This window comes from Gymnoscopelus microlampas (genome assembly GCF_963454915.1).
Source record: "Gymnoscopelus microlampas genome assembly, chromosome: 6".
In the NCBI taxonomy this organism is placed as follows: Eukaryota; Metazoa; Chordata; class Actinopteri; order Myctophiformes; family Myctophidae; genus Gymnoscopelus; species Gymnoscopelus microlampas.
The window spans coordinates 23,744,511-23,816,599 of NC_139943.1; the positions used below are offsets into that span (position 1 = coordinate 23,744,511).

The 72,089-nt window shown below is 41.5% G+C and overlaps 3 protein-coding genes and 1 long non-coding RNA gene across 8 annotated transcripts in view; 3 read left to right on the forward strand and 1 right to left on the reverse strand.

Moving 5' to 3' along the window:
• LOC311047438 (GRAM domain-containing protein 2A-like) overlaps nt 1–11,305 on the forward strand; it is a 40,348-nt gene extending 29,043 nt beyond the window's left edge. The window contains exons 6-14 of one of the 4 annotated variants that reach the window (XR_014600993.1): nt 1,179–1,277; nt 1,491–1,562; nt 2,529–2,591; nt 2,861–3,026; nt 3,993–4,055; nt 6,074–6,167; nt 6,639–6,746; nt 8,043–10,213; nt 10,253–11,305. Coding sequence is in view for 3 of the 4 variants with exons in the window: in XM_084060160.1 (XP_083916286.1) it covers nt 1,179–1,277; nt 1,491–1,562; nt 2,529–2,591; nt 2,861–3,026; nt 3,993–4,055; nt 6,074–6,167; nt 6,639–6,746; nt 8,043–8,091 (714 nt within the window). In the remaining variant the exon portion in view is untranslated. Of the gene's footprint in view, nt 1–1,178; nt 1,278–1,490; nt 1,563–2,528; nt 2,592–2,860; nt 3,027–3,992; nt 4,056–6,073; nt 6,168–6,638; nt 6,747–8,042 lie in introns of all 4 variants that reach the window. The other 3 variants (XM_084060160.1, XM_084060161.1, XM_084060162.1) reach the window with 3 other exon arrangements.
• A 2,042-nt stretch (nt 11,306–13,347) lies between these two features.
• LOC311046699 lies at nt 13,348–15,531 on the forward strand. Its single transcript, XR_014600914.1, has 2 exons — nt 13,348–14,439; nt 14,479–15,531. It is a non-coding gene; the product is annotated as an uncharacterized lncRNA (long non-coding RNA).
• A 15,554-nt stretch (nt 15,532–31,085) lies between these two features.
• Nucleotides 31,086–57,886, reverse strand: LOC311046922 (proline-rich protein 5-like; the record flags this gene model as incomplete). Its single annotated transcript, XM_084059501.1, has 9 exons — nt 57,561–57,886; nt 48,885–49,053; nt 42,381–42,461; nt 41,877–41,925; nt 37,937–37,994; nt 34,846–34,937; nt 34,036–34,173; nt 33,172–33,286; nt 31,086–31,462 (listed from the first exon to the last, which is right to left on the reverse strand). Exons 2-9 carry the CDS (start codon nt 49,004–49,006, stop codon nt 31,086–31,088), a joined length of 1,032 nt encoding a protein of 343 aa, XP_083915627.1. The 5' UTR covers nt 49,007–49,053; nt 57,561–57,886.
• A 3,775-nt stretch (nt 57,887–61,661) lies between these two features.
• Nucleotides 61,662–70,392, forward strand: commd9 (COMM domain containing 9). 2 transcript variants are annotated; one of them, XM_084060215.1, is made up of 7 exons: nt 61,662–61,727; nt 62,750–62,875; nt 63,427–63,566; nt 64,289–64,323; nt 64,419–64,522; nt 65,254–65,386; nt 65,423–70,392. In XM_084060215.1, the coding sequence occupies exons 1-6, from the start codon at nt 61,677–61,679 to the stop codon at nt 65,383–65,385; spliced, it is 588 nt and encodes a 195-aa protein (XP_083916341.1). In that variant the 5' UTR covers nt 61,662–61,676; the 3' UTR covers nt 65,386; nt 65,423–70,392. The 2 variants fall into 2 exon arrangements, with proteins under 2 accessions (XP_083916341.1, XP_083916340.1); XM_084060214.1 differs by having other exon boundaries at nt 65,254–70,392.
• The last annotated feature ends 1,697 nt before the right edge of the window (nt 70,393–72,089 follow it).

Genomic DNA, 72,089 nt, shown 5'->3' on the forward strand with positions numbered 1-72,089 from the left:
GTGTGTGTGTGTGTGTGTGTGTGTGTGTGTGTGTGTGTGTGTGTGTGTGTGTGCGTGCGTGCGTGCGTGCGTGCGTGCGTGCGTGCGTGCGTGCGTGCGTGCGTGCGTGCGTGCGTGCGTGCGTGCGTGCGTGCGCGCACTTGTGCTTGTGTGCACACATTAGATGTACAGTCTTTATTTATGCTGTTGTTTACTTTGCACTGTGTCTTTGTTGGAGTGTGAGCCTGTGTGTGTGTGTGTGTGAGCCTGTGTGTGTGTGTGTGTGTGTGTGTGTGTGTGTGTGTGTGTGTGTGTGTGTGTGTGTGTGTGTGTGTGTGTGTGTGTGTGTGTGTGTGTGTGTGTGTGTGTGTGTGTGTGTGTGTGTGTGTGTTGTTCACCCTGACCCACTGTGCTCCCAGTGCTTTGTCCAGAGTCCGTCTGGCTGGCTGGTTGGCTGGCTGGCTGGCTGGCTGTCAAAGGTCAAGGTTTGTCTGGTTAGGACACTGTTTCATGTTTGACAATACTCTCACTCTGTCGCACAGTGTGCAGCTTAGAAACAGGATACGTGTGCATTGTGCAAAATATATGCAGGGTGGATCCACACTACAGTATGTAAACATAGAGTACAATTTACATGTGCTGAATGTCACAAATAGGACAATATACAATTTCATATACAGCATCTATGTTAATTATGTAATTGGAAATATATGCGTGTATACATTATCTACAGACATACACTGCTGAGTATTCTGTAGTCCCAATAGTATAGAAAATAGCTGTCAACAGACCAATTACAATTATAATTTACAATTTAGGCATTTAGTGCAGGATCAGAGTAAATGGCACGAACCCTAGTTAACTTACAACAGGGTAAATAGAGTGCAAAGAAAAACAATGAAGTGCTACAAAAGTAACTACCAGGATACTAGGTGAACATCAAACCTATTATCTCATCTGTAATCTTCAGCATCTTCTTAGCATGTATTGTCAAACAAACAAACAATACATATCTAAATCAGTGTTTCTCAAATGGAGGCATTTGTACCCCTAGGAGTACAAGGCGGTACTACGGGGGTACACGTGGAAGTGGAAGACTATTTTACGGTTATGTTTTTTTAATGATAACACATGAAACAAAACTTTGTGTCAACCCCCTGATGTGTAAAGTTAAAGCAATTTTATGTGTGTGTCACCAGGCGGTCATCCCTGTTGTGTCTGTGCGTCTGGTGAAGAAACACAGGACAGCTGGTCTGGTTCCTAACGGACTGGCTATCACTACTGACTCTGGACAGAAGGTACTATTACAGTAATTACTACATACAGAGTACTACATACTGCCTAATGGGCTGACTATACAAGTTATATATATATACTGTATAGAACGACCATGTGCAGCCCATCTCCTCATGCTGTGTGTGTGTGTGTGTGTGTGTGTGTGTGTGTGTGTGTGTGTGTGTGTGTGTGTGTGTGTGTGTGTGTGTGTGTGTGTGTGTGTATGTATGTTACAGTATGTATTTGTGTCCCTGCTGTCCAGAGACAACGTGTATGACGTCCTCAGAAGAATCTGTACCCACCTACAGGTAAGAATCATAGACGCGCCCACGGGAGACAGACGAGCACCCGCGGGGAATGCGCCGGTTGGATGGTTAATGTGTAGGATGCATGATGTACCCGGTCTTATATACCGCACGTCATTCTGAACGGATTTCAAACTTTCTGTCTGTAATCGGCAAAGTCTGATTATTAATTCCTTGAGCCAGTTCAGTGAGAAAACAAACATTAATAGCTTCAGAACATTTAAATACAAGTGGGAAAGACCCTTAGGGAAAGCAAAGCTCATGCAACGTTCAGTGGCACTGACAGCAAGAGGATGTAGAGGAGGTGAGCTTACATAAGCCGTCAATTTGGTCAGCTGCTTGACACGTCACATACATCGCCTACATAGTGCTGCGCATGTGTGTAAAGCTCTTGAGTGTATCTGTTTGAACTAGCTCGCAGGCTACGCATCATTTATGGTTTTATCATCAGCCATTAATCATTTGCACTTCGCTTGATTTTTTTCTCTCTCTGTCTCTCTCTCGCTCTCTCTCTCTCCATCTCTCAAAGCTGTACAAAGAGAGAGAGAGAGAGAGAAAGAGAGAGAAGTTATTGCCCGTCAGTAAGGTCTCGCCTCAGTAAACACTCTAAAGGCCAACCATCCTCATTAAGGGGTTAATGCGTGTTGTTGCACTGCTCTTGGTAGTGCTGGGTGCACAGATATGTGAACAACAGGGTATCTTTGTACCAGTGTGAGGGTACATCTTTGTACCAGAGGAACGAGTTGTGAGTTGTTTTATATACTGTATATAGCTCTATGGTTGTGCAACAACTGGTTTCTGAAAGGGGCACATGCACCATCAAATGACACTGTGTGTTTTTATGCATTGTGTCTAACTCTGGATAGAAAACCTCACTGTCACTGGGTAACATAAACAACCATATTTACGGATTGCTAATGACAGCCTTCTGTTTACCACCTGTGAATGATACTCTCCTCTCCTCTCCAGGTGAATGGGAAGAAGAGTTTAAGTCTGAAGCAGTTCTTGGAGGAGCCCAGCTCACTGTCCATGGTAACTCATTATATTTGGTGAATGTACTGGTGGGATAGAAATGAATACTTGTAGAGCAGGAAGGATTGAAAACCAATAGTACCACAGATCCCTGAGGACCAGGGTGGAAGAAAGTACTTGGGTACTGTACTGAGTACAGTACCCAAGTAAATGTACTTAGTTACTCTTCCACCACGGCTGCAGCTCACATGTGTTAAGCCCCTGTCACTCTCTCGCCTCACTTTCTCCCCCCCCCCACACACACACACACTTTCTCCCTCTCTCTCCAGGATGAGTTTGCAGTGTCAGGTGACTTTGCTCCGGTGTTGAAGTGGCGCAGGAAGCCTTCTATTCCAGTGGTGTCCTCCTCCCTGCCAGACCTGCTGGGGGATTCAACTGCCAGCCTCAGCGCTGTGGTGGACACACCCTTCATTGGCCAGACACCGCTCATCACCGGTAGGCCACAGCACCTGTCAGTCATCTGTCCACCCATCTGTCCATCCATCTGACCGCTGCTGTGATGGGTGGGCCCGCATGCATTTTCAGATTGTTTTAGTGATCAATCAATAGATTGTGTTCGGGCTTGGATCAATGGAACCAACAGCAGTATCACAATGAAAACCATTTTGCATATATATTTTCTTACATATTAATGTCATATTATCATTGAAGTCGCTTTAAAGGGTCTACACCATGAATTAAAAAAATAATAATAATATTTAATATCATATTGTTTATGTCCCTCAAACGTTTTTCAAAAGGTTTGAGCCTAAATCAAGCCTCAGATATACTCATTCCAACTAACTTCTCTCTAGCTTATAAAGCATTTTCACCTGCAATACCACATTGTCCTGTTGGCACGGGGCGCTATTGAGCCAGTTTGTATGCATGTTATCTCCTGGTTCTGTGTGGAAAAAGTAAAAAAAAAAATATATGAAAAAAATAAGAAAAAAATATATTTTTTAAAAAGTTTTTTTTTTTTTTTTTTTTTTTGGTTGGAACTGAAAAACGGGAGGAATTGTTCCCTGACGTGACGTAGGCAGGGGGAACAAATCTGACGGACTGTTTTCAGACCAGTTTACATAAAAACCACAGATAGCCTATGAAAGCCTGCATGCTCGAAGTCGGGTATTTTTTGGAACAGAAGAGAGGTGGGGGAGACCAAAAACACACAAAAATGAAGAAAAAGTTCAAATTCATGGTGTAGACCCTTTAAGGGTTGCGGTGGTAAAGTGCCTGCCTACGACCTCTGAGGTTATGGGTTCGAATCCACTGTGGCGCATACGGCTTTGTCGAGCCTCTACTCAAATACAATTGGCCCGTGTTTGGGGGAGGGAAGCTGGGCGGGGAGGGTGATAATTCTATAGAAACAGTCTGCATTCACAAGGTGAATTATCTTTGATTTTGTTTTATTTACCGCAGCAGCAGTCTCTGACAATCGGACGCGTTTCGGCTACTCAGGCCTTCAGGCGGATGTGACCTACGGTATATATAGCCTTTTTACAGTAATTCATTATGTCACTTTACAATACACAATATAATAACAGGCAAACATGCCTCAACAACGATACAAAATCTAAACATTAAGTGAGTCAATACACACAAAAAGTATTCAATATTACTATGCAAAATGACAAACCCACAATTATAGGCTATTATAGAAAGCAATTCAACATTAACTCTTTGTTAAGTCCTTTTGAACTTCTTCAACGTGTGGATCCTATAAGCGTCTCTCTGTAAGAGTAAACAGTTTCTATCACCTCCTATTTTTAAAGGATTCATCAATTCAATACCCTGAAATCTCAACCTACAGACCTCATGATCTGTGGCATTAAAATGCCTAGCCACTGGGGATTTTCATCATAATTTCTGATTTACTTTTATGCTCACAGATTCTGGTCTTGAGTTCTCTTTTTGTTATATATATATAACAAAAAACACAGGGACACCAAGATATACTACATATTTATTTTTGCCCCCTAATTCTCCCCCTCGCTTTCCCCCCTTCCGATTTTTGGCCCTTTTATTTGCAAAAATAGGTGGAGTAGAGAAAGTCTTTCCCACAACCGGATCACTGGATAAAATGTGCCAATGACGTTTAACTATCTGCTTAATATTTTTGAGAGATTGGGGAAAAGGTGGTAGACAATACAATAGATTTCCCCCCTGGAGGTAGAGGAGGATTTGGGGGTAAAGAGGCTCGTCCTATCCAACACTTGGACTTTAGACATGATGTTGCGCAATGTCCTCTCACCATAACCTCTCGCTCTAAAGTGGTCACACAGGTCTTTAGCCTGTCTTTCATACTCTGACTCTGTATTACAGATATGTTTTAATCTTAGTAGTTGACTGTGCGGTAGCCCTTGTTTCAGACTAGAGGAATGATAACTGGAGTATTGCAAGTAATTGTTTCTGTCTGTTGGCTTGCGGTATACAGTAGTCTGTATTCCGTCCGTTATTTTCATTAGAACATCAAGAAAAGACACATATTCTTTGCTGGTCTCCAAAGAAAACTTGATGGATGGTAACCTTGAGTTGATATACAATACAAACCCATTAATATAATTGTCAGGGCACGTAATACTACGGGCTGGGGCGGCACCTTTCAGCAGGGAGTGTTTGGCGGGAAGAATAGTACGAAGGTTCTACGTCTTTGAAATGGAGGACATTTGTCAACAGCCTATGCACCCTGGTCCCTGGAGGAGCAAAGGGCTTAAGTCTACGTCCTTACGGTGGTGGCTCCTCACCGGCAGGTGATTCTGTAGGATACAACAAAAATGTGTGTTTTGACAATTGCATAACGACTAAATTGGGGAGAAAAGGGGGGTACAAAGCGGGGGTAGTCTTAGTGTTTTGCCAATTATTTGGGGGCCCACTTGCAATATCCTCACAGATCTCACGGATAAAGGTCTGTAAAATCCAACCAAAACAACAGGTGATATTCTAATATAGATTTCACTTTTGTTTTCCAAATTGATGCTGCTCCAAGTCAGCCACTTTCACCTACTTAATCAAACCACTTGGCTCCACTCAAATTAAATAGTCTCATTAAAAAGTCTCTTTAAATGTGACATCAAACTATAAGGTCGGATCCAGTGTGATCTCTAGAGGTCATGTCACCTGTGTGACTGATTAAAGAAGAGCAGAACTGGATCTCAACACCGCTAGACATGTAGTGATAGGCTTGTTTTTCTTGACCACAATGTTACAAATTTAATTTAGATGTTATTTAGACAGATGCTAGGTTCATGGTTTACCTGGCATCCACACACACACACACACACACACACACACACACACACACACACACACACACACACACACACACACACACACACACACACACACACACACACACACACACACACACACACATGCATGCACCTACAGTACAAGACAGAGCTGGCACTGGAGTGACAGAATTAATGTTCTTTGTGTTGTGCGTGCGTGCGTGCGTGCGTGTGTGCGTGTGCGTGTGCGTGTGTGTGTGTGTGTGTGTATAGACAGGGTTTTGGAGACAGAGACGATCCTGTTAACTGAACCGGTACCAGAACTGGGCCACACAGAATACCAGCTGCTCAAGTTCTTCATCCTGCTGTGAGACAAAACACCACTTTACATCTTCATATATATTTACATATTTACAAATACACAAATTAAACAGCCATTTAAGAGAACCAAGCTCCTACACTGCTGTTAATGAAGGCGTCTTGTCTGTATAGATTCTATAGTATAGAGAATATAAAATCTGAGGTCCACAACTACCTGACTGCTGTAGGCTGGTATATACTGCCATCTAGTGGTTGATGTTATATAGACAGTCTTTAAAATCAAGTTCCCAGGCCTCACAACAGTACCACTAATGTTATTTATCACAGTGGACTGTTTTAGACAGGGTTTCAATCTAACCAAACACTACTAAAATCCTTAGCGTTCATTTCACTCCAAATATTGTACAAAATGGCACCAAAATGACAGTCTCAAGACTCTCTCTCTCTCGCATCACTGCTGCAAATTCTATACTGTTGATGTGAATTCCGACTGTCTGAACTTCTGTCTGTCTTTTAGGATCATCCTGTTGATCCTGTCCTCCTGTTACCTGGCCTTCAGAGTGTGCAGCCTTGAACAACAACTGTCCTTCCTCAACACACAGCCTACAATACCACTAAGAGACAGGTATGCAGTCTGAGCTGAATGACTCACCAATTATTTGTAAGAAAAACATTGAGACTGTGCGTGTATTATGAAAGTATTTCTATTAATGATGATCAACAGTGGTCAATGGTGTTGCACAGTGGTGGAAAGTAACTAAGTACATTCACTCAAGTACTGTACTAAAGTACAATTTTGAGGTATTGCTCGGTTGTGATTGGATTTCGTTGCTCCCGTTGTTGTGGGGCACCAAACAGGAACCAGTATGCAAATATGGGCCGGGTTATCACCAGAGGCATTTTTTTAAATCCGCCCCTTGGAAATGCACTAATATCTACGCAGTGATATTAGTCTGGCCATGCCAGGCTAGTCAGAGAGAGGGTAACGGGGAAGTACAGAGACAAGGTAAACGTGCAAAAGATAAACTCTCTAAGGAAATGAAGACAAGGGTGGCATGTTTCAACCCTCACTTTACCTCCATGTGGTTTTAACCACACGCTTCTGTGCAAGGCGCACAACAACAACTTTCATCGAAATCCAAACCACAATAATACAGGGTGAAACCTTGGTTAGACAACGTTATGCATCTTTGGTTAATTCACTCGTCTGCAAGAATATATATTTTTTTTTGAGAATCACATCATAGACAATGAAATGAATATGATTTATCATGTCAAACCTTTTTCCAAGGGAATGACTGTCAACTGAGTGCAGAAATTATATTTGGATTTTGGCAGACTTTCAATTATATTTGATTATTATGCATTATGCATATTAATGCATGCATGTAAAGTCAGAACCGTGAGAGGTTTGTCAATTGTCAAGAGAACGCTAACAAAAGGTCACGTGAACTAGTATTTATTTCATGCCTGACAGCATTCAAGTAGTACTATCAGAAGGTGTAACCCAGGATAAGATTTACAGTAGGCTATATCGTTGTCCACCTGTTCAGTTAAAGTCAGTTAAATTCTGCAAAAAAAAAAGTTGTCCACAAAACCCCTCATGCCGTTTTGTTTGTCCAGCGTCAAGTCTTTTTTTATGTGCATTCACACCAGACAGATAAAAATAAACACTGAACGTAGGCTATACAGTGGTGTAAAGGCAGTCAGCATGCCTCGCTTTGGTGAATTGACATGATAAAACATTGAGCCACACCTACTAATTGGATATACTGTATACATTTTTATAATCAATTGCACGTTTCTTTCCCCAAAAGTCGACAATTGTTCTATGATTTATTTGACAGCCCTTTTGTGTTGTGGTCTGATAAAGGGTCTATAAAGAGTGATTTATTGACTGCAATGGAAATGTATCCTACAGGTGTGGGGATGTACCCTGCTGGCTGGCCAATGAGAAGACAGGCACCTGAAAGTCGGCAAATCGGAGAGAGGAAAACTGCACTTACAGAGACTGACCTATAGAGGGCAGCAGTGAGCCGAGGCTCCTCTCTCCATATTTAAACCTGGCTCCTCCCAAGAGGAGAGAGGACGACACCCCTGGACTGAGGGGCCATGCCAATCTCTATCACCCGCTGAAATCAATGGGATGGATCTCAATAGACCCCCCCCCCACACACACACACAAACACAAACCCTGGTTTATAGAGACATCCCAGTCACACTGTAGAATGCACTTTACCTGGAGCTGAGTTGTTATTGGCTCACAGTAGAGGTTGTAGATGAACAGAAGAGACAACCACAGCCAAGGAGGTGTTTGGGTCTCCAACGCAGCACCATGGATCAGCGTGCTGGCCTGTGGGAGGCACCTGTTACAGACCAGTCTGTGGACTCATGTCGCCCTCCAGAGGCCAAAAGTAAAGCATGCTAGACATTTGTGTGGTCAGTAGTGCTCCAGGTGTGTAGATAGAGTTGTAGGTAAGAAAATCTAGCTGTAAAAAATTATGTATATCATAATGGTACTGAGTGTTAAGTGATGGGGAGATGTGTGTGTGTGTGTGTGTGTGTGTGTGTGTGTGTGTGTGTGTGTGTGCGTGCGTGCGTGCGTGCGTGCGTGCGTGCGTGCGTGCGTGTGTGTGTGTGTGTGTGTGAGAGAGAGAAACAGAGAGATACAGTGTGTGTGTGTGTGTGTGTGTGTGTGTGTGTGTGTGTGTGTGTGTGTGTGTGTGTGCGCGTGCGTGCGTGCGTGCGTGTGTGTGTGTGTGTATGCGTGCGCGTGTGTGTTGCCCCAGCAAATATTACACATGATGTTAGCTTGTGTAAAATCATGAATTTAAGATGGAAGTTAATGGGAGAATGCCATTGTGTCATCCTAAAGAACACCTTTAGTTCCAAAACATAATGAACTGTAAACTGCTGAAGAAAGAAGAGACTCTATAGAGATGAGAACGAGAAGACAGGAGAGAAAGAGAATCAATAGAGGGGAGAACGAGAAGACAGGAGAGAAATTAGGAGCAGCAGGTTAGATGTGAATGTCATCTACTGTAAATGTTTTATAGTTTTAACGGGAGAAAATACTGGTTGCTCAGGGGCAGTTCACTTCAAATTCAATCAAACCTCAAAGCCCTTTAAACCCACATTCTGCTGTGTTCGGTTTGTCCCACCCCAGCTCATTGCCAAGTTATTGATGATTCTGAATCAGAATCAGCTTTATTGTCACATCACAGGTTTACAGGTGTAAAGAAGTGGGTGTTTGTTTTTTAAATAATAATAAGACAATGAAAAAAGACTATAATTTAGCTGAGCTGGTTTCATGTCTTGGCCAAGGACACATGCTGGACTCCAACCTGCATTCCTGTTATGAGACTGTGACTCTAGCCTGTTTGATTTTAACTTGAAGTGAACTGACCCTTACCCAGTGATACCTCTGCTGGTATCTACTGTACACTGATGACTGATCCAAGCTGTCACTTTAACAAAGCAGTGCATTTAAAGGCTCTGACCAATGACACAGGTGGTTTCATTCACTCTTAGGGTACAGTCACATGCACGACTGAAGGGGAGTAGCCAACGCATGCCAAGGCGTCAAACCGCCATGTCGTCATGTGGAGTGAGGGCACGTGATGTGCCAACGCGCCCTTAAAAACACGTCCCCTTCGCTTGCATAGAATGGAAGTGAATGGGACGCAAACCTTTTGAGTTTAGTCAGGTTAGACCTGGGTGGACCTATTCACTGACAATTTTATGACGTCACAAAAACCTATGGCCTAGCCTCTGGGAATGATGAGGTCAATTGTCCTGCCCTTAGAGGTGCAACGAAACGAACAGGATTGTGAGGGAGCTGTCAATCAAACCCAGTTTGTGCACGCCCACATAGCCCTAACGGAAAACACCTGTATGAGTGTTCAGAGCCTTTAACGTGATCTGTGTCTGGCTTAAATGTTATCCGGAGGAGGGGAAAACACACGTTAATGCAAACTGTACAGGCATTTCACGACACATGATGGGAATGTAAACAGATCTATGCTCTTTTAAACAGATCTTGTGCTCTTGGTGTTAGTACTGGGCAAAGGTCTCTGGTACTAATACTGTACTGTACCAGCACAGTAATGTAATTATACAGTCCAGTATCAGGATTTGTTTAAAACACTGCCCCACAAAGACGAGAAGCAGTAACTATTTAAAGTGTTTTTAAAAGTCAAGTTCCAAGATTCTAATTGCGAAACAAGATTAATGCTATACCATCCACTGCTGTATCCAACAATAATTCTGGTTTAGATTCCATTTAGAAAAAATATTACTGCTATAGACCTACCAACAATTATTCTGGTGGGACAAGACATAAACTTTCCCAGTTGTAGTTGTCTGGTGAGTATCTTTACTTGAAGGGGTAATTCAGGCCGCAGTGATTCTTCTCGTCGCGAATCATTGGACAGAACCATCAACCATCCATCCATCAACAGAGTTGATGGATGTCAAGTGTCTCTGAATGAAGCTACAGTCGACTGCTGTACTGCTGTGCTCCCTCAATATGTAATGTACCTGAATACTGTAAAGCAGTAGTGTCTCTTCTACTGTGAAGGGCCAAAATTATGTACATTTTCAATTAGTACTCTTGCAACCCAAAAGCAGGGAAATAGTTGTTGCTCTCATCCCTCTGTGGCATGTGATGACACACTGTGGCTGAGATGTACAGTAGAGCTACAGTTAATAGTCTTGATGTATTTATTTATGTGAAATTTTGGATTGACATAAAGAACGAAGTATGAAAAGGAGGGGGAATAAGAATCTGTCTTGCCACAGTGCTGACTGTAAGACAAGAGTCTAATAAACAAATTATTGTTTATGCTTCCTTTACTTTTTCACCACTACAGGCTCTGTAAGAGGACCAATATACTATGTTGATCAACTGGCATCAATAAACAGCTTATGGTGTCCGAAAATGATACACTAAAATACTATATTATGCTGTCAGAAAAATCGTGGTCGTGGAACAGAAACAAAATGTTCATATTTACATTGCACTGTCAAAACGTCATAGCATACCATAATGTCATGGAAAAATCTGAAAAATACCCATACTACAATGTCATAAGAATGTGAGTCAGTGACGTGAGACTCATTTCTTTTTTGTTTCCATATGGTTTAGTTACATTTAAAAGGGACACAATTAAAAAATAAACATACGAGTTATTTGCATACTTTATTCTTTTTTATGACCTAGTCTAAGATTTCTGGTTTTATTCAATAATTATAGAATATTTGGAGGAATATGGCACAAATGTCGTTTTAGTATGTCCAGTGTTGTATTGATTTAATAGCTGGGCATACGCTATGCATGAATACATGCATACAAGTGAACCATGATACTGATGTATCATGGTCAATATCGTGTCAGTATCATGGTCAGTATCATGTCAGTATCCTGGTCAGAATTATGACAGTGTCCTAGTAGTCAGTATATAAACAATACAATTAAAAAGTACACAAGAGCGCAAAGGACATTTGTGGTGCTGGTAGTCTAAATAGGTGGATATGGGCTGCGGAGGGGCCGCCTATATGAATGGAAAGAAGTTAGAACAAAGGCAAAGGTAAGACACATTAAAATACGCTCTATAGAAAAGTCAACATTCAGACCCATAGATAGGGGACAGCGTTTTAAAGACGGGGTGTTCAAAAAAGTGTACAGAAAGTGTTAAAATTATGTTTTTATGTGGACACGCCTCCAGTTCATTATTACCTGGTTCTCACCTTAGCACCTCCTCCACCACCTTAGCACCACCCACCTGTCCTAGTCCCTCCTCCTCATGCCCACACCTGTTATGATAATGAGGGGGAGGGTATCTTTTTACTGTGTCATTAAAGTGCTGTTTTTCTATTGGAATGTTTGAGCCTCAAGGTTTCAGCCTCCATGAAGAAAATCAAAATAGTCAGAGAAGACATAAAACACCATAAAAACACCACCAGGGGGCTTAATGAAGTTCTATCAACCTCATAGACACATGAAAAACAGAAAAAGTGCAAAACCATGGCACCACCTCTTTAAGATAACTAGAGGTTTGGGCCACTATGTGGCCCTCACTCCCTACGTGGCACCGCCGATCCGACTGATATGCCCATATGTGGAGATCTCTGTATCTGTCTGTCCTTGTCCCTTTTATGCCCATATATGGAGATCTCTGTATCTGGCCAGTCCTTGTCCATTTTAGGCCCATGCATAGAAATCCCTGATGTCATCAGTATATGCCCATGTATGGGCATGGTGATATGTCCACATACGTAGATCTCTGTATCTGTCAGTCATTATATGGCCATATACTGTACAGTATGGGCATTCCCCCTTTTGTGCCCATATATGGAGCTGAGTGATTTGTTTTCTCCTGATCCTATGATGACACATTAAGGTTAAACAACACATTCCATATTTTGGCGTAGCTGCATTGGGAACTCATTAGGATCCGTCTATGGCAGGGGTCTTCAACAGGGGGTCCGGGACCCCTAGGGGGTCCTCAGAGCTACTATAGGGGGTCCGCCAAATCTTTGTGTGATAGGATTTTGTTTTTTTTACATTAACCACTTGAACCCTAGAATTCCTTTTCTGAGGGGAACATTAGCCGAAAATAGCAGATCTACAAGCTCTCAACGCCTCGCACTGCGAGATCGGCTATTTTTGGCAAAGAGGCTAGGTGTAGAGGGAAAAAAGAAAAAACGTTACTTTTGCCACTTTTTGATGTCACATGTTTTACTAATCACTGTTAAACATGAAATAATAATGCATAGTCTTCACTTTACAACAAGGCCCATGATAACGTTAGCAAATGGTCAACACACTCTTTACGAATGTCTTACGAATCATATATTAAACATGAAAGATAATTCTAGTAATTGTTTGGCATCTGCATTCATGAAAGACAGGTAGTTTGCAACAGGTAAGGAGAAAGTCACAACAGACAGTTGTAAATGATGAACTGTCTTCACTTTACTATAGGGCACATAATAACATGTACTAAGGATTTATAGATATTTTACTCTACTCAGAGTCATAAGTTTACAAAATGTACTAAAGTACAGTGAACGTCTGTGCGGTTTGTCTTCATCACTGAAAATAACGTACATGTAAACTGATATAAAACTGCTGTCATGTGCAGTTGGGGTGAAGAAACACAACCATTTCACTCCTAATAATACCTATTTGATTTGACATCCTGACTTGCTGCTGAAGACAGGAGAGAAATTAGGAGCAGCAGGTTAGATGTGAATGTCATCTACTGTAAATGTTTTATAGTTTTAACGGGAGAAAATACTGGTTGCTCAGGGGCAGTTCACTTCAAATTCAATCAAACCTCAAAGCCCTTTAAACCCACATTCTGCTGTGTTCGGTTTGTCCCACCCCAGCTCATTGCCAAGTTATTGATGATTCTGAATCAGAATCAGCTTTATTGTCACATCACAGGTTTACAGGTGTAAAGAAGTGGGTGTTTGTTTTTTAAATAATAATAAGACAATGAAAAAAGACTATAATTTAGCTGAGCTGGTTTCATGTCTTGGCCAAGGACACATGCTGGACTCCAACCTGCATTCCTGTTATGAGACTGTGACTCTAGCCTGTTTGATTTTAACTTGAAGTGAACTGACCCTTACCCAGTGATACCTCTGCTGGTATCTACTGTACACTGATGACTGATCCAAGCTGTCACTTTAACAAAGCAGTGCATTTAAAGGCTCTGACCAATGACACAGGTGGTTTCATTCACTCTTAGGGTACAGTCACATGCACGACTGAAGGGGAGTAGCCAACGCATGCCAAGGCGTCAAACCGCCATGTCGTCATGTGGAGTGAGGGCACGTGATGTGCCAACGCGCCCTTAAAAACACGTCCCCTTCGCTTGCATAGAATGGAAGTGAATGGGACGCAAACCTTTTGAGTTTAGTCAGGTTAGACCTGGGTGGACCTATTCACTGACAATTTTATGACGTCACAAAAACCTATGGCCTAGCCTCTGGGAATGATGAGGTCAATTGTCCTGCCCTTAGAGGTGCAACGAAACGAACAGGATTGTGAGGGAGCTGTCAATCAAACCCAGTTTGTGCACGCCCACATAGCCCTAACGGAAAACACCTGTATGAGTGTTCAGAGCCTTTAACGTGATCTGTGTCTGGCTTAAATGTTATCCGGAGGAGGGGAAAACACACGTTAATGCAAACTGTACAGGCATTTCACGACACATGATGGGAATGTAAACAGATCTATGCTCTTTTAAACAGATCTTGTGCTCTTGGTGTTAGTACTGGGCAAAGGTCTCTGGTACTAATACTGTACTGTACCAGCACAGTAATGTAATTATACAGTCCAGTATCAGGATTTGTTTAAAACACTGCCCCACAAAGACGAGAAGCAGTAACTATTTAAAGTGTTTTTAAAAGTCAAGTTCCAAGATTCTAATTGCGAAACAAGATTAATGCTATACCATCCACTGCTGTATCCAACAATAATTCTGGTTTAGATTCCATTTAGAAAAAATATTACTGCTATAGACCTACCAACAATTATTCTGGTGGGACAAGACATAAACTTTCCCAGTTGTAGTTGTCTGGTGAGTATCTTTACTTGAAGGGGTAATTCAGGCCGCAGTGATTCTTCTCGTCGCGAATCATTGGACAGAACCATCAACCATCCATCCATCAACAGAGTTGATGGATGTCAAGTGTCTCTGAATGAAGCTACAGTCGACTGCTGTACTGCTGTGCTCCCTCAATATGTAATGTACCTGAATACTGTAAAGCAGTAGTGTCTCTTCTACTGTGAAGGGCCAAAATTATGTACATTTTCAATTAGTACTCTTGCAACCCAAAAGCAGGGAAATAGTTGTTGCTCTCATCCCTCTGTGGCATGTGATGACACACTGTGGCTGAGATGTACAGTAGAGCTACAGTTAATAGTCTTGATGTATTTATTTATGTGAAATTTTGGATTGACATAAAGAACGAAGTATGAAAAGGAGGGGGAATAAGAATCTGTCTTGCCACAGTGCTGACTGTAAGACAAGAGTCTAATAAACAAATTATTGTTTATGCTTCCTTTACTTTTTCACCACTACAGGCTCTGTAAGAGGACCAATATACTATGTTGATCAACTGGCATCAATAAACAGCTTATGGTGTCCGAAAATGATACACTAAAATACTATATTATGCTGTCAGAAAAATCGTGGTCGTGGAACAGAAACAAAATGTTCATATTTACATTGCACTGTCAAAACGTCATAGCATACCATAATGTCATGGAAAAATCTGAAAAATACCCATACTACAATGTCATAAGAATGTGAGTCAGTGACGTGAGACTCATTTCTTTTTTGTTTCCATATGGTTTAGTTACATTTAAAAGGGACACAATTAAAAAATAAACATACGAGTTATTTGCATACTTTATTCTTTTTTATGACCTAGTCTAAGATTTCTGGTTTTATTCAATAATTATAGAATATTTGGAGGAATATGGCACAAATGTCGTTTTAGTATGTCCAGTGTTGTATTGATTTAATAGCTGGGCATACGCTATGCATGAATACATGCATACAAGTGAACCATGATACTGATGTATCATGGTCAATATCGTGTCAGTATCATGGTCAGTATCATGTCAGTATCCTGGTCAGAATTATGACAGTGTCCTAGTAGTCAGTATATAAACAATACAATTAAAAAGTACACAAGAGCGCAAAGGACATTTGTGGTGCTGGTAGTCTAAATAGGTGGATATGGGCTGCGGAGGGGCCGCCTATATGAATGGAAAGAAGTTAGAACAAAGGCAAAGGTAAGACACATTAAAATACGCTCTATAGAAAAGTCAACATTCAGACCCATAGATAGGGGACAGCGTTTTAAAGACGGGGTGTTCAAAAAAGTGTACAGAAAGTGTTAAAATTATGTTTTTATGTGGACACGCCTCCAGTTCATTATTACCTGGTTCTCACCTTAGCACCTCCTCCACCACCTTAGCACCACCCACCTGTCCTAGTCCCTCCTCCTCATGCCCACACCTGTTATGATAATGAGGGGGAGGGTATCTTTTTACTGTGTCATTAAAGTGCTGTTTTTCTATTGGAATGTTTGAGCCTCAAGGTTTCAGCCTCCATGAAGAAAATCAAAATAGTCAGAGAAGACATAAAACACCATAAAAACACCACCAGGGGGCTTAATGAAGTTCTATCAACCTCATAGACACATGAAAAACAGAAAAAGTGCAAAACCATGGCACCACCTCTTTAAGATAACTAGAGGTTTGGGCCACTATGTGGCCCTCACTCCCTACGTGGCACCGCCGATCCGACTGATATGCCCATATGTGGAGATCTCTGTATCTGTCTGTCCTTGTCCCTTTTATGCCCATATATGGAGATCTCTGTATCTGGCCAGTCCTTGTCCATTTTAGGCCCATGCATAGAAATCCCTGATGTCATCAGTATATGCCCATGTATGGGCATGGTGATATGTCCACATACGTAGATCTCTGTATCTGTCAGTCATTATATGGCCATATACTGTACAGTATGGGCATTCCCCCTTTTGTGCCCATATATGGAGCTGAGTGATTTGTTTTCTCCTGATCCTATGATGACACATTAAGGTTAAACAACACATTCCATATTTTGGCGTAGCTGCATTGGGAACTCATTAGGATCCGTCTATGGCAGGGGTCTTCAACAGGGGGTCCGGGACCCCTAGGGGGTCCTCAGAGCTACTATAGGGGGTCCGCCAAATCTTTGTGTGATAGGATTTTGTTTTTTTTACATTAACCACTTGAACCCTAGAATTCCTTTTCTGAGGGGAACATTAGCCGAAAATAGCAGATCTACAAGCTCTCAACGCCTCGCACTGCGAGATCGGCTATTTTTGGCAAAGAGGCTAGGTGTAGAGGGAAAAAAGAAAAAACGTTACTTTTGCCACTTTTTGATGTCACATGTTTTACTAATCACTGTTAAACATGAAATAATAATGCATAGTCTTCACTTTACAACAAGGCCCATGATAACGTTAGCAAATGGTCAACACACTCTTTACGAATGTCTTACGAATCATATATTAAACATGAAAGATAATTCTAGTAATTGTTTGGCATCTGCATTCATGAAAGACAGGTAGTTTGCAACAGGTAAGGAGAAAGTCACAACAGACAGTTGTAAATGATGAACTGTCTTCACTTTACTATAGGGCACATAATAACATGTACTAAGGATTTATAGATATTTTACTCTACTCAGAGTCATAAGTTTACAAAATGTACTAAAGTACAGTGAACGTCTGTGCGGTTTGTCTTCATCACTGAAAATAACGTACATGTAAACTGATATAAAACTGCTGTCATGTGCAGTTGGGGTGAAGAAACACAACCATTTCACTCCTAATAATACCTATTTGATTTGACATCCTGACTTGCTGCTGTAGCTGAGGCTTGAACCTGTTACCTGCGGCTCACTAGTCAGTGACTATCCATTCACCTACAGCTGTTTCCTTGGAATCTGTGGTTCTGAAACGTTTTGTTGTCAACCCCCCAAATTGACATGTATTTGGGCAGTGGACCCCAATGTGAAAAGATGTAGTGTCAGGGCCCCCCATGAAAAAGATTTATATTTATGCTGTAACACATTTTTTTAAAGTTATTTGTCTTGTTTGTTGTTCAAGTCAAAGCACCAGGAAGGCTGTACTTGTCAGCCATCTGTTAGCTCAATGGGTTGAGACGCAGTATTCATGATCCAGAGGCCATGAGTTCAAATCCCATTGATGTCTTTCCTATGATTCTTTCCTTTGCAGACTGGCTTCCAGAAGATCAACTGAGAACTACCAGGAAGGCTATATTTGTCATCCAACTGTTAGCTCAATGGGTTGAGACGCAGTATAGATGATCCAGAGGCCATGAGTTCAAATCCCATTGATGTCTTTCCTATGATTCTATCCTTTGCAGACTGGCTTCCAGAAGATCAACTGAAAACTACCAGGAAGGCTGTACTTGTCAGCCATCTGTTAGCTCAATGGGTTGAGACGCAGTATTCATGATCCAGAGGCCATGAGTTCAAATCCCATTGATGTCTTTCCTTGAGTGGGTTCGATTCCCACTCCGAGTCATGTGTCCCCGGTAACTTGGGGCAACGGATAAATTGACTGATATCCTTCGTGATGCTTCCCTTTGCAGAATAACTTCTAGAAAAACAAGTTAAAACCACCAGGAAACCTGTAACTCTCAGCCAACAGCATAGCTCAGCTGGTAGAGCGTCTGTCCAATAACATGACTTGACTTGACTTGAGTGGGTTCGATTCCCACTAACGTCAAGTCCCCGGTAAATTGGAGCAGCGGATAAATTGACTGATATCCGTAGAATAACTTGTAGGAGTGTCCTGGTTCAAATCCAGTCACCACCTTAGTAACTGAAACCGAATCTGGCCAATTCGGTCTCAGTTACTGAGATAGATAGAGGGTGTGTAGAGTAGGCGGAGTAGAGTAGTGAGTAGAGTAAAGAGGGAATATAGTCGGGGAGTAGGGGGAGGAGTAGGAGTAGGTCCCAGAAGGGCCCAGAGTAGGGGGAGGAGTAGGAATAGGGGGGGGAGTTCTGGGACCTACTCCTACTCCCCGACTATATTCCCTCTTTACTCTACCCCTACTCTACTCACTACTCTACTCACCCTCTATCTATCTCAGTAACTGAGACCAAATTGGCCAGATTCGGTTTCAGTTACTAAGGTGGTGACTGGATTTGAACCAGGACACTCCTACAAGTTATTCTACGGATATCAGTCAATTTATCCGCTGCCCCAATTTACCGGGGACTTGACGTTAGTGGGAATCGAACCCACTCAAGTCAAGTCAAGTCATGTTATTGGACAGACGCTCTACCAGTCGAGCTATGCTGTTGGCTGAGAGTTACAGGTTTCCTGGTGGTTTTAACTTGTTTTCTAGAAGTTAGTCTGCAAAGGGAAGCATCACTAAGGATATCAGTCAATTTATCCGTTGCCCCAAGATACCGGGGACACTTGACTCGAGTGGGAATCTAACCCACTCAAGTCAAGTCAAGTCATGTTATTGGACAGCCGCTCTACCAGTTGAGCTATGCTGTAGGCTGAGAGTTACAGGTTTCCTGGTGGTTTTAACTTGTTTTTCTAGAAGTTAGTCTGCAAAGGGAAGCATCACTAAGGATATCAGTCAATTTATCCGTTGCCCCAAATTACCGGGGACACTTGACTCGAGTGGGAATCGAACCCACTCAAGTCAAGTCAAGTCAAGTCATGTTATTGGACAGACGCTCTACCAGTTGAGCTATGCTGTTGGCTGAGAGTTACAGGTTTCCTGGTGGTTTTAACTTGTTTTTCTAGAAGTTATTCTGCAAAGGGAAGCATCACGAAGGATATCAGTCAATTTATCCGTTGCCCCAAGTTACCGGGGACACATGACTCGGAGTGGGAATCGAACCCACTCAAGGAAAGACATCAATGGGATTTGAACTCATAGCCTCTGGATCATGAATACTGCGTCTCAACCCATTGAGCTAACAGATGGCTGACAAGTACAGCCTTCCTGGTAGTTTTCAGTTGATCTTCTGGAAGCCAGTCTGCAAAGGAAAGAATCATAGGAAAGACATCAATGGGATTTGAACTCATGGCCTCTGGATCATGTATACTGCGTCTCAACCCATTGAGCTAACAGTTGGATGACAAATATAGCCTTCCTGGTAGTTTTCAGTTGATCTTCTGGAAGCCAGTCTGCAATGGAGGTTCTGACTTGTTCTGTTAACTTAGCCTTCAAAACTTTGTACCCTTTTCCCTTTAAATATCCATTGCCATTGACAATGCATTGGGCGCTTAAAGTTAAATATCTCCATAACTACAAATGATTTAAAAAAAAAAAAGTTTCTCAAGCATGCATGTCCACAGTAAGGTGGAATTTTTGAACTGTGAATGGAGTTTCTAGGTGAAAGTGTTTTTTAAGGTCCCAAAACCTTCCATCCGCCTCCATTCTAAATCTCTAAACTTTTAAAGGAGTACAATTCTAAAACTATGCAACATTTCAAAGATTCCTTTTCAGGCAAACATGTCCACAGTAAGATGAACATTTTAAAGTATGAATGAGGTTACTAGGCGTAAGTATGTAGTTGTAAGCCTGCCTTTAAATGTCCATTGTCGCATCGACAATACATGGGGCGCTTAAAGTTAAATATCTCCAAAACTACAAATTATTAAAAAAAAAAAAAACTCAAGCATGCATGTCCACAGTAAGGTGGAATTTTTAAACTGTGAATGGAGTTTCTAGGTGAACGTGTTTTTTTGAGGTCCCAAAATCTACCATCGACCTTCATTATAAATCTCTGAACTTTTAAAGGAGTACTATTCTAAAACAATGAAACATTTCAAAGATCCCTTTTCAGGCAAAAATGTCCATATTAGGATGAACATTTTAAAGTTTGAATGGGGTTTCTATTCTATATATGACATTATGAATCTTTACAGTCAGTTCACCTTCTTTTGGGTCTTGAGTCGAACAAATTACTCCCGCGGAGACATCAAATTTCTCTTTTTGGCCATGAGTCTTGGGACTCAAGGCCCAAAAGAGAAATTTGATGTCTCCGCGGGAGTAATTGGTTCGACTCCAGACTCTTTTGGGTCTTGAGTCTTGGGAAAGAAAAAAAAGGTGCGCCAGTTGGATTTGAACCGGGAACCTTCTGGTTGCGAGTCCTGTTTCTAAACCACTGCACCACAGAGGTCGTTACCTGTTCTGTTGACTTGCGTGAAATTTTCTGAAAGATTATATAAAGGTAAAAGCCCCAGGTAAAAGTTAGAAAGATGTCCTTGCGGGTTTGAACTCAGGACCTTCAGTATGCAAGGCCTGAATCTTAACCACTGCTCCACCATGGTACATACTTTCTATGGTCTCTTACACGCTCTTCATTGAAAGATCAGATAAAGGTGCAAGAGTCAGGTATTGGTTGGAAACCGGTCCTGGTTGGATTTGAACCGGTAACCTTCTGGTTACAAGTCCTGTATCTAAACCACTGCACCACAGAGGTTCTGACTAGTTCTGTTAACTTAGCCAATTTACCAAAGTTTGTACCCTTTTCCCTTTAAATATCCATTGCCATTGACAATGTATTGGGCGCTTAAAGTTAAATATTTCAAAAACTACAAATCATTTCAAAGTAAAACATCTCAAGGATGCATGTCCACAGTAAGGGGGAATTGTTGTACTGTGAATGGTGTTTCTAGGTGAAAGTGTTTTTTTGAGGTCCCAAAACCTTCCATCCGCCTCCATTATAAATCTCTGAACTTTTAAAGGATTTCTAATTCTAAAACTATGCAACATTTCAAAGATTCCTTTTCAGGCAAACATATCCACAGTAAGATGAACATTTTAAAGTATGAATGACGTTACTAGGCGTAAGTATGTAGTTGTAAGCCTGCCTTTAAATGTCCAGTTTTTGGGGGGACGATTTTGGCCTCCACACTTAGTGATTTTTTCGGATTTAACTTTCGTTTCGGTAGTGACCAACTTTCGTTTCGGTAGCGACCCAATGGTGAAAAAATAAATGTACTAAATCCAGAGCTCGATGAATGTTAGGGACCAAAGAAAGTCACTACAAATGGTACTATTGTACCAATCAACTCTAAATTGCCTGAAACGTACTCCTAACAGGTTTTTGGGGGGACGATTTTGGCCTCCACACTTAGTGATTTTTTCGGATTTAACTTTCGTTTCGGTAGTGACAACTTTCGTTTCGGTAGTGACCCAATGGTGAAAAAATAAATGTACTAAGTCCAGAGCTCGATGAATGTTAGGGACCAAAAAAAGTGTCCCTACAAAGTACTACCAATCAACTCTAAATTACTCTAAACTCTAAATTGACACCATTGTGTCACTACCGAAACGGGAAAAAAATTACTAAGTCCAGAGATCGATGAATGTTAGGGACCAAAAAAAAAGTCACTACCAATCAACTTTAAATTGCCTGAAACGTACTCCTAACAAGGTTTTTGGGGGAACAATTTTTTTTCCGTTTCGGTAGTGACACCATTGTGTCACTACCGAAACGGAAAAAAAAATTACTAAGTCCAGAGCTCGATGAATGTTAGGGACCAAAAAAAAAGTCACTACCAATCAACTTTAAATTGCCTGAAACGTACTCCTAACAGGTTTTTGGGGGAACATTTTTTTTTCCCGTTTCGGTAGTGACACCATTGTGTCACTACCGAAACGGAAAAGAAATTACTAAGTCCAGAGCTCGATGAATGTTAGGGACTAGTGATGCGCGGGTCGGGTTTTTTCATGACCCGCCCCGCCCCGCGACGGAACCCAACCCGCCTCAACCCGCCCCGCGAACCCATATATAAATCTATGGATTAACCCGCCCCGCGACCCGCGATTTTTTTTTTATTCTGTAAAATCATGGTTAGAAAATAATCCCCAAGTGTATTCAAACTGTTTTATTGTTATTATTCTTATTCTTATTAGGAATAAAGACAAAACAAGAGCATGTGATTTTATTTATTTTTTTGCGTGTGAGAGCGCGTGACCCGCTCACCCGCAGCCCGCATAAAATTCTCCGAAATTCTGACTTGACCCACCCACGCCGCGGGTTGACCCGCGGGTCCCGCGGGTTACGGGTCAACCCGCGCATCACTATTAGGGACCAAAAAAAAAGTCACTACCAATCAACTTTAAATTGCCTGAAACGTACTCCTAACAGGTTTTTGGGGGAACAATTTTTTTTCCGTTTCGGTAGTGACACCATTGTGTCACTACCGAAACGGAAAAAAAAATACTAAGTCCAGAGCTCGATGAATGTTAGGGACCAAAAAAAAAGTCACTACCAATCAACTTTAAATTGCCTGAAACGTACTCCTAACAGGTTTTTGGGGGAACAATTTTTTTTTTCGTTTCGGTAGTGACACCATTGTGTCACTACCGAAACGGAAAAAAATTTACTAAGTCCAGAGCTCGATGAATGTTAGGGACCAAAAAAAAAGTCACTACCAATCAACTTTAAATTGCCTGAAACGTACTCCTAACAGGTTTTTGGGGGAAGATTTTTTTTTTCGTTTCGGTAGTGACACCATTGTGTCACTACCGAAACGGAAAAAAAATTACTAAGTCCAGAGCTCGATGAATGTTAGGGACCAAAAAAAAAGTCACTACCAATACACTTTAAATTGCCTGAAACGTACTCCTAACAGGTTTTTGGGGGAACATTTTTTTTTTTGTTTCGGTAGTGACACCATTGTGTCACTACCGAAACGGAAAAAAAATTACTAAGTCCAGAGCTCGATGAATGTTAGGGACCAAAAAAAAAGTCACTACCAATCAACTTTAAATTGCCTGAAACGTACTCCTAACAGGTTTTTGGGGGAACAATTTTTTTTTCGTTTCGGTAGTGTCACTACCGAAACGGAAAAATAATTACTAAGTCCAGAGCTCGATGAATGTTAGGGACCAAAAAAAATAGTCACTACCAATCAACTTTAAATTGCCTGAAACGTACTCCTAACAGCCAGGGACTCTTGTCTGTCTGTCAGCAAGTGTTCAGACGTCGGAGATATCAAATAAATGTAGTATGGCTTGGGTGTCAGCTGACGAAATAACATAACCTTCAACAACATTCCCAAACACATATAAGCTCAAACGAGCATGACAGCACACAATCAAACATATAAACATCTGTTGGAGGCGAGGCGAGGCGAGCATCAGCGTTGCCATGTCGGCTTATTATAAGCGACTTTGGGCTTCTTTTTCTGTAAAGTTGCTTGTAAAATTAGTAGTTTTGTGTGGCTTATTTATAAAGTGTACTTGCTTATTTAGGCTTATTTAGGTACTTGCTTATTTAGGCTTTAAAAAAAAATATTAATAATAATTAAAGCAGTGGTTCTCAAATCTTTTCATGAAAATGTTTTGTGCCAGGGAGCATTTGTGTTGTTAGAATGTTTTAAAAAATATTCCAAATATTCTTTATTTTATTGCAAGAGTTTTTTTTTATAACCTATGTACAAGCTCACGTGAGCTTGTAGATCGGCTATTTTCAAGTAGTCGATGTCACTAAGCCACTTCTTTTGGGCTTGTTTTCATAGACCTGGTTGCTTATTTCTCTCGCAAAATATGGCAACACTGATTGCAACAGGTCCGTTGTGCACTTTCTCAATGATCAACAATGAACAATATAAAATTAATAATAATACTTCGCTATAATAATATTATAAATATATATATATATAAATAATCAGTACTCAAGATGACTATATTTTATTTCGGTTAATCAACTAAGCAACAAAATGTTGTTCTTTTCAGGTAAAATTAATGATTGTGACTGACTGGGCACTGTCATTACATCTGGTCTAGCCGTCTAGGGCACAGATGTAATGACTTTTTTCCAGGTAGCGTGCCTTTGCGTCTGCATTCAGCTTCTCTCTGTATGGTAACTCTCTGTCATGCATTGCCAGGTCCATCTTCTGTCCTTTACCAATAAATTCGCTGTAGTTCAGGACACGTCGTGACTCGTGGGTAACTGTCAATGTTGTTGATACGAGCTGTTGTTATGGAGCTCCCCTAATATGGCCACCGGAACTACTTCAGCCTAAGCTTGGCCACGCCCTTTGCCCGGCCCCTATCTATATATACAATTTGAATCCTGCGCCATGTCGGTTGTCCGTATGCGACGCCAGTGTGACGTAATCTGACATCACGCCAGTGTGACGTAATCTGACATCACGATGAGACGGTATATGACATCACATCCTACCTATAAATTCTAGGATGCCGTCAGATCGCACCAGTTCGACGGCTTCCATAGTGGGTTTTGGTCATTGGAGAGGTGATGCACGTCACCTCTTTCTGAAGTGGGTACTTTCAAAGCCTGCCGTGGATTTAGGAGAGCACAAAACTCTCTCTCACACTGTGAGGTGCCTGTAAGGTGGCACTGCAAAGTGAACGACGCGTCACGCTAGACGTTCGGGCCGCGTAGCCTAGTAGGCCTACAATATAAATATAAATATATTTCTGTTGCTGTATGTAACGGGTCCATTTGGTTCCATTTGTACACTCTCAGAGTTAAATTAACATTGGTTTTACAATGTGAATTGGGGTCCCAGAGGTATAAATGCCATTAAATGGGGGTCCGTAGCCTAATGCATGTCAAACTGGTGGTCCTTGAAATTAAAATGGTTGAGAATCACTGCTAGAGAGCTGTAAAAACCTTCTGTCTGGACTGTCAGACTGTCTGGTGTGTTAACCTATTGTCTATCACCTGGTGTTTTATCTCCTGTTGTTTTACTCTGACAGGTGGAAACAGAGTAAAACACCATGTGTTAGACTGATCCACGACAGATTTTACTGTTTCCACCTGCCTATGAATTTTATGCGTGGGGGTCCCTTCTTTATCTCTATCTCAGCTAAGAGGTCATTGGCCTGAAAGACGTTGAAAACCCCTGCTATAACCTTCCCACCCTGTGTCCTTAGTACATGTGTTCTCCTGGTCCTGCTGGGTGAAAGGTAGCGTCTTGCTGTTCAGTGCCATCACCACTTCCTGTGCTGGTTTCCCCATCCTTCTCAGTGAGGAAAGTACGCTGCATTACTAGTCTCTTCATAGTGTGACACTTGTACTTGAGCTCTGGACTGCCATTTTTGTTCCCCTCTGATGGCCCCTCCTCAAAAAGAACACAGGTACCCACCACATCTTCATACTCCCCAAGAAGTACACACTGCCCAAGTTGCATCATGGGGCGCTCACTGTCGATGTCCAGTATCTTGCAGGTGCCACGTAACTTGGACAGATCATTGTTCATTACACCAGACAGCTCAACTACAACCAGTTGCTCCTGCTCTTCCCATCCATCCTCCATAGTCAAACCTCTGGGCTGAAAACAATTTCAAATTGATGTATAGCTGCACAAATCAACACCATATAAGTTCAACACACGCTTTTACCTCTAGAATCTATGATGTCAGTCATGATGTATCTATGATATAATGGCTCCATATTTGGGCAAGGTTTCAGCACGATCTGACTGCGATTGACTTCCATCCATTATAACATTAATTAATTAATTAATCAAGTTAAATATTTCAACACAAAACATTTGTGAAAATGCGTGGAGGTACTGCCTTGGCCTACTGGCAGCATGTACACAAAATTTGGTCCTGATGGGGCCAGCAGTGTTGGAGATTTTCCCCAAACACACATACAGTCAGACCCTCCTGCAGGGCTAGTCTAGTCCAGTGATCGTCAACCTATGGATGGGCCATGGTGGGCCAATTAATTAAAAAAAAAGAAAACATCTTTATGGTTTTCTTTAAAACCTTGAAAAAACATTTGTTTTCTTTGTGATACCAATAAATAGAAACTTAAATAGTACATTGGTTCCATTGATCCAAGACGGAACACAATGGATTGATTGATCATAAATAAACATGCCCACTTAATGCCATTATATATAATATAATGTTATGTGGTCACTGGTCAGATGGGTGGGCCATGAACGCTTTAGAGATTTTCAAGTGGGCTCTGATCCAGAAAAGGTTGTTAACCACTAGTCTAGTCTCCTACAGAGCCATGGTGTAAAAAAGAATTGTCATTTACTATCATCATCTCTCTATCAATGCACAAAATCTCTGCATGTGTGTGTGTGTGTGTGTGTGTGTGTGTGTGTGTGTGTGTGTGTGTGTGTGTGTGTGTGTGTGTGTGTGTGTGTGTGTGTGTGTGTGTGTGTGTGTGTGTGTGTGTGTACACATGCATGTGTGTATCTGTCCTTCACATGGCGTCCCAACCAGTCCACTTCAAACTTGGCGTGTAGGAGCGGAGGGAGTGCAGTGCCCGATGTGAAGTCGGTTGGATCAGCAGTTCTCTCAAAAATATTCATATATCCCCATATATGGAGAACCCTGATGTCATCTATGACATCAATAGTGATGTCATTGTACGGACGGCGGGACAGACAGACAGATAGAGATAGCTGGATGGATGGAAGAATGGATGGATGTTTTGTTTGTTACAAATGCCATCTATAGGCTACTGTATGATTATGATAAAGGACACAGGTTACTTGGTTTTCATACCAAAATACTTAGTTAGTAACATAATAGTTACACAAAATGAACATGATTGTTTTTTGACCGATATACTTTATTCAGCCTATAATTTATACTCCATAGTAGTACATACATACTCCATATGTAGATCTGTTCTTTTTATATAGGCACCCTTTTGCAAAAATGATGACATAACCTGTATGTGCAAAAGTAATATAGTAATACAACTTGTAACATAACTAGATATTCTTGATACTAAGTAATACATAAAGTAATATTATTACTTTGTAAAGGAGTAATAAGTAACTAATAACGCATTGCTCTTGCTGAGTAACTTGCCCAACACTGGCACAGAGACTTCCCACTTTGTCAGAAACACAACCAGCAGGGGGCAGTACCCTCATTGAAGAGAAAGCACGTCTGAGCAAGTTAAAAGAGCATAGCGTGACCAGACTATACAGTCAGCCACAGGTCAAAGGACATGACCTCTACTTTCCTCTACCAGACCATCTGCTGGCCCAACAAAAAGCAGAGGTTAATGTTAAGCCAGAGGAGGTTGAGACTGTGTAATCTGAGCTGATCTTACCTACTACTATAATTGACAAGGCCTCCAATGTACGTCCGGGGTTGGTCAGCACAGGATCAGGATCACTCCACTTGCCTCCAAACTTGCCACAGACTATTGATCAGAGCTCTGGTTAATACTTATAGGCTTCTTTCCCCATCTTGATCAGTGATCAGACTCTCAGCTTGACTGATTCCCTGATAGGCCAATCAGACCCTCAGCTGGACTTAGCACGGCTTTGCATGACGTTTATGCCGGACTTCGCATGACGTGTGTGCAGAGAAGGCTTCCCTGACAGGCCATAATAGATGTGTTATAGATGTGTACATTACCTTCATCAGATGTGTTATAGAGGAGAGGAGAGGAGAGGAGAGGAGAGGAGAGAGGAACAACTGACAACATCTAGATGTGAGCTAACCTCTAGTCTGCTCAATCAACGTGTCCTCACCTCACCTCAGACATCAACACAACTTAGAATACTTCATTTAAAACATAAATCTGTGAACATCCCTAGCATCTGTTGTGTGTTTGTCCAGCATGTGTGAAATCATCCTTAGCAGGAATAGGAGTAAATGATGGAGAAATTATTCCTGCCATAACGGAGTAACCTTTTTATCAGCCTACTAGAATATGAAGAGAATATAGAGATTGTCTATATACATATATACATACATTCATACATACTGTACATGTGCCTCTGCCAAGAAACTATATTATGACAAATCCATTTTCCGTTCCTTAAACTGCTGCTCTTGCTGCTAATTTAGATCACACACTCAATTATCCAGTGTCTGAGTACATCTAAAACTACCACAGCAACAAACTAAATAAATAAATACACACAGCTTGATGATTTAACAGTTCATTACAGCATGTTTTATTAATGAATGGCAACATGAAGCACAAATTCACTAGCAATGACTCTTCCAGCAGCAGAATCTTTAGTTTAGTGCAGTCCAGTCCAGTCCAGTTATCCCAGCAGTTCTCTGGTTCTGTCCAAGCGGTATGAACTGGTGTGGACTGGTTCAGCTCATCAGAGATATTCCAATAGTTAACTCCTTCCTGTTTGTTTTAAAGGCTTAATGGTCATGTCTGAGGGTTTGTAATTAATAACTCATAAAGGTAATAAAAAATACTATACAATTCTATACACGTGGTGGTTACAACTGATCCAGACCAGACTCTGAAACACTATGAACACACAGCAGCAGCTTTAGTCCTTCACCTGGCTGTTGTAAGTATCTACCCCTTCAGTTATGCTTCATTTATACATTGTCGGGGAGCTTGGGTTGCACAAGGGTAAAGTGCCTGCCCACCACCGCAGATACAATGGGTTGGAATCCACCATTGGGGTTGCATTCAGTTTGGCTGAGCATCTATATGAACACAAATGCAGAATTCAGGGAAGGGAAGCTGGGCGGGGAGGGTGATCTTTGTTGCTGCAACAGCAGTGGCAACACAGAAATGTATGGGGAGTAAGTTGGCAAAACTAAAATTGAGAGGAAAAAAGGGGTAAAAATAGGCTGTTTTATGATGAAGCATTATAAATCGGGCTTTCCTCAGTCAAACAACATAACCTCAATCTCTGATATGTCAGTTTCAACAGACAATATAAAGGCACTCAAAATGTGCTATTACTATATTGTTGCTGTCTTGCAGAAACCTTGTATATGGTCATATTAAATATTTGTATGTTTTACCAGCTTGTACAGCAAGCTGGTCTAGAAACACACATGGAAAAAGGGGATTGCCTGTGATGTTTTAATTGGTTTGAATGAAGAGGGGGGCGTTCCCGTTCGACGATTGGTTCAAATGGTTGAATGACAGGCTTCTTTTCCCATCGTCCGCTATTGCTTTTCCATGCTCTGGAGGGGCGGTCACAGATTCCACGCTCTGGATCTCTGACACTGTAAGCGAGCTATTCTGCCCACAGTAGTCGACCACAGCGCTCCTCAGAGGGGACACGGGCATCTTTCGCTGGCCGGTGCTTGTAGATATACTATTTTCGGCTTAAAACAGCGATAACGCCAGAACGATGGGTCGTACCGGGACGGGGTGCGGCTTGTTGGATCCGGCAGGCGAGGCACATCCAACAAGTCTCTCCGTTGCTCCAAGGCCGGTCTGGGCGCGAAAGACTGCCTTCCGCGGGGGTCGAGGGACGGTAACAGGAAGAGTGGGCACTAAGGAATATTGGGCTTGTTTCTACACAAACTATTCATTTTTACCAATAAATAGATATAGAAACTGATTCGCATAAACAATGTTGGTGTTAAGAGATTCGACAGGGATATATGTTTTATATACACATATTTACAAATAAAAGAGCGTCGAAAACGGTTTCCCAGTCAGTTCTAGAGGTCATGGTAGGATATAAAACCAGCAGCACTAAAGGTCCTGGTAAAGGGGAAAGCCAGCGGTATAGAGGCTCTGGTAAGAGAGAGAACCAGTCAAGAGGTCCTGGGAGGATAGAAAACCAGCAGTATTAGAGGTCTTGGTAGGTTAGGAAGCCAGCAGTAATAGAGGTCCTGGTAGGATAGATAGAAAACAAGCAGCACTACTCTTCATAAACGTCATGAAATGAAAAATATGTTTTTCACACTTTTAGAGCATATCCGTGGAATGGAGATATTATCAACAATAGATGTAAAAATAAAATAAAAAAATGTGTGTATTCAATTCCTTCCTTACAAAAATGAAATGCATGATTACATCAGCAAACCAATATAAATAAACATAACACATGATTTCATTCACCTGTGTGATTCCTATAGTTCATGTTCCTCCACACACACAACTGTTTCTCATTATGGAGACACTGTTGGGCTGCTACTCTGTTGTGAATCTCATTCAAGATGACAGCTGGACGTTGCATTACAAATGCTCCCGTTTTAAATTTGAAGAGTACACTAAAATATGGATCTGAAAACATTTCAGGTGAGAAATAGGCAATGCAGTAACAGTTCGCACTGCCTCTCTCTCTCTCTCTCTCTCTCTCTCTGCCTCGACATAAGGCAGTGTCGTTTTATGTCCCATAGCCCGAGGGGACGGTAGACTGTGATTGGCTGAGACACAAGCAGCCTCTGTTTGACAAGGATTTTCACAATAAAGGTAGCAAAAAAGCCATTTCATGATGTCTTTAAGTCATATCGCCTAGGCCTCGTTAGGCGTCACACCTCCATTCTGTGTCTTCCAGACGACAGTCCATTGGTTGTTCATTCTTGTCCTGTCACATCCTGTCCAGTCACCCGCTGTTCCATTCCATCTTTGGAGACTTCTCCTTCCTCTCCATACATCTTCATGGTTGTTTTCATCTTGTTAGCCTCACCTCGCGGCAGTAGCCCACGTCAGCCCATTTCTGCTGCCTGGCAAGCCCCTCCCATGGCCCCACCCCTAGGAACCTCCAGGATATCTGGTTGGCTGTAGTACGGCCGGTCAGCCATGCCCCCTCCCCCTTCATCTCCTCCTCCTCCCCCACCGCTGTCCTCTTCTGCTGTCCCAGCATGCATCATTCTGCCCGCGGCAGACAGAAGCTGGATGTCAGAGTGGGCGTTAGCCACCGTGTGGCGCCGCACACCGCCGGACTTTTCCAGGTACGCCTCACCCTCCTGCTCCACCAGGGGCGCCAGAGAGTAGGTGTCAGAGGAGGACGAGTGGTGGTGCTGGGTCACACGAATCTCCGGCTGGGACTGGTCTCTTAGCAATGCCCCCGAGAGGTGGGACTCTGCACAGAGAGAAGCCCTAGTCAGTATTTTGGTGAAATGTATCAAACTTAGATTTTGATTGACATAAGTAGTTAATTAATTTAAGAATCATATTCTGGGCAATTTGTGTTTTATTTTCAGGAACACGGTTCATAATGCGATATACAACAACAAATATATTCTACGATAGTACAATAGAACAGGACGTACAGGGTTTATAAAATGCTTCAGCAGGATGACATGAAAATCCCTCATTTAAACACTTATTCTCCAAGTCAGTCCCTCAGTTAAGAACATAACTTTCAGACCACTACAGCTGGTCAAGAATCAAATCCCTCCAGAACACTGTCTACTCTCAGTTTTTCTATTGTCTGTCTCTCCTACATTGTCTCCCTCTCAGCTTTTACACTGTCTGTCTCTCCTACACTGTCTCCCTCTCAGCTTTCCTACTGTCTGTTTCTTACACGGTCTCCTTCTCTGCTGTCAACTCTCCTTTTGGAATACAAACTGTTCTTAAAACATTTGGCTCCCTGCTGTAAGAACAAAAGCAGGGCCAGAGGTCAAGTATTTGCTCACAAGTTGCTTGACCATTTCTCTGTTTGTACAGTGCATCAAACGAAACGTGTGTGTGTGTGTGTGCGTGCGTGTGTGCGTGCGTGCGTGCGTGCGTGCGTGCGTGCGTGCGTGCGTGCGTGCGTGCGTGCGTGCGTGCGTGCGTGTGTGAAAGACCTCACTAATTCCCTGGCAGCCCAACAGGCTGAGCTGCTCCCAGAGTTGACTTTAACAACAAGAGATTAGCTGCTCACCTTCTCCTCATAAGAGGATCATACAGCTGCATACCTGCACTCTACTACCCTACATACGGAAAACCAGCAGCTCTAGAGGTCCCGGTAGGATAGAAAACCAACAGTATTTAATTAGAGGTCTTGGTAGGTTAGGAAGCCAGCAGTAATAGAGGTTCTGGTAGGATAGATAGAAAACCGGCAGTTCTAGAGGTCATGGTAGGATAGAAAACCAGCAGCACTAGAGGTCCTGGTATAGGGGAAAGCCAGCAGTATTAGAGGTCTTGGTAGGTTAGGAAGCCAGCAGTAATAGAGGTCCTGGTAGGATAGATAGAAAACCATCAGCACTACGTGTCCAGGGTGGGGGAACACTGGAACTGACTTTGTTTTCTACACATGTGTTGCAAACGTATACTGTATACGTATATACTACTTCGATATTTATTATTACACATGGCCCCAGAGAATTCCCTGATTCAATATTAGCGTAGCAGCCTCATTACAACAAGCTATCCTTAAATTCAACATGGATTTCAATATATTTTCTACCTTTTAGGGGAACATTAAACATATGCGTGTGTAAAAGATGTGACTATTGTCAGGTGACTGACTCAGTTGGCAATCATTTCTAGGTCGTTACTATGGCTTCTCCCACGTTACTAAGGTAAGATGGTGCCATTCTTTCTATTCAAGTTTCTATTCAAAGAGTGTAATACCACCAAATATGAATAAACAGTACTCAACTCAGAGCCATGCAAGTTATCAAAATAATGCAATATAATATAATAAGAAGTAAATTAAAAGTAATTAGCCTACACTTTGATTATGCCTTACTTCACTTATATACTGTAACTGTAATGTGTTAAATTATATCCTGCTTTTCAATGATTAGATTTTTTTATAGTTATTATAATCATATTCAAATAATAATCATGAAGATAACTGACCTAGCACCAGGCTACTGCTATGCAGGACCTTGCCAAGATATGGAGAGATGACCATCTCCACCAACCGCTCCAACTGGTAATACTCTGTATTGGGACCACTGGGGTCATGAACACCCTACAGACAGACAGACAGAGTTGACAGACAGATCATTAGACAGACAATTAACCCCATGTGGCCCTATTCTGGGGTGTACATTCGGCAAAAATAGCTGATCTACAAGCTCACAGCGTGTCGCATTGCACGTCGCAAGACCGGCTATTTTCGACAAAGACATTTTGTGTAAAAAGGAGTGAACCGAGTATAGACTACAGAAGTCCTGATGTCACTCGTCCATCCCCTGGTTCGTAAAGTAATTTCGCTATGGAGAATAACATTGGGTCATCTTAGAATCGTCTCATATAAGAATTGTGGTCCAAAAACAAACCAACTGTCTCGGCGATATTGTCAGGGAGGTGGCTCTGTATTGTTTATGATAGTCAGTCACTCATATTTGAAACAGTCTGTTTCTGGCGAAAATTTAACTAATTCGTCGGAAGTAACATTAGCGTTTTCTCACTGTCAGTTGTTGGTTCATATCCATTGTTTATTTTTGGAACACAGTTGTTATTTGTCGCGATATTAAACACGTATATGGGAATTCAGAACGGGGGGGGGGGGGGGGGGGACCAGGTAGGATGGGTAAATGACGTCAGACTTCGGTGATCTATAGAGCCCAGAGATTACACACACTTTATAAAGGTGTCTACTCTGTGTGTGTGTGTGTGTGTGTGTGTGTGTGTGTGTGTGTGTGTGTGTGTGTGTGTGTGTGTGTGTGTGTGTGTGTGTGTGTGTGTGTGTGTGTGTGTGTGTGTGTGTGTGTGTACCTGCAGTATTAGCAGCATCTGTGTGATGGCTGAAGGGATGCATGGTGAAGTACTCAGGCTGTCCTGCAGGGAGAGTTTTAATAGGACCAGGTCCCTGAAGGCTAACAGAACCATCTGTCTGACTGTCAACTCCTGACCCTAAACACACACACACACACACAAAAATAAATGCCATATTTATGTATTTCTATGTCTCAAATTCGCACGCACGCACGCACGCACGCACGCACGCACGCACGCACGCACGCACACACACACACACACACACACACACACACACACACACACACACACACACACACACACACACACACACACACACACACACTTTAACCATTTATTTATGTCCACATAAAGAGAGCATACAAGGACACAATATTATACAGTAGGTGCAGTAAGGTTACATTCACAACATCATGGCATATGTCTTCATGATACAATAAGCATGTCACTCAGTACTCTATGGGTATGGGTAAGTAGCAGCGTCTCTGCACGTGCACGTGCACACGCACACACACACACACACACCCACCCACCCACCATAAAAAGACTGAGAGTGCTCGTTGTTATTTTCTAGTGTTGATTGATTTGACCTGCTTCATATACATATATTATATAATTATTATATTTACAGAAGACTGCTGTGTGTCATCTAGTAGAGGTAAGCCCTGTGTGTGTGTGTGTGTGTGTGTGTGTGTGTGTGTGTGTGTGTGTGCGTGCGTGCGTGCGTGCGTGCGTGCGTGCGTGCGTGCGTGCGTGCGTGCGTGCGTGTGTGCGTGCGCGTGTGTTTGTGTGCGTGTGTATTTGTACCTGTACAGGGTAGAAGATGGCCTGTAGAGTAGGTAGAGTTTCAGTGAAGAATCGAATCCACATCTCAGACAGGATGAGGAGCTGTCTTTCCCCTGGACAGACAGAGACAACAGACAGAGCGGAGGACAGAAAGGCAAGTCAAATTATCTTTCTACAGAAATTAATCCTGTCATCTTTAATCTCTACACCTCAAACAGGATGAGTCTATGTAGGCCGTAGTGCAGGGCTCCAGAATAACTTTTTACATTGGTTGCATTGGTGTGCTGACGTTTTTCATGCTGGTGCACCAGCGGATAATTTAGGCGCACCAAAAAAAAATCACCTTGCCTTTTGGCATGGTCTCACCCATTTCCGCCTAAGCAGGGGTCTGACTCCATTTGTTGTAAGTGCTGCTTGCGCTCCTTGTAAACATCCCTACCATACTCAAGTGAGGGCGTCACATGACAAAAAGGACAGATTTACAAGCTAACAACGCATCACGGTGCAACGTGTGGTTAGCTCATTCAGCTGTTGAACCTCCTGGTGTAGCTGGTCTCTCTTGGCACTGGACAACAATCTGAGCTGACTGTATTTGGGCCAAAGATACGTGGCTATTTTGTGTTGATCCTTTATCTAAACTTTTCCAGATGACGTTCACGGATGATTGCCTGGTAAGGAGAGTCTGTTGTCCTCCTGCAGTAGTGCTCGATGCGCCAACTTTCTATCTTTTCACACAGCTCTTGGTTCACCAATTGGACAGAGTTTAAAGTGTGGTAGACCGTACTAAATCTCATGTCCCCCATTTGCTTCACCGGGCTTGACAGCAAACCTGCCAAGCCCGACTTCCTTATATACTTCATCAACGATTTGGCAGCTTGCAGAATTAACACATCTTCAGGGGCTGTCTGTGCCAGGCTGTGAACGATTGAGGGCATAGAGCTGCACAATATTATACAGATGATCCTGGAAATCAAGTAGTCTGTATGGTCTGAGGGCAGCCATTACGTTTGCACCCTGGTCTGTCACCCATACCACTTTATTGAGCACATTAATGTTTGGCCATATTCGGTTACTAGCGGTCTGATTATTTATCTCATGACATTCTCACCTGTTTTTTGTGTCTTCTGGTGGAAACACTGCTGTTGTTAACACTTTTCTGATTAGTTTGAATGACTTTGTTAACAAAATGCCATGTACCTTGATTTGCAATAGTCCTGCTTCAATAGTTAAGTTTAATTTATGTTTACTGTTAACACTACCACAATATTAGATAACGTCAACATAAATTGATAGCTCAAGGGCCATGCTGGTGTTATTGCATGCTTAGCCCATTGAATATAATTTGCATACAGTACCACACTAAAATGAATGGAAACCAATGGCTTCTTGGAATGTCCAAATTCATTCATCTCCTACAACTGAATCAAACAGTCGCACAATCTCATCTTCACAACAGTATGCAATGCATTTCTCAATGATCTTTGTTTTGGACTGCTATGTACTTTTCTTTGAGGAGCTAGTAGCGAAGCCAGTAATAGTAGTCTCCAAGGTACTGGCCACTGCAGCCTGCATCTTGCCTTTGCACCCTCTATCCACGTGTCGCTGCAAGCCTGAATTCCCAGTGTTCTTGCTGTCATTTCTCATCAGGTCCCCGCAAGTTTTACATTTCACATAACCAACTGCATCGTTAAGTGTCAGCGCTGAAGACTAAATTGAAATGCAACTATACCGCCAAGTTTGGTTTGTGATAGTTGTAAACTTTGCTGAAGACAGATTTAGTTTGACCTCCTCCATCATTCACTACAGCTGTGTTTACATCTGTAAGCATGTCACGTGTCGTGTTCCCTCCCCAATTCCTGTGTACACACTATCATGTGTTGTTGTCACGTAAATCAGGAAATAATACAGTAGTTAGTATAGAAGTTAGTGAACTTTTTATTTTATGAACAATGAACAACCGAGCCTGACCAGGCTGTGCAAAACCTGACTCTTGACGGATTTGTCTCGCAGGGGATTCCTTACTGGGGTAAAAGGTTGCACAGCATTTGACCACTGCATATGGAAGATCACTGAAGACCTGAATCCCCTGCCATTGAAATGTTAGATTCCTGTTGGTTGACCTTACGCAGTATTCCCCCCACAGCATGGCAGTAGTGTCCCTTCAGAATCAGATGTCACGGTGGCTCATCATCCCCATGGTGCCTTTGGCCAGCTCTATGGGCTCCGTCTATCACTGGATAACCATCCAGTTGAAGCACTTCCTTCAGCAGACTTTGCAACAAAGTACTTGGTTTTCTTTCTGCCCATGTTCGGTCCCTTCTTTCACCCCAGCGTGTCCCTCTCCCGGTCTAAGCACTTTTCTGAAAGCCGTTCCTCTTGGCCGGGAATAATTGACACCAAGGTTTCAAATTCTGCGACAGTATCTGAGGAGTTTGTTACAGCGTCCTCCAGGCCCTGTATCTTCACACGTTGAGCTTTATAATTTGGGTTCTCAGCTTATGCCCACAACAAGATCTTTAAAAGACTTTTAAATGTCTGACACCTAACACTATAAGACTATGACATAACTTTTGAAAGACTTTTAAAATACTTCATGTCTCACCTCTAAAGATAATTTGTCACAGACAATAAGATTTAGAAAAGACTGGGTGATATTGCAGGGTCACTATTTGCAAGCATACAATAAAGCTGTGACCGAATTTCAACACTATTTGTGTGTACCACTCAAAAAGCAGCTGGTTTAGTTACAAATGTAGTTTTGAAATACAAACAGCACTATACTGAGAAGTAAAGTGCATCCTATCCTAACTGCTCAATGCTCGACAGAGACCCCTGTTTAATATGTATTTAACTTATGGATTCCCAGTCCGGTTTCAATTGAACTGAATAGACCACAATGGAAACTTTTTCCCCAGGACCTTTTTTGTTATCCTTTTAGCCCAAGTCTTACTGTACTTCTGTGCTGTTTACATCTTTGACTAATAAAGTATTCAATCAATCAAATGGCAAATGTGAACAGGCCTTAAAGTGTGGACTAGGGATTTGGGTAAAGAATCTCAAAAGTAAACCAGCGTAACCCATCACCATGTACAGTACTAACAGAACCACTCACCCTCGTACAGCTGGATTCTTTCCAGGATGTGACTCAGTCCTTTGGTCAGGAGTTGGTTCTGTGATGAAAACAGTACATGACAGGGAATGTAACACATGCCTCACTACCTTCCTACAAGAAACCTGCCTGGCTAAACAGCTCTCTGTGTGGGTAGTAAACCTCAAAGAAAATAATAATAATAATAATAATAAACAAACAGACAATTTCCTGTCCTGCCTAATATTGTAGGTACAGACGTGAACATGATGATACAATTACACACACTAGCAATTTTAATCACATAGACGGGTAGAGTATTTAATTACATTCTATGAATTTAAATCCTAGTAACAATTGATCATCTTTAAAACACAGTGTGTGTGTGTGTGTGTGTGTGTGTGTGTGTGTGTGTGTGTTTGTGTGAGAAACAGATAGAGAGCCGCCATCTGCTGTGTGAAGATGAGGTCGTAACAACACAAAGGGCTGTGTGTGTATGTGTGTGTATCAAAATATCACGCATCCTCAGTGAGAATGTACAAACATTCCCGTGTAATTCCATCCATGTGTCACACATTTTACATATTTGACAGTTAATACACCAGATGTTGTTGTGGTTGGTGAAGAGTCCAGAGAAGTGTCTGTATTAGAGATAGCATGCACCTTTGACCCTAGTCTAGCGGAAGCCTTTATGTCATGTTATGTTATGTTATGTTATGTTATGTGTTGTTTATTTATTTGATATGGACGTCACAATTACAATTACAAAATGTGAGTGCAGTTCAGCACAAATCAAGCATTCTACCTTGTGTATCCAAGGGCGTGCCCCAGGGATCAGTCCCTGGGGCAAGAGGACCCCAGATACAGTAATATTCATTATACAGTAAATCAGTAGGCTATATCTCGATCAAAATATTTTCAATACAAATTAAAAAAATTATGTTGATGATACTGTGACTTGAACTCATCCTGAATGACTCAGGCCAGGGCACATCAGGCCATAGGTGTTTTAGCTGATTCATATTGCTCCCGTTTGATCCCTTATGTTGATGATTTGTGAAGAATATTTTAGATATTTTATGATTCTTTAATTTGTTCTTTGTTTTCATTTTAAATTGTTCTTTAGTTTTCTTTTATGTGCACAGCTGTGTTAATTGTGCTGCTGATTGTCTTTGCCACAGCTGTGTCACGTACCACAAGATTTAAATCGTTTAGTAAATTAACGACATGACAGCATGTGCCTGCAATTTGTTCTTGTTCGCGGATGACTCGGCTTTCCTGGTCTCAGACAAGAACAAATTGCAGGTTGAAGGCTTTGGCTCCGAGCTCGGTAAAATCTGCACATGGGGGCGGCCGCTGGCCTAGTGGTGCAGGTTGATGCGACATACGCTGGTAATCCAGCTTGACAGCGTGTCGCGGGTTTGACTCCCGATCCCGACCTTTGCTGTGTGTCACCCCCCACATCTCTCTCCCCATTTCCTGTCAGTCTACTTCCCTATCAATAAAGGAAGAAAAAGACCAAAAAACTAATCTGCACATGGCTCGCTGATAACAAACAATCATTACACAGGTAAAACTGAATCCATTATTTTTGGGTCCAAAATTAACCTCAATAAGGCCACACACTTTACGATCAGAGTTGAGTGACAATGATATCACTAGGAAAGAAGAGATTACCTATCTGGGTTGTAAGATAAAACCCTTTCCAGTGATAAAATGGCAACAATAGTAATCAAATTAGTCAACCAAAGAATACAATTTTGGGCAGAATCTCTGGTCAATAGGAATGCACTGAGGACACTAGCTGGAGCACTCATCCAATGTCATTTTGACTATGCATGCACCTCATGGTACTCTAGCACCTCAAAGGCTAGCTCCACTGATCTCATTCCCCCTAGATCCGGCACAAACATGGGGATGAATTCATTCCACTATTATGCTACCAAAATGTGGAATGCCCTACCACCAGCCATCAAAAAGTGTACCTCCTTCAAAACCGCCAAAAAAGAGCACCTATCTGCAATTTGCAATTGGACCGAGACAAGTATTTTAGCTTGCCAAAAGAAATGACCCCCCCACTGTTTTTCTGTAAATATACTTTTTCTGCTCCTAGTACTGATGATTTCTTTTATAGTATTGTATGTCTCTGTGAGAATGACCATCTTAGCGGTTGGAATTAGTACAGACAGAGGCATGGTATAGAGTTCAACCACACAGTGTATTTATTCACCAAACACCAACAAAGACAACATTCAATTCTGTCACCCTCTTGGCATGGCGGTGTCCAGCTTTAGACCCCTCAGCTCCCTCTGACAACGGCACTCGGTGCCGCACTTTGAGCTTGTATGTCTGCTATTTTTGAATAGCCAAAGAAATCTAAAGTGACCCGGATTGAATGGGTTAAGAAAGGCACAAAATCTTCAACTATGGAGACAGACTAGGCAGCTCCTAGAGGCCAACGGTAGAAGCCTGGTTGTACTGGGCAGCTCGCAGTGGCTAACAGCAGAAGACCAGTTGTACTGGGAATGAGACTGAACGAAAGGAGGGCTGAAAGAACTACATTGCAAATAGACACAAATAGCATCACTCCAAAACACAGAGCAGCCTTTCCAGTCACTCAGTGTGGTGAGGAAGTTCCCCAGCTCGCCGCTCTGTGATATGGTTACTGGCAGTCAGGCCCGCGCTGTGGCCAGACACACCGAACAGGATGGATGAGGAGTCAGTGGCAGGAAGACTGCTGTCTGTCTCTCCTCCACACAGGAAGAGGAGGACTTCCTGCCGACACCTTACGTCCTGTCCGTCCGAAACCTCAAAAGCATCTGACAGCTATGAGACTTTGCTTTATAAAGTCATAATAGTAATTCCCCATAGTCTCATCACGAGTGATTTCTATTTTCTAATAAACAGCAGGTGGGAGTTCGCTGTCTTGCACAAGGACACCTTGACAGGATATGTGGCTGTAGTAGGATTTGAGAGAGAGAGTGAATTGGAAACCTGTAGGATTACTGGGCTCATATCCTTCACCAGCGCAACGTACTGAAAATAGCTGATCTATAAGCTCACAACGCGTTGCAGTGCAACGCGGTGTGAGCTTATAGATCGGCTATTTTTGGTGCGAGACAGTGGTCTGCAGCTAAGTATAAATCAGGCGTTAGTGACTTGAGCAGTGAGCCCGGTATAGTCTCAGTGAGTCGCAGAAGGACTAAATAAAGGACCAGCAGTCTCTCTTTGAGTGTTCCTGCTCTCCTGCTGCTTTAGAACAAAGTTTAGAAAGAAGGTATTCAGTAATCAGCTTAGAGTCACAGCGTCTCAATTAAAGTGAACCCAGCAGCACCCAGGGCTGCTTTCAACAAGTTGACAGTTTAGGAGAGACACAAGAGAAGACTGTGATCTGATCCTAGATAAAGTTTGATTCTGATTCTAGACCAGCTTAAGAGTGCATGTTAGCCTGGAGCTGGAGTGGTGAGCCACTACACCATCAACAGCAACTCTGTTGGTGGTTTGTGTCCGAGAAGGCTGCACCGTCAGCAGACAAATAAAAGAGAACATCGCCTGACCCACAGACCACATAATCACTGTCCACATGCCTTTAAGCAGGACAAGAAAAAAAAAATGTAATATGCATGTATTGTATATCTATGTATGTACTGTATGTATGTATACATACAAAACAAAAAAAACTAGACAAGGCTCGCAACTCACTTTATTTTATTTTTTTACGGCAAACAGCAGCAGATACTCCGTTTCGACCCTTGCGGTCTTTTTCAAGTATATACTTATACTTGAAAAAGACCGAAACGTCCTATCTGGTGCTGTTTGCTGTAAATACAACTTTTGAGCATTTAAAAGTGAGTTGCGAGCCCCGTCTTGTTTTTCATGATTCACCAAGAAACGGAGGATGTTCATAATCTTTTCTTTGAATGTTTACAAAACAAACACATCAGAGATTAGATAGTTGATTTACCTGGAGGTAGTCAGTGATGAAAGAACCAAGTTCAGTCTTTAGAAGCCACCTAGAGAAGAGAAGTACAGTAGAACACAGTATAGAACAGAACAGAGTATAACAGTATAGAGCACAACAGATTGGTGTAGGGTAGAACAGTGTTTAAAAGAACAGAGTAGAGTAGAGCAGATCAGAGTGGGTAAAGTAGAACAAAGCAGAGTGAACAAGACAAGACAGAGGGGAGTCAGTGAATGTATTTTCTAAACAGATCTTCTACAGAAACAGAAACCAGCAGAGGCTAAGGATTAAATATGAACATGTCAGAGATCAAGGTGAGAACACAATTAAACCATGAAAAGACTGACTGACATAAGCAACTCGATGTAGGAACAATAAACCCACGATGAAAAAGATAGCAGGTTCAAAAACACCTGAACTGTGGATAACCTCACCTGTAATAAAGGATTATTGAGAAAAAAAAGTAGCCTAAACTCAGAAGAGTTGAGAAAGAAGGTCGCTAATTACCTGATGCTCTCGTTAAGGGTGTAGAGCTCATTGGGCTGCAGTCCTCCTCCCTCAAACACCTTCACCACTGCTGACTGAACACTGACACACACACACACACACACACACACACACACACACACACACACACACACACACACACACACACACACACACACACACACACACACACACACACACACACACACACACACACACACACGCACGCGGCAGGTTAGAGGTTTGTGAAATATCACCGGTGAGTGACCAGGGGTCAGAACCTTTATTTTTCAAAACTTCAGTTCTCAGAACCTGACCCAGGGCCTTCCTGTCTTCACAGGAAGTATAAAGTCCAACTTCCTATTAGATTATGGATATTTTTTCCCAACACAACTTGACAATTAATGTGCTCTGGCAAGAAGGAATGATGGAAGGACTTATGCCTCTGGAGCATTTTTGGGGTTCAGTGCTCACTGGCACTTTGTTAGTGTTGGTGGCAAACCCATGGCACCTCCAGCTGATTCAGCCAGGTCACACAAAGTGCCAAAGGAAGTTATCCCTTGGGGTCGCATCTGCCTACTGCCACGTCCGTTTCCTACTAAGCTTCCTGCTGAGGGCTCTGACCAGTTCCTGTAGCGATACAGGAAACAGACCCACATGGGGTTTCTCCTGGTTGGAAAGCGAGTGGAGGCTATACTCTTCCTCACCGGGTCATATTCACAATCTGACAAAAACAGTCATACATAACCACCCATACTGCACATTCAGCAAATATACAGTAAAATGGTAATATAATGGGATTAGATATAATGTAATAGTGATTCAATATATGTAGTTGTGTTTGATTGTGTCTTGTCCCCTTTCAACCCCACTGGAACCCCACTGGAAAACTGGAATGTTATTTGAACCTGTTAGTTATCTGAACAGGCCTGGTGGGAAACATTTAAAAATAAATTAACAATGCAAGCAGTCAGTCTTATCATCTACAGTACATTCACTTCTGCTATGAAATATCTGTGAGTTTCAGTAATCTGAACTCCCATGCTGCCCATTAAGGATAAGTAAGGTTTGCATGCACAAAAAGTAACACACAGACCCAATCACACACGCACGCCTACACACCTACACACCTACACACACGCACGCACGCCTACACGCACGCCTGCACGCACGCACGCACGCACGCACGCACGCACGCACGCACGCACGCACGCACGCACGCACGCACGCACGCACGCACGCACGCACGCACGCACGCACGCACACACACACACACACACACACACACACACACACACACACACACACACACACACACACACACACACACACACACACACACACACACAAACTGTCACACACTTCCTCTTAACATTCCTCCCACTGTAGTCTCTTCCTGCTTGCAGACTCATAAAGGAATCAAAGGGAAGCAGGTCAGCTTACAAAAAACAACAAAAACAAGCTAATGGTGGAAAACAACGTGCTACTTTTTTCTTTCTTTTCTTTTTTTAAACAAATGAACTCGTTTCTAAGGTCCACGGCTCACACCTCCTTGGAGTTTGTCTTTTCTCTTGGAGACAGACAGTGGGCTGAGAGGGAGATGGGGAACACAAAGGAAATAATGATCCTAGACCAGTGTTCCTCAACCTTTTCTGGATCAGGGCCCACTTGAAAATCTTGAAAGCGTTCGCGGCCCACCCATCTGACCACTTAACACGGCAGCCTATTGAGTGGTCAGATGGGTGGGCCGTGTGCATTTTTGACCCAGTGTGGAAATTTGGGGCATCTTGGCAGACATGCCTACTTTCCACTAGAATAGTGAAGAAAGAATTATGTCTAATCAGATTTTGATCAAATGAGTTAATAGGCTCTGTGCATAGCTGTGGTCCCAGTTTAATGAAGGTGGGATACTCTTTATTTGTTTTAACTACTTGCTTACTTACTACCTGGCTGATGCCCGGAGGTTCTCCTTTCTTTATCATCTAGTCCCGTCTGCCGATACATCTGGGGAAATGTAAATTCAAAAACCTCTGCTAACAAATTTACACGTATTGCCTTGGAAACCAATACTGATACCGTCCCAATATGAAGGGCTGCCCTAAAGTCTTTGCATTGGTTCTGCAATGCAGTTATTTTGAATAGTTTCCACCCAGTTTAAGCCCCTATATTGAATTTAGATGTCACCAGACAAATTGGTACGACTAAGGATCATCAGACGATGAAGAGAATGACGTTGCATAAAATGGAGAAATGTACCCCAACATGAGTTGCAATGAAGGTGAATTATGAACAGAACATTATGCAAATATGAGGAGGACTCTGTGACAGACAGATCATGCTGCTGTTGCAACAGAGGAGGCTGACCAACACATGATGTCTGTTCTTGTTGATTCTGTGGTTGTTGATCCTAAATCTGACCAAATAACATAGCTGAATGGTTAGAGAGCCCGCCTGGGAAGCCAAAGGTCCCAGGTTCAATTCCAGGCCTCAGTAATGTGTTGAGCAAGACAATTAGCACCTAACTGCTCCCAGAGCGCTACACTAATGGCTGCTCACTGCTCCTAATAGGATAGGTAAAATACAGAGGAAAAATGTCAGGTCTGTGCAAATACACTGCGACAAAAAACACCCCAAGAAAACATTCACAACTCCACCAGTAAATGCATGAGGTGATGAAAACATCACCTCATGCAACACCCAGTTTGGATGGGAATTGTGTTGTGAGAAGTTCTCCCCCCATGATCTATCCATCATGTCAGTTCATAGCAGGGATGACTACAGACGAGAGAGACTACAGTATTTTACCCTGCTCCTCACTTAAACCCTATATACTTCGTTGATCGGGGTCCCCCAGGGGTCTATCCTTGGCCCCCCTCATTTTTACCGTATACATCATCTCTTCACCGAAAATAGACCATCTAAAAGCTTGGCTATTTTCAGGAAACGTTTTGTAGAATATTTTTGCCAAAAGTTAAATTATTATGACATGCCCTGCCCAGAATATGCTTGCGAGAGTCCAAGTGGTTAAACTGTGTCCCCAGTAAGCACGTTGAAATATCTCTTTCCCACACAAAATGTCTCATAAGAGGAGACAGTGGTTTGGTGTGTTGATGGGAGAGGTTTAGTAAACAGCAGGGAGAAAATATATGGTCACCTCTGAAGCATTAGACATGCACAGTCGCATACAAACAATAATCTGAATACTGTATGTATGCACACACAAAGACACACACACACACACACACACACACACACACACACACACACACACACACACACACACACACACACACACACACACACACATGAAGGAGTAATATGTCTGTGTGTATTTATACCAGTTAGGGAAACAAACAATGTACGCCACCCACTGTGGCCACCCAGAATCCTGCTGTGCTGTGTTTTCTTCTTGTGTCTTAAGTGTGTTGTTATGTCTTGTTTCATTTGTCATGCAAGGCTATGTATGGCCTTGCATCACAACACTGTGTTTATGTCTAATGAATATAATGCATGCATGGTCTGTTCATTCATTCATCAACCTTTTGTCAATTTATATATAATAACTGTATTTTTCAATAATGTACATAAAATACCAGAGTATTGTTCAAGTCGCTCCGGTCCGAGTCAAGTCGAGTCCCAAGTCGTTTGGTCCCAAGTCCAAGTCGAGTCCCAAGTCATGTGGTCCCAAGTCCAAGTCGAGTCCCAAGTCAATCCAACCCTCAGGTCCGAGTCCCAAGTCGAGACCCAAGTCTTTGGTCCCAAGTCCAAGTCGAGTCCCAAGTCAATCCACCCTCAGGTCCGAGTCCCAAGTCGAGTCCCAAGTCATTTGGTCCCAAGTCCAAGTCGAGTCCCAAGTCTTTCTGTTGTGGGCAAGTCAAGCCGAGTCACAAGTCGAGTCACAAGGTTGTGTCAAGTCCCTCACTACTATTGTTCCCCAGCCCACCCACAAAGCACTCAGATTTATATCTTGAAGAGAGAAACCGTATCTTAAAGTCAAGAATTAAACCAGCATAAAGCTGTTCATTTATCCATTACAACATTACATGTCTGATAATTTAGTTAGAACTTGGGAAAGGCTAAATTACACTAAAGCAGTGTTTCTCAACCTTTTTGAGAACCTGGCATAGCCAAAAGATCCCAGGGCACACCTAGATATGTGTGTGTGTGTGTGTGTGTGTGTGTGTGTGTGTGTGTGTGTGTGTGTGTGTGTGTGTGTGTGTGTGTGTGTGTGTGTGTGTGTGTGTGTGTGTGTGTGTATGTATGTATGTATGTATGTATATATATATATATATATATATATATATATATATATATATATATATATGCACGCACACACACACACAGAGAGAGAGATTATTGGGCAGGTATAAAGAAACCTTAACCATTACAAATATATAAATCTTTGGCCTACAATAAACTTGGGTCAGTGCAATGAATGGATGAGTCTGAAAACCTTCCCAGAGTAAAACTTCTTTGGTAAGTATATTTGGTACCCAATATACTTCTAATATCTGATAATAATATCTAATAATCTGATCCTGATAGCATTATTGCGTACGCATGCGCTGTTGCCCACTGCAGACAAACACCAAAACTCTCGCCCCAAAACAGTCACCCCGGGGGAAATCCGGTGATATTCACCTGGTATTCCTAAACGTAACCTCATTAAACTATGCCTAAACCTAACCTTATTCCTAAACTTAACCTCAGTAAAACTAATAACATGGCTAACCGTAAACTTATTTCTAACCTTATCCTCAGTAAAACAACTACAGGAATACAAGAACCGCTGGTCCGCGAAAACAAATGGGGGCGATGGTGTTTTGGGGCGAGTTTTCCGGTTATGTATCTACGGCACCGTGGCTTGAAGATGCGTGTGGAAATAAATTACAGAAAATAAGAATATAAATTATAATAAATTATGAATAAATTCATGACTGATAACAAATGAAAATATAAACTTTACAGATCATATAAACATTACAATTATAAGAATTCAAGTAAAATTCAGAAAGTTCTGGCCAAATGAAATCTCAACTGCGCTGTATATTATGCACGATTGCGCATGGAAATAAATTACAGAAAATAAGAATATAAATTATAATAAATTATGAATAAATTCATGACTGATAACAAATGAAAATATAAACTTTACAGATCATATAAACATTACAATTATAAGAATTCAAGTAAAATTCAGAAAGTTCTGGCCAAATGAAATCTCAACTGCTGTGTTTATTATGGGGGGGAACTCCGATGACAAAACAAGTCGTCCGAGTCATCTTGTCTCGAGTCGAGTCGAGTCGGGAGTCATTGGCTAGCAAGTCGAGTCGAGTCTCAAGTCTCGTTGGTCTTTTACCTTCCAAGTCCGAGTCAAGTCGCAAGTTTTACATTCAAAGTCCGAGTCGAGTTGCAAGTTTTACATACAAAGTCCGAGTCGAGTCGCAAGTCGTCAAATATGCGACTCGAGTCAGACTCGAGTCGAGTCACTATGACTCGAGTCCAATACTCTGTAAAATACATTAAAGTGTATTATTATTATTATTATTATATGTGTTATTATCCTGTACATTCATATTATTAAGAAATAAATCTTGCCAAAGTAGTTTGGCCATATTTTAACCACTGCTGGCCACTGGCCTCAGACAGTTGCAGAGTAAGGCCGCTGCCGTTTGTTGGGTTGTAGGGTGTGTGCGTGTTAAGTTAGGTTAGTTAGAGTTAGGTTAAACCTAACTTCAACTAACCTAACATATATCTGGTTTAGGAGAGGTTAGATCAACTTAGAATAGGGTTAGGTTTAGGGTTAGGTTTAGGGTTAGGATTTTGCAGAAGCACAGTGAAACCCTCCGTGATTAGCAACCGTCAGGGGATCGATCGTACTGGAGATAAATATTCTGTGACTACTTGAAAAGGTAAGAAAATAAAAAAATCGCTGGCAGTCTGGGCCTTATTTAGTAGTATATACTCTGGCAGTGAAAGGGTTAAGTTAGTTCAAGTTAGAGTAAGGTTTATGTTATGTGAGTTCCAGTTAGTGTTCAGTATTTGATAGGTTAGGTCAGTGGTTCTCAACCTTTTCAGGCCACGACCCCCCAAAACAATCATATTTGAACTGGTGACCCCCACCCTGACAAGCACTTGGAATTGTAGTCATTACATTGGAGTTGAGTCATTACATTTAGTTTGACTCACTTCCACAGATAAATATTGTGAAAATAGCAGATCTACAAGCTCACAAAGTGATACGTTGTGAGCTTGTAGATCTTCTATTTTTAATTCTTAAATTAGATTTGACTATTTGGCCAATGTTTGAACAGTTTTATAGTATGGTTTGTTACTACTTCTGATGCAGTAATGGTCTTTTTATTTTCTTTCTTTTGAGGTCCTTAAAAAGTCCTTAAATAGTCACTTCATCTGGGGACCCCCCCAACATCATGAGGGGACCCCCCTGGGGGTCCCGACCCACAGGTTGAGAACCACTGGGTTAGGTGATGGTCATGTTAGTTCGGATTATTCAATTCAGTTTACCTGTTCCAGACGCTAGCGTTGGACAGCTGCATGGAGGGGGAGTTGGCATGGAAACGAGCTAGGTCCGTTAGCACCGGGGAGCTCATGAAGCGAGGCCGCGGGCGCCGGAACGATCCCATCATGCACCTGGCTCCTTCAGGAAAAAAGGAAATAGTGTGGTTGAAGGGTGCTGAGACAAAATCACAAGGACATTATATAAATACACTATTATAAAATGATAGTGATACTAATCTCAATATTCCTATTTACAAGAAGGGTGACACTTGCTATGCATCGCATGTCTATAATGCATTATATGCATACTTATAATGCATTATATTGTAATCTGCTCATAACACTGTAGCTATAAGAACTCATAAATACTAATGCTTTATAACAATAATCATATCACTTACTATAAAGCATTCTATAATGACTTGTCAAGTATTATGATACTTCATAATTGCTGGACACTCAGATTGTTTTGGCAAGGATCATAGTGTATAAGTATTAGTACTTATGAGTGTTTATACAGTATTTATACAGTGTTATACAGATTACATTGCATTTATACCTATTTGACCTTATAAGTCATTATAGAAGGCTTTATCATGTGATTATTGTTATAAAGCAGTATTAATGAGTTCTTATAACTATAACTATACAGTGTTGTAAAAAGATGATTATAATGCATTATAAGCAGTGTTAGCATTTATTTTCTTTATGTGTTCTGTGCTGTTTTGATGTTCTAATTACATTTGGGTGGCCGAACAGTTTGTCACTCAGTACAGCATGTAGGAACAGACTGCAAAATGCCACCTGTACCACATGTACACTGGCCATATGTGTTTTAGTATGCACAGTGTGGTGTTCTGATGAGCGTTGTGTAAAGACACCAGTCCTTGTATTATTTTTATTTTTAACATGTTAACAAGTGTGTGTGTGTGTGTGTGTGTGTGTGTGTGTGTGTGTGTGTGTGTGTGTGTGTGTGTGTGTGTGTGTGTGTGTGTGTGTGTGTGTGTGTGTGTGTGTGTGTGTGTGTGTGTGTGTGTGTGTGTGTGTGTGTGCGCGCGCGAGTGCGTACTTGCACAGTGCAGCTGCGTGGGAGTATGTGAACCGTATGTCAGAGAAAATTAATGAGACGTTTTGCATCTTCTATTGGCATCTTATAAAAGAGCAAGACATACAGTATAGAGTTTAATAACAGCGTTCAATCTGGAACTATTGATTTGAAGTTACTAAGTGTGCAGTTTGTGACAGTTGCACAAATCACAATGGCTGCTTGTGGGCATGCCCTAGTCTACTCTATGCCTCATTATATGCCTTATTTCATGCATGGATTTTCAACTACAACCCAAAATTCCCACTCTTTTCACATTTCCTTTACCAAGCCCTTTAGGCTTTCATAACCAGAGGTGCTTCTCTTTCGTAACATCATGAAAATAGTGACATGAGCCGTGATTGGTCTAGTTTTGAGTCGACATACAGGTATGTACGTACAGTACATACATAAATATAGTAATTAGACTAATAATAATTAGACTACTTACTATCAGACCTCACTCCCAGGACTCACCTAAATGGAGCTCACTTTACTAAACTATACAAACAGTGGAAAATGTTCAGTCTTAGTACTACTAGATCTCAGTGCTGCATTTGACATGGTTGACCACAATATATTACTAGACAGATTGAAAAAATGGGTGGGACTTTCTGGCACAGTACTAAACTGGTTTGAATCATATTTAGAGAACAGAGACTATTTTGTATCTATCTCTAATTCTAGGGCCCCTACTGTTCAATAACATGCTCCCACTAGCTCAGATTATGGGAAACAACAAAATAAGCTACCATAGTTATGCAGAAGATACACAAATCTACATAACATATCATCAGAGGACTATGGTCCAATACAAACACTGAATAAATGCATTGAACAAACAACAGATAATACTTTTTGGAGCCAAGAAAGACAGATTGAAAGTCAGCGCCCAACTCTAATCGGTAATGTTAAAAACCTCTAGCCAAGTCAAAAACCTTGGTGTAGTCATGGACTCAGACTAACAGCCACATTAACACAATCACAAAGCCAGCCTACTATCACCTCAAAAATATAGCACAGGTTAAAGGACTTATGTCTCAGCAGGATCTAGAAAAACGTGTCCATGCATTCATCTTCAGTAGACTTAACTACAGTAACGGTGTCTTTACAGGTCTCCCTACAAAATCCATCAGACGACTGCAGTTGATTCAGAACGCTGCTGCTCGACTCCTTACTAATATCAAGAAAGTGGAGCATATCACTCCAGTTCTTAAATCCTATCCCTGGCTAACTTGTATTTTTCTCAAACAATTCCTCTCAGGGATGGAACATCATTGTGGCAGCAGTACCACTTACGTACCTGTACAATGCACCTGGTCATTGTTGCATAATGAGGAACACAGTGAAGTGAATTTAGTTAACCTTTTATGTCCAAAACGGTTCCTTTTATATTATTATTAAACAAAAGTAAAGCTCACAACGCGGTGTGAGCTTGTAGATCTGCTCTTTTCACTACTTTTGTGTGACACTTTTATGGGGCATACACTTACAAAGAAAACATGACAATTTGAAACATGGCGATACAAGGTTTCTGCCCGACAGCAACGATATAATAATAGAACGCATCAAATAGAATATATCCCAGTAGGGGATATTGTTGGAGGGCGGTTACTGTGTTCACAGCTGCATCACCAAGAAAGAAGACAGGAAAGAGAAATGTTGCAATTAAGTGTCTGAACGACAGGTGTATTCATTTTGTTGAATTTCCCTGGTCAATACACGCTGTCATCTTCAAATCCAGGACAACCTGCCAGCCAGATGGTGTTAAAGATGAGAATTATGAGGACCAACTGACAAACTGTGTTTCATACGTCAAAGGTCAGGACAAGGGATTGTATTTCTGTTCTGGTTAACTGATGTACTTCTGTATACAACGCTTGGCGGGATTGATAATGACATCTGGAGTCATTGCTCTGTCTGTCAGTTAGATGTCTTGACGTCTGTGTGGAATTGTGAGTTTCAAAATGAACAAATGATTTGGTATCAGTTGTTCATTCTGAAAGAAACCCAGAGAGAGGAACAAGAATAGTGAATGGATAGATTCAATTCAGTTCAATTTTATTATAGTGTCAAATCACAACTAAGTTGTCTCAAAACGCTAGATATAGAGCAGAGACCCGACCATTGTCCCAAAGATGACAGATGGAGAGACCACAAAAGGTATAATGACATCCAGGCAGACTTATGAAAGATGTAATGAAAAAGACAGACAGACAGACAGACAGACAGACAGACAGACAGACAGACAGACAGACAGACAGACAGACAGACAGACAGACAGACACACACACACACACACACACACACACACACACACACAAGGGTTTCACAAACAGATGATGATGAAGACAAGACAGAGACATGTATAATGACAGAGACAGACAGACATAAAGACATATGACTCATATGAAAAGCCAGTACAGTCAGGCTGTGACACCAACTTCCTTCCTTACATCCAGAGCTTCCTGTATGAGCATTCTAACTTCACCACAGAGCTGTTTACAGCACAAACATCTGTCTTAATGACGGCACTGACACACTGACAATGCCTGCAGATCAGTGTTGCCAGATTTTGCGAGAGAAACAAGAGGCCAGGTCTACGAAAGCAAGCCCAAAAGAACAACCAGTTTTAACACTTGAGCCCTTTATACTGTACATCGATCTACAAGCTCACAACGTGTCGCATTGGCTATTTTCAAAAAATCTTGGAAAAGATTTTAAAGTATTTGGACTATTTTGGGGGGTCCCTGGCACAAAATATTTTCAGATAGGGGTCCGCCGATTAATACATAATAATTTGCGGGTCCTTGACATGAAAATGTTTGAGAACAACTGGTTTAAACAACATTAAGAAGCAAGCCCAAATAAGCAAAAACACTTTAGAAACAAGCCCCAAAAACGCAGAAAAAACAAGCCCAAAGTCGCTTATAATAAGCATACTTGGCAACACTGCTGCAGATTCCACCTACATTATGCTAACACGGTGTAGGCCCAGCCACACTATGCTATGCTAGACCAGTAGGAAGTGAAGTTGAATGACTGCATAACAGGATTCTGTATGGGTTTGTGAGCCAGGCTTCTCGAAAATAGCCCTGTGGTGAGAGCTCAGCGTGTGTGTGTGTGTGTGTGTGTGTGTGTGTGTGTGTGTGTGTGTGTGTGTGTGTGTGTGTGTGTGTGTGTGTGTGTGTGTGTGTGTGTGTGTGTGTGTGTGTGTGTGTGTGTGTGTGTGTGTGTGTGTGTGTGTGTGTGTGTGTGTGTGAGAGAGAGAGAGAGAGAGAGAGAGAGAGAGAGAAAGAGAGACAGACACAGAGTGACAAAGACAGAGAGAGACAGAGAGAAAGAGAGAGAGGTGCTCTCATTTAGCTGATGCTTTTTATAAATAAATGAAAACGTACAATAAACATAGGTGTGCACTATCTTATCTAAGTTCCTTAGATTCCTTAATTACAATCAACCAATAGTTAGGAATACAATGATTAGATCCTAGATCAGCAACATTATAATCAACATTGTCTCACTTCTGTTCAGCTTGGACCATACCAGTGGCAATACATCTCACAACTTTTCCATATATTGTACATAAATGTTCCCCATTTTCCTTCTTTTTTTTTTTACAGGTCATGTTTGCTCAGTTCATTTGATGATCCTAAGTCATAAAAGAGTTACAGAACTTACCTGAATATCTGAGTCAATGTTGGTGAAATGTTTTGCACTGTAAATAACTCACTGCATTTTTATCATAAATAAATCTTTTCTCCAACTTTAACCACTTAACTCCTTTATACTTTATTGACTGGTGTCACCCAAGGGTCGGTACTTGGCGCCGTCCTTTTTTTCCAACTACTGTACACCAAATCTCTGTGCTGAAAAGAACTGATCTACAACAAGAGTAGTAATGCTAGTGCTCATGTGTTTAAATACTTTTTTAATCAATCTGTGGCACAGATGCTTTAAAATGCATTAAAACACAATGGTAATGTCCCTTATTATACAATACAAAAAATGACAATACATAGAGTGTAGGATTACCTATCTCAAGAAAGTTTCAAGATTCTTCAAGTTGATACCATGAAATGCTGCTACACTGACATGTGGTTAACAGATGAGTGTGTGTGTGGGTGTGTCACACATGGTCCCTCTCCCACGCCCCACAGCCCACACACACACACGCTCACAGAATCTAATCACACACACACACACACACACACGCGTTACAGATAGGAGCAGCAGCACTTAGACAGCTGACTGGACAGTGGACACAGTAGCACACAGTCACTGGAAAGTGCATGAGGGAGTGAGTGAGCAGCACCGGCGCCACAGAAAGACAGAGGTGCACAGAGAGCGAGAGAAATACAGAGACTATGTGTGAAGAGAAGGGAGAAAGAAAAGTGCTAAGAAAATCTAAAATTAGAAATATAACATAAAACATTACCCCCCCCCCCCACCATGCCTCTTCTTTGTGTGTGCTCTGCTGCCGGTTGCCTAGCGACCTCTTACTCGGTGTTTAGCAACCTCTCTCTTGCTCTCTTTGGCAGACCACAAGAAAACAAACAATGTGTTTGTGTGTGAGCCCTTTGCGGCTACTTCCTGTCACTGCAGCATGGCTCCACATCAACAGCAAAGGATTGTGGGATATAACACTGGGCTGGGGAGGACCCAACAGCCCAGCTGGAGGCCCCTGGACCGGAGACAAATGCTGGGTTTTTGCATTCTGTTCAATTATATGATGACTTCTTCTTATCCAGAGAGACGTGTACGCTTCAGATCCTAGATCAGCAATGTTTCCAATCAACCAATATTAAGGAGTATTAGGCCCGGTTGCAGAAACTACTGGAAGTTTCAAACATGTTTGTCCCTAAATATTTACCTATAAGCTAAAGGGTTCATTTAGAAGCGTTGCATACATTTCCTTTTACTTGTCTCAAGTGTTTAGACTAAGGCTTTAACAGTAGTTGTAATAGAGCACATGTGCACATTGCACATGCCTATGCTTTACTTACATAATCATCCTTTAAGTTAACGTTGGGCAACAGGGCACTAACCCTTATCCTCCTTACTATTGGTAAGGTTTGCGATTTACAATACAATTTAGGCATTTAGCAGATGCTCTTATCCAGAGCGACTTGCATATGTGAGATCGGAACAAGCAGAATTGGCATGAAATCTAGTCAATAAACAACAAGGCAAATAGTCAAATAAGTACAGTGCAATGTAGTGCCTCAAAGAAACTAGGCTACCAAGTAAACAACAATGAACCTAGCATCTGTCTAAACTACATGATATATAAATAACATTCTTAACATTTGTGGTCAAGAAAAAACAATCTAAGTAACAAAAAAACTGAGAACAATTGACCAATATATATTTGGCTGCACAGTAAACTATCAATCAAAGGTGACACAAAGGGATACAAGGACTAAGAAGCGCTAGGGGATGAAGTAGATTCTGAAGAGGTGTCTTTTCATTCTATGGTGGAAAAGTTGGAGGAGCCTGCAGTTCTGACTGCAATGGGGAGTTTATTCCACAGTTTGGAAGCCATGAGGGAGAAGAGTCTTTAGGGTGTTTTAGGTTGATTGTAACATTGCTGATCTAGGATCTGATCTCCTTCACAGATTTTTTACAACCTTCTCCGTTTTACTTCTTCTCTGATCTACAGGTATAATGTAATTAGAGAGGAAGCAGTCACAATTCATCCGTCCTGGTTCCTGAAATAACATCCTCTGTCCATGTCAAGTTATTCAAAGTGTGAACATTGAACATATTATGCTAAATTATAACTGACCTTTGCAATCCTTGTTTATCTTAAAAAACAACTGTACCATATGTTATTAGGCAACAGGTATTACACAAAGCAAGTAAGAGTGAAATGTAATCAAATCAAATTAACTACACACGTCTGTAAATGTAATGACTTATTATGCTCCCGTCTTGTGTAGAAATGACCCATTTATCTGTGGGCTGCACTGCAGGCCTGCTGATGTGAGTGAATGGGACTGGATGTGTGTGTTGTGTGTTATTAACAGAGTCTGTGTTCTAATCCTGCAACAGGCGCTCACCCCTGTCATGGGAAACTACTCAGTGAGGTTAATACAATTATGGGCCAGGGGTCAAAACACTACGACTGGCAAGGAGAAGAAAGGCAGAGGTAAAGCGAGGACAGAGAAGGGGAGAAGACGGGAGGGGGAGAGAGAGAGGAAAAGAGCAAAACTATTAGGAGCAAAACTAGGAAGAGTCAGAGGAGAGAGGTGGTGAGATATAGCCCTAGAATAGCTGTAACATTGTATACATTTCATGTATGCCATACATGAAATGTATGTAATATCACAACCCTTCTAGGGCTATAGGTGAGATAGCGGGAAAATTGAGAAAGAGAGAGATGTGCGGAAAAGTAAAGATAGTCATGTCAATCTCTTCAGTTGAGCATCTTTACTTCCCTTGAAAACCCACACTATGTAGCAGAACAGACATCTCTCTAGCTCTGTCATTCTAAAAATTTAGCCAAATAGAACGATTGAAATCCGTATTGAGCACATAATCACTTCATAACATGTGCATGTATGATTCTTTATGCCAACCTTGTGCTGTCTTGATCGGTGGCTCTCAAAGTGGGGTCTGAGGACCCCCAGGGGTCCTTGAAGGGGTTCCAGGGGGTCCCCAGATAAATGATGGATAGTTAGGATTAGGAACCAAATGGACCCTTATGTGGCTGTAACTCTGAGAGTGTACAAATGGAACCGTTAAAGGTCCATTTGTACACTCTCAGAGTTATGGTTGTCCATGGTCTAATGCAGGGGTTCTCAAAGTGGGGTCCGGGGACCCCCAGGGCCCTATATGCATATATATTCATATATATATATATATATATATATATATATATATATATATATATATATATATATATATATATATATATATATATATATATATATTTTTTTTTTTTTTTTTTTTTTTTTTTTTACATTTTTAACACCACACATTTAGGGATCCTTGACATGAAAAAAGTTTGAGAACCACTGGTCTAGCTCAAGAACACCCACTTTGCTGTGCAAGCAGCAGGTGGCAGTTCATAGTGTCAAAGTTTTACACATCATGCACAATTTGCACAAGATCTCATCAGTTGATCAGGTTGATATAAACTGGTTTTATTCTCTCTCTCTCTCTCTCTCTCTCTCTCTCTCTCTCTCTCTCTCTCTCTCTCTCTCTCTCTCTCTCTGCAACTGAAGACAGAGCAGAGCACCGACTGCAGTAACACTTCTTATTGTGAGGAGATACAGATCATAATCTTGAGTCTTCTGTAAATAAACACCATTGTGTTTATTTAAACACCATTGTGTTTATTTTCACATCACTTGCATGAGTAGCTACCAGTGGTGGAAAAAGTACCCACATTGTTTACTTAAATTGTTTACTTACTTAAGTAAAAGTATCAATACTGCAATATAGAAATACTCAGTTACAAGTAAAATTCCATGGAAATACTCCAGTACAGTAAAAACGCCACAAAATTGTACTTGAGTACAGTACTTGAGTAAATGTACTTGGTTACTTTACACCACTGGTACTGGTGACATTATGATTTCAGAGCATAAACTGACCTTATTGTTGCCAGATCACTTCAGACAGCAGAGACGTCAATTCCTTCGCTGAAATTCACAAAGTGAAATTGAGTCCTTGGAGAATGTATAAATAATATAGAATATATAATGAACGGAACGACAGCCCTCATGATGAAGTGATGCCTTTCGCTCCCCGAGTCCTCGGCGTAAAAAAAGATAAATAAACAAACGAAGTGCACCTAAGAAGGGATCTGTCAAAAATCCGCTTCCTTGTCCAACTGGACTCTTGTCTTAAACCACACAAAAAGTCCATCCTAAATTCATCACAGTTTAGTGACTGTCTGACTGTCTGTATTCATTGTACAGCCACTGTTCAAAAAGGCAAAGTGTCGCCAAGAATCAACAGGCTGGGGGCTCGTTCTCGTGGCGCGCGGTCCCGCCCCCCCCTGTTGGTGATTGGTACGATATACGTCATGGGTTGAATATTCACAAGCTGCTAATACGTCATATGTTGAATATTCATAATATGCTTTGGTCTTCTACACACCACTTAAACCTCATATGGTTGAGCGGAGTCCCTCAGGGCTCTCTATACTAGTGTATTTTCTGTTTTCTGTTATTGTGGGGAAAGCTTTCCCTGAAAATAGCCGATCGACAAGCTCACAACGCGACGCGTAAAGCTTTCTCCACAATACGGATGCTGGTGTTTAAGTGGTTAAAATTAGAATCGTTATCTTTATTTCAGACCCATGGGTCCATAAGATATGAAAGAAAGCAGCATACAAACAATAGAAAATGACAATGTAGGCCTACATAAAAAAGATGTTAGAGTCAAAATGATATATGTCATTTTCATGTCAAGGAGCCCCAAATTGATATTTTGTAACTTGGAATTAGAATATAGGCCTAATAGAATAACCAACGAGAGCATTGTGTAATGGTGTAACAAGAAACACATTATTCAGAAACAACAAACAATCAACATTGAAACCAACGGAAAAAAGAAATAAACCAACTCTTGTCAAATTTAGCTGACTCTTTGGTTGATTTTTAAGTCCTCACTGTATTGCCTATTTTAATGTTTTATGCTTTTGCTTTTATTTTATTTTATTTTTTGTTTGCTTTATTGTTAAATTGGTTGTAACTGTAACTGTATTCTTGCTCTGTAAAGCACTTTGCGCTGCATTTCATGTCATGAAAGGTGCTATACAAATAAGGTTTATTATTATTATTATTATTATTATTATTATTAAATGTCATTTAAAAACATTTTGTGTAAGGCAGGCGGAGATTTGTCAAGATTTTTTTTTTTATATGAAAATAGCAGATGTTACAAGCACACTATGTGGCACATTGCAAAGTGTTGCAAGCTTAGATACTCGATTTTCGAATAGCTCAAAAATAAAATAGGACTTGTTTAAACTGTTCCTCATTTTGCTGGGGACCCCCTGGAAGCCCCAAAAACCTCTGGGGGTCCCCACCAACTTTTAAAATGGTAGAGTAGAGGCTAAAGAAGACTATAACTAGAGACATAATGAGATTACAACATATTGTAGGTTTAGTGTAATGTTTTATGGCCTGGGATACGTAAGAAGAAAAACTGATCACACCAGGAGGAACTGATGAAGGAATTGTGTGAAGGACTGGTGTGAAGGAATTGTGTGCAGAACTGGTGAAGAACTGGTGAAGGAATTGTGATTGACGTTCAAACAGTAAAGTTCAACCAGTCAGTCAGTCAGTCAGTAAGTCAGTCAGCCAGTCTTCAAAGCAGCTCTGATCTAACAGTGTCTATGGTCCAGAAATAGCAGCTCAGTGTTTACTTGTGACATTTTGTCAGACCAGTGACAAATTCACCAGGTGTCTGTAATCGTTGAACCACTGACTCTGCTGACCACTCTTTAAAAACACCCAATATTAGCTTTTCCTGGCTGGGAAATAATAAACAGTGGGCTGAAAAACAAATAGCCTTACAGGAAATATTATAGTATGTGCTTTAATCATTGGTACCCAGTCCACACCAATTATTCACAATGCAAAGTTGCAACTTGCAACCAGTAGCAAGAAATCGCAGCGACCTGAAATGACCCGTTGCAGCAGGTCGGCACAGTTTGGGATAATGTTGCAAGAGGTTGCAAGTTCCAACTAACTAACTAAGATTCACAATGCAACGACTTGCAACTTGCAACAGAATCCTAAAACTGTGGTTTGCAACTGGACAGTCTACAGCCGGGTGCTGATCTGCAATGGGATAATTCAGACTTGTGTAACCTTCCTCTGCAACGTTCTGCAACGGTTTTGTTGCATCATGTTGCATTGGTGTGGACTGGTAGAACATTTTAAAAACAGTTTTTTGAAACCACAGCAGGAGGGATCTGCCCTGATCAGAGCTAAATGTGATCATTGTGTTGTGTGTGTGTGTGTGTGTGTCAAATATCACAAACCTAAAGACAAGCTGATATCTGCATGGAAAATCAAACCGAATGCATCAGGCCAGCTTTAACGCCCATTAGGAGCCAACATAGCAGCACAGTAAGAGATACTGTGTTCTATTTTAAAGAAGCTGAAGCAAAGTTTGGATCAAATTCATAATTTGATCTCTGGTTTCATCCCTGGGAAGCTCCAGGACGGAGACACACACACGCACACGCACACGCACACACACACACACACACACACACACACACACACACACACACACACACACACACACACACACACACACACACACACACACACACAGACATACACGCCTCTGTTTGAAAATGTCGTCATTTTTTTTTAACACAAATCTTCTCCTCTGGGGGTCCCTGGCACAAAACAGGTGGGGCTCCGCGGCCAAATACATCGTCATTTTGGGGCTCCTTGACTGGTTTAGAAGGCATTTGTAGAAACGGCCTCAGGTCTTAATGGGTTTCAGGATTCAATACATAACTTTTTTTTACATTGATGTTCATTAAGCCCATTTCATACTTTGTCGCTCCACGGCATCGCACTGCAGACCTGCAAGTTGTGAGCTTGTAGGTCTGCTATTTTGGGCCCACATAGTGCGACGGAGCATGAATTAGACTTTGAATCTGAAAGAAGATCTCTAGCACCACAGACATTGATAGGTCTTATGGTGCTCAATGTTGGTATACCGCCAGCGGGGATGACAACGCAGTAATAATTTGGTAACCACAGAATTGAGCACAAGAACTGCATTGGATTTGATTTTAAACCAAACTAAATGTCAAATATAAAGAATAACAGGGAACTCCAATAGTAATAAAGGTGCAGTAAGTGATATTATTTTGTTAAAATAAGTGTTAAATAGCTATATATTCTGAGTTTCTCCAGCTCTTTTGTAAACAGAAAATGCATTTTCAGTATGTAATAGAGGAGCTGCACTCAAAACTCATGTTGTGCTCTTCCCTGTTCTTTTCCTCATGGACCTACTTGCGGATTATACCAGTGTCAGTCTACCTTATGTGGATCATGCGGTTGACATACACTGACATTTTGCACCTTAATCCCATGTACAATGCACTGACTTTTGTCTTTTTATTGTGTTTTTTTCTAGCACCTTAATTAACGTCCATAAGTATATCATGCACAGAATACGTCTGCCGCTATGTCCACGCACCCTTTATCTTATCTCAGGTACCATGTGTAAATATGTAGATAACTTGTTCTTCCCTTTCTTTTTTTTATATGGAAATAACCATACGATGGGAACTATGCACGAAAACAAATTTCTCCAGGTGTCACTTTAGTTTTTTTTTTGCACTGGCAGATTCGTCTGGTCCCAGGCTAGGGGGGAAGTACCTTTGTACCACAGAATAAATAAAATAACATAACAAATTAACCGTTTAACCAACCAGTTACACATTTCCTGGTGGAGACCTGTGCTCTGAGGAGCACTTTTTCTAGTTTAAGTTGAAAATAAATCTTCTTTAAAAGTCTATTTCCACTTTTTCTTTCTTTTTTTTCATTGTCGATTTTATTTATTTAATTGTGGTATTTGTTATTACATTTTTGGACCTAGCTTTTCCAAATACATTTCAATATGAACCTGTCCATGTTGGTTTTGCAGAGACACGGCTGTAGAACTGCATTTCCCATCATCCCCTGGGCTAAGTCACATGACACGCAGCAGTCACATCGTCACATGTCAACATGGCTGCTGTTGCAGATGAACATTTTTCTTCCTTACAGCTACTTCTAAAGGTATTTATTTGAAAAGCTGTCACTGTAATTTATATCTACACAGCTAAAATATACATTGACATCGTCTGTTCGGTTGACTGTCGTTACATTCCAACGACTTTTGCAGATTTAAAAAAAGGTTTTTTTCTTCCCCGAATAAAGTATACATCTTTTGAAAATAATAGCAGATCTACAAGCTCGCTATTTTCAAATGGCTGAAATGTATATAGGGCTATGTACAGTGAATATTTAACTGTACATATTTTTGTCTTTGTTTTCAAACTGTTTATATGATGTTTTTCATAGTAGTGTATATTTGTCTGTCATTAAATGTTTCGATTAATTGAGTACAAAGGACCCCAATGGAAACAAGCCATAGACTTTCTTGGGTTTAAAATCCTCATAGCAGACCTTGTATTGAACTGTGCTTTCCTGTGTTTTTTTTGCAAACTGCTAATAAAGTATTCAATCAAAAGTGGTTACTGTATGTATTGTAATACTAATCAAAATCTAAAGTAAACATTTACTAAAGTTTAAAAATAATTGTAGTGGAGTGAAAGTACAATATTTGCCTCTGAGATAGTGGCGTAGAAGTAAAAGTACAGAAAATTGGAAATACTCCAGTAAAGTAAAAATACCGCAAAACTGTACTTAAGTACAGTACTTGAGTACATGTACTTAGTTACTTTACACCTCTGCTCTACAATGCAGCTAATTATATGTTTTATGTTTAAATATAGCCTAATTAACAGTCACCATATTGTTTGTTACATTATAACATTAGAGCTGTATTATGTGTTGCATTCTAACGTACTAAACGAATGGTTCTCAAAGTGGGGTCTGAGGACCCCCAGGGGGTTCCAGTTGGTCCCCCCCAGCTAAATGATTGATAATTAGGAACTAAGCAAACCAAATGGACCCTTACAGGTCTGTAACGGGTCCATTTGGTTCTGTTTGTACTCTGTCAGAGTCTGTGGCCAAATATGCATACCAAATTGGGGGTCCTTGAAATTGAAAAGTTTGAGTGTGTGTGTTCATTTCAGGCTCCATCTAAGGATGCTGTGCGTGAGTTGTGTGCTCAGAGTTTTCCACCTGCAGCAACAGAGTCACAACAACTGGCTGAGAAAACAGCTGAGATCCTGAACATCTCTACAACAGAAGCTAAACAGGTGTGTGTGCGTGTGTGTGTGTGTGTGTGTGTTACTAGTTGTGAGGACCAACTGTCCCCCACCAGTACAGTATACTTTGAGAAATAGACATTTTAAGGGCCATTTTCCTGGTCCTCACAGGGAAAAAATGTTTTTTTTTTGGTTTAAAAAGATGTTTCGAGTTAGGCTTAAAATTATTAGGAAAAGATTCAGCTTAGGGTTAGGCATTTAGAGGTTAGGTTTAGGGGTTATTTATACTTAGTTAAAAAGGCAATCTACAAGCTCTGTAGATCGACATAGCCGCTCTGTTGCGTTGCGAGTCTTGCGTCACGTTGGGAGCTTGTAGAAATGTCTATTTTCGGCTTTAGGGTTAAAAAGACCAAATAATTGCATTAATAAAATGCAATTATCCTACAATGTTGATGTTCTCGCAACTATAGTTATACAAACAAATGTGTCTCTCTCCAGGTGGTTGTAGCTCTCCTCAGCCTGTCTCACTGCTTAGTGTTGTCCAACATGAATGTATGTGTGTGTGTGTGTGTGTGTGTGTTGTACGGTACCTGTTTCTCCAGGTGGTTGTAGCTCTCCACACCCTGTCTCACTGCGTAGTGTTGTCCAACATGAAGACCGTGGACCAGGTTCTCACTCTGTTCCCAGACTCCTTCCACTCCAACCTCAAAACTCTCATCACCAAGATAATACTGGAACACAGGTTCACTTCTATATATTTTATTATAATTATAATATAATACTGAAATAAAGGTTCAGTTCTATGCACAGTAGTCTCTACGTCCTCCTGGTGGGGGCTCCTCACTGGTAGGTGAGTCAGTAGGATACAGTGACAACACAGAAATGCTGGGAGGAATCAATTGGCATAATGACGAATTTGGGATAAAAAGCGAAACAATTATAATAAATACTGCTCAAAGAAATGTAGGGAACACTTTGATCCCGTAATTGTTTTGAGTTTTCATGAACTGTGTACATACTGCTAACAAAAACTGCTCAAAAGAATTAAGGGATCAAAGTGTTCCCTTCATTATTTTGAGCAGTGTATATATATATATATATATATATATATATAATCACCGTTAGCTGAGGTTTGTTCAACTTCTCGCCGGTCCCAATTTTATGCTAGAACTTCTGGGAACTGATTACCTGAGGTTAACCAACTGAGGACTTGCATTGTGGCTCAAACTGACACAGATGGGCGCACATAACTATTTATGCCTTGCATTAAAATGTGATCTCGTAGGTCCTAAACCCAAGGCTCACCCAAGGCTAATAAAGCCTGGGAAAGTATACATAATACTGCAACACAGATTCTGTACAGACAATAGTGTATACTAATAGAACTTACTGGAATGATTGCTAATTCCTACATTTTTCAGTGGGTAGATCGGGTTGATGACGGAAAATGTCTATATTTTTCAGTGTGGCGTGGAGAAATGAGGCTCTCAACAATCAAAGTGAGTTTTCTTTTTATCATATATTGTGTGAAGCATGAGAGTGCCATAACATGGATGGATTTACTGTTTATACTGTATATGTACTGTGTATGTAGTCTCTCTTCCCCAGCTGAAGCAGTTGGATTGGAGAGTCGACATGATGACAGCATCTGACTGCATCAGCCGTATGGCTGTTCCTTCCTGTTTATTACAACTACAGGTAACACCTAGACATACAGTACATGATAACATAGAATACACAAAATTAACCCTGTCATCCCTATTTTTGACAAATGTTCATAAAGCTAAAAAACACTTTCACCCCCCCCCCCCCCTTACAGTATATGTTGTACAACGAAAGTGTTCACTTTCAAACATTTTAACGCCTACTCAGGCTTTTATGTGCACCTCAGACAGTTTTTAAGTTGCTTGATTCAATATTTAGATATTTAATATTCATTTTATCAGACCCTTCCTATACAAACCCATTGTAACTTCAAACTCCATTTTGAACATGATAGTCATCGAAAACACCCGTCCTTGATTCTTGTGACTGATGTGTCCTTTTAATAGGTGAGGGGCCATGTTTTTTCAATTACTTTTTTCATTCATTTTATTAAAAAAAAATCATTTTCCCCAAAGATTATAATAAAATAAAAAAGTAATTGAAAAAAGGACAGGCATTTTCAATGAATCTAAAACGGTTAAAATGGAGTTTGAAGTTACAATGGGTTTATATAGGAAGGGGGCGTGTCTGATGTCTGTCTGGGGTGCTCACAAAAGCCAGAGTAGACGTTAAAATGTGAAATATCCCTTTAAGTGGAAACTACATTCTGACCCACGTCACTGTGAAGCTGGTCATTTTAGCAGATCGGTCTGACAGCACGGTAGAAATGCCATCGTTTACCATGGACTGTGTAGCTGATATCTTCCTTATGCATGTCCATCCAGATAGAGGAAGCAGCATGTCTAGGAGGTGGGGAGTCCTCTGTGACTGTGGAGCTGAGCAGAGAGTCTTTGGACACCATGTTGGACGGCCTGGGACGGATCAGGGACCAGCTATCTGCCGTGGCAGCCAAGTAAATGTTAAGGGACACTTCCTGTCCCACTCCTGTGGACCTGGAGTCCTTCTAGTTGGGACACTAAAACTTGATCTATGCTTTGGTGACAAAGCGTCATGCAATGTGTTGCTTATATTCAACTCTGAGGCGTCATTTCAGAAAAAAAAAACTAGAGGGTGGAGGGAGTGACCACTTGAACCCTATCTCAAAAATAGTTGATTTGAATGATTTGAAGCGTGTTTGTTCACATTGTATCATACTGAATAATTTGGAACACACTGTACCTCTAAAGGCCAGTCCACACCAGTGCAACTCCTTGCAACATGCAACTACTTGCAACCATTATCCCCAATGGCAGTTGCAAGGAGTTGCATTGGTGAACGTGTGGATTGGCCTTAAAACTGTTTTGTGGCAAGGTGTTGCGACTAGTTGCATTGGTGCGTTCTGACCTTATGTCTACAAAGAAAGGTTTGCAACCACATCTGCAGTAATTGCCCCACAGCGTGTTCATGTGACCTCATTTCCTGAGACCACACACACACACTGCATTCAGCGCCAATCTAAAATCAGATTAATCAAGAGGTGGATTGAATATGCATAAAAGAACTCAATTTGAGCTTAAATGCGAACGCTAGGGGGTTGCAATTGCCATCCTATTCACACATTATTTATGAATACATCCAACTTTACAAACTGTAATACAGTAGTCTTCTCTTTTGTTGGGACAGACTAAACAAGTAATAGGCCTTGTTCCACAAACACGACTGACCTATTTTATGCTTGATCTTAGCAGGGTGTAAAGCTGTTATCACCATTGGCAGCAATGTTAGGAAGCCAACTGTGTGACTGCTTATTGACTGTGTTTACTTATTTTGTTTAAATATAGCGTATTATACAGTACAGGTGTTTCTGTCAGACAACTGCATGTCTTAAAAAGTGACTTCTTTGAAGGTCAGAAAATGCCCAGAGGAATTTACCTAAGGCCCTTGGTTAGCTAGTTAGTAAGGCAAGGCAGAAGCACATTGGCTGTGTTTGTGAAATGGTCCATTATGTTTGTAAGTGAACAATCTGTCATCGGCAAAATGAATCTGTCTTGAGAGAGTGACTAAACAGACAACAGTAATGATCACAGTCAGCGTCATAAGAGTCTTTTTTTCTTTATGAGTTTCAGCTGATTTTATTGTAAACATTATAAAATAACATGTTACAGCAGCATATCACGCTTGTTTTTGTTTACATCCTTTGACATATTCACATTATTCAAACCACGTACAAAATGGCCTCTACAGACTACAGCGCTAAACTGTTGTCAAGGTAACTGGACCTCACAGGGGAGAGATGCTCTACTGCCCTTGTGTGGCCGAGAGAGGGACTGCACAGAATCGATGTTGATATACATTCACAGGAAGAAGAGTTCTATTTCGTCCCTGCTAACCGCCAGAGGCGGTACTTAAAGCACTGAATAGTTCCCTTCGTGCATGCGCAGTTCGAGTACGTATACCAACGACGTCACTTGTGCCCCCGGAATGAACCGGAAGAGGCTATATCTTCCGGCATCACCAGGGGGTCAGTCCCTTTTTTTCTTCTCGCGCGCAGGTTGAAATAGATCTGCACTAAGCCATATTATTGTTATTACAAACCTACCCTATCATTTGTTAAAATAGGTCGCTGGTAGTTCTGTGACCATATAGGTCGGAGTAGCGTTATTTCGCCCTCTAAGAACTGCGACTTCTCTCCCCCCGAGCGGGGTTAAGCTCATACGGACGCTGTGGGCGTCCGTCGCTCCACCGACGGGGACGTTCCCTCGGTCCCCCATAAGGTAGGTTGCTAAACTGGGATTTAAGTTTGCATTATAAATCAGCCTTTGTTGGTAAAGGTCGCGTGCGCGCCTCCTCCCTCCTGCATCTGGTTGCACGTTGCTAACGGTAGCGTGAGCGCTCCGGCTAGCATCCGTTAGCATATGAAAGGCTAGTTGTCGATAGTCTACGTTGCTCGACTAATAGCTTTTTCATTTTTGATTAGCATCTGCTCGTCGTCCCCTTCCTGACCTTCAACTTACAGAGAGACAATGGCCGGAATTTTTCACCCCCGCTGGAGTTCGCAAGAGTTCAAAGAAAGAGCAACACGAGACAAATGCGACATGGAGCGTCTGGTCTTTGATGCTATTGAAAGTATGCGAAAAGGCAGAGGTGCCTTGCGTGGTCCGCTCCAGAAGATATATGATTCTTCCGCAGGAAGATATATCGCAAATATACAGGAAATTAAACATGATGATCGGGAAACCGTCATCATATTTGTTCCTGTTCCTCTGCTGAGCGATTGGCAGAAAATTCAGGTTATGCTGGAGAGACGGCTGATGGCCCTGTTCAGCACTAAGAAATTTGTCATCATCGCACAGAGGATAATCCTGCCCAAACCCACCAGGACAACTCTCGCAAAGGACAGGCAGAAGCAGAAGCGTTGGAGGTTGATGATTCGGGGTGTGCTCTTCCTTGGCTTGCGTTGGAGCAGCTCTCGGGGTCACTCTTTTGACACGTGGACGAATGCAGGCGGGGTTGATGGTACAGGCAGCGTAAGCGCTCCCTCCCCCCAGCTTACGGCTCCTATAAACCGAGCAACCAGTAGCGTCCGCGCTATGGATAGCTCCCGTTACTGCGGAGCCGGATGATGGAGAGGAGCCGGATGATAGTCTCCCCCGACGTTCTCTAGATTTTATAGGGTGAAAGTTGCCACTCCCCACCCACTGGGCGTGGTCTTCTTGCCAGAGTCCGGTTCTACCGTCTAAGGTTTGTAACCAGGATTCCTCGCGACTCGTTTGGTATAAGTCATTCAGTGCTTTAAGCACCGCCTCTGGCGGTTAGCAGGGACGAAATAGAACGATAGTTACGTATGTAACTACGGAGTCCCGAATGACCGCCAGAGCATTCTGTCGCTCAGAATCCTCGTGTTCACGCGAGAAGATTCTGTAGGGACTGACCCCCTGGTGACGCCGGAAGATATAGCCTCTTCCGGTTCATCCCGGGGTCACAAGTGACGTCGTTGGTATACGTACTCGAACTGCGCATGCGCAAAGGGAACTATTCAGTGCTTTAAGCACCGCCTCTGGCGGTCATTCGGGACTCATAGAACCGTAGTTACATACGTAACTATCGAATTGTTCTGGACTCAGCATGTTGGAGCTCCATTCACACAAACGTATCTATTTGGCCAAAAAGCACAAGTTCTGCCCTACTGAGACAAACAGCACTAACTGTCCTACAACAACAGCACCAAGTCAAACACAAGTAGTCCCTGCTCTTTACCTATTTGGTTTATACACGCACATAAGACTGGAACCCACAACTACACAACCTTCAGAAACAACCCCAACAAACAGTGTTAGGAGACTAAACGGTTCCGTCTTGAATCTTTGGAAAATGTTTTTCTCCTTCTAGCATCTCTAAGTGTTCAGAAATGATCTGATACGAGTAAACCATCCAACCGAAAAGCTCACGCACTGTGTGACAGCAAGGATACCTGTTTTCTATTGTTTCTTGATCGTTTTACATTCCCCAAAGGAGATGGGAAAGAAGTGGTGCTGAAAACCAGGAGAAAGTGACTTATGGTATCTCTTCCCTTTGAAGTATAAACCATTATTATTACCCTGACATGTTTTATTATGTCAGGTGTTAATAAATAAATATGTATACCTGCACTGGAAGAAGAGTGGATATGTCCTCCTTTTCACTTGGTTCAGAACAAGTATAAAAAAGTAAATGAAAGAGATGAAGTGAGCCGTGTGTTCCGTTCTGTTTGCCAGTTTCTGTGAAGCATGTGGAGTTTGACTGCATATGAAATGTCCTGTACAAATTACATTTTGACTTGATGACATCAGTCGACAAACTTTTTATTTCGTTCTGAATTCAGTTAACAGTTTTTGACATAATGGGAACTTTAGAAAGGTGTGACTAACGAAAAACGAGAACATAAGCATTTTCACACATTTTCAGACCATATTATGTCCACACAATCCAGTTTGAGCTAACAGGGAACATAAGAGAACATGTGTTGTACTATATTTAAGACTTGTTAAAAAAAATAAATAAAGCCATTTCCACTTGCAGCCTTATTTTCTTAAAGCTGTCACTCAAGTAGCTTAGTAAAGACTAGTAAGAACTCAACATCCCTTCTTTTTAGGTGGAAAGACATGACAGTCTTGTACTGTAGGCTATATGAACCCCAGCTTACCTACTACAGCTCTGTCCTACAGAGACAACCAGCACCGACTGTCTTACAGAATCAACCAGCACTGTCTGTCCTACAGAATCAACCAGCACTGTCTGTCTGTCCTAACAATCTGTCCAACACAGGGACAAACAACACTAACCGTCTGTCCTACATAGACAAACTAGAGTTTTAAACTGAGTTTCTCTTGTCCCACAAAAAATGTTATCGGTAAAGAAATTGCAATTTGAATTAGTTATTGAAATAGTTTTGACAAAATCATAACACCAGCTGTGACCTTCAAAACACACTAGTTCCTACGGTTTCCTATACTATTTGCATGTATTATGGACACCTGAAATAATCTTCCTGTTTTAACCCATTAAAACCAGGAAAGCATCTGTCTTTTTAGATTTTTGTGTTGGCTATTCAAAAATAGCAGATACACAAGCTCGTCATTTCGTGCCGCGCTGCGAGCTAGCTTGTACATCTGTTATTTTATCATTTTTTGAGAATACTTGAATAACTTTGAAATTCTTTACACAAATCTTCTCTTCTTGGGGTCCCTGGCACAAAACGTTTCAGATGGGATGATTTAGTCGAATCGTAGAATTTGTAGGATCGGCCTCAGGCCTTAATGGGTTAAAGGATGATGAAGTGAAAGCTCACAGCCCTCCATCCATCCCTTCCTGCAGTGTGCCATCTATCCTGCTCTCTGAGCATGGAGCGATTGTCTTGAATGTACATTAGACCAGTGATTCCCAACCTTTGGGCCGGGGCCCACTGGTGGGCAGTGAGGATTTAGCAAACGGGCCCCCAAATAATTGCTGAAACCCTAAGATTTTAATGATTATTAATACTTTTAAAAAACCATGGCATTCTTTTTCTTTAAAACCGTGGAAAATTAGTTTTCGTTGAGATACCGAAAAATAGGAACTATAACGTTTACTACGTTGGTTCCATTGATCCAAGCAATCATTGACAGTTAAAATAAGCATGCTCGGAAAATGCGCGCAGCCCACCCACCTGACCACTTAACGTTTAAGTGGTCAGATGCAGGGACGTGCATCTGCCCTTTGCCCTCTTGACCAGAAGTGCCCTTTTGAAAAGAAAAAAAAACAAAACTTTTTTTTTTCAGTTTACAGCAGGGGTCTTCAACAGGGGGTCCGGGACCCCTAGGGGGTCCTCAGAGTTACTACAGAGCGTCCGCCAAATCTTTATGCGATATGATTTTTCTTTTTACCATAACCACTCGAAACCTAGCATCCCTTTTCTGAGGAGAACTTTAGCCAAAAATAGCCGATCTACAAGCCCACAACACCTCGCGCTGCGAGGCGTTGTGGGCTTGTAGATCGGCTATTTTTGGCAAAGAGGTATAGGTGTAGAGGGAAAAAAGAGCAGACCAAGTAAACAAAAAAAGTATAATTTACTTGAGCACCTGCCCCTCAAAATGTCTGTGCATGCCACTGGTCATATGGGTGGGCGGTGAGCACTTTTGAGATTTTCAAGTGGGCCCTGATCCAGAAGAGGTTGGGTACCGCTACATTAGACTGTCCTACAGAGACAAACAACATTTTCCAACAGAGACAAACACCGTCTGTCCTACCACACTGTCTGTCCAATGGAGACACACAACACTGTCCTACGGAGACAAACGGTACTGCCACCCCTACAGAAAAAAAACAGCGGTAACTGTCTTGAGCAATGAACTGATGGAAACATTGAAATCTCCTCTCCTACCACAGGTACTGTTGGTACAGGAGTAGGCAGCATGATTCCTAGTAGCATTATGCATAGAAGTCTTTGGTGACCTAACATCTAAACCTTAGCTATCCATCTATCTACACATCTAGTTGCTGCTGTTTGCCTGCAGGGAGCAGTAGAGTGACACATAGTTCTAATTCTAACACAAATCAACAATCTAGTGTTTCATGTTCTTTAACATTAAACAAAACAACATTACAATAACAAACTAGAGTTCTCACAGCATGTATATATAATCGTCAGTTAGATTAGCAAGAATATATTACAGCTTTTACAAACTACAGCTGTCTTTTTTTAAAGAGAGGTCTCTGTCAGAATATTAAGAGTAGTTATTGATTATGAACTATGAAAGAATTCTCCCAGGACTCGCTCAGTGGAGGAGCAGTGCTGTTAAGCATTCTGGGAAGTGTAGTCAATATGAAGTCAATTGTTTTGATATCTTCCTATAAAATCATGTTATCTGAAAGAAAAATGCTCTGTAATCTCAATATTTTTTAAATGCCTTTCCATTTGGTCTGAGACAAACCAGTCAAAATGCATTTCAGAACACTGAAGAAACAGAGGTGTCAATTTAGGATTGTTTCATTATTTACAAAACTTTAGAGAGAAACAGGGTGACAATATTCAAATAGAAGCTTCTGACAGGTCAGTTTGAATATGCATAATCTTTGATGTTGCTTAGCAACACTGTGGCCAATAGAGTCAAGTCTTAGGTGAATTTTGCATAGTGGTGGTGAAACCTGATCCAGTTCTGACCCC

Bases quoted from the DNA above. Each gene is read 5' to 3' on its own strand.
- commd9 (XM_084060214.1), top strand. From the start codon at position 61,677: ATGGCTGCTGTTGCAGATGAACATTTTTCTTCCTTACAGCTACTTCTA. The intron at 62,876-63,426 runs GTGTGTGTGCGT...CTGTTTCTCCAG, and splicing joins CTACAACAGAAGCTAAACAG to GTGGTTGTAGCTCTCCACAC. The intron at 64,324-64,418 runs GTGAGTTTTCTT...CTGTGTATGTAG, and splicing joins TGAGGCTCTCAACAATCAAA to TCTCTCTTCCCCAGCTGAAG.